Below are 72,089 nucleotides of genomic sequence, written 5' to 3' on the forward strand. Positions count from 1 at the left end.
TGGGAAATAATGATAATAAAAATAACAAGTTCTTGTTCAATGGCCTTGCATATATTAACTAACGTAATGTTCACTGCAGTCTACAGGCTACATTCTATTCATGATCCTCATTAGTAGGATGATCAAACTGATGTACAGAGAGGTAGAGCGTGTTGCCATAGTATCCCGGCTAAAGGACACCATGGGGCTGGTAATTACTAAGGGAAAACTGGTGGTTATCACCTCTTTCCTCACCTAAACTTCTTTCTCAAAGCCAGGAGACAAGATGATCTAGAGAAGATTCAGGGAAAAGAGAAGGTCATCTCTTAGACAGGAACCCCACAAAGTGTACTTCAGTTCACATAATACCTATGTTTCTGAAACACATTTGAAAGTCTCCCTTGTACAAATCAGTCCCTCTTCTCTGTTTTTCAGTTTTTGATAAAATACCCAATGAGTTTCATAGGTTATTTCACTATGCTGTAATTTTCTTGAATGGATTATGACATAAAATAATAATCAGATGTTAATTGGGGCTGGAGAATCTCTTTTATGACATGGTGGTATTTTCTCCAATAGGTGCTTATTAAAAATGGGTTATCACCTATAAGCCCTCTAGCTCATCCTAATAGAAAAGTTGACACTATCTTTCATCTCTACAGTGCTTGCGTTCTCTTAGAATTGGCTGCCCTCTAATTAATTCCATCAGGACAACATTGCTTTGCAGCATTTGGGAGGATTTTAAAATTATTTCCCACAGCTAGGAAACATATTCGTTTTCTTCTCTTCCGTATGTAAAGGTCACTTATATTTCTGTGACTTTTACTTAGGTGAACCTGAACTGAAGATTAATAAATATAATGCTATTCCCAACTAGGTTTGTGAACCCAGTGACAACATTGTCTTGAAGTAGCCAATTACTGAGACTCTCCACCAGTTAACATGGAAAGTGAGAAGTAGAATGTTAGATATGCACTGGCTTTGACCTACTCTTTGAAATAATACTTCCAGTGATTGATTTTCATAAGCTCTTTGAAACAGCAGAACACTTGGATGTGCAAGAAATCAATCACCAATGTAAAGCTTTAATCCAAATGATTACTCATCTTATAATGGGTACATTAAAGTAGTTTGTCCCTCCTAAGACTTTTTGAGGAAGCACACAGAAGGGTTTCAGGAACAACTTATGTTTATTTGCTGGTTAGAAAAATTGGAGTTATATTCACTCTTTGTTTAATAGAGTTGATATTTCTTCGAGGCGTGGAAACATAAGACAAAATGTCCTTGACTATCAGGTCATCAATTTAAGAGGCTGTTGTTTTCTGGGTAGTTAGAGTTCAAGATTTGTAATATTTGACAATCATTTGTGGTTTCCTTCTGAGTGGAATGGATTTTCAAATCACAAACCACAAGGCAAGCATCAAACTGAATGTGAAAATCAATGACCCATCGTAGTTGCAAGTATGTAGATGGCCATGCCATGGTGAGTGGACCATGTGGAGGAGGACATGCTTGATGAAGAACAGAGAAGGACACTTCTCTCTCTGCCTTCTGCTCCCACCACCCTGAGCTGCTACTGAAATGTGTCAGTGAACTTAAGTCAAGTAATAGTCTGTGACTAATCTCTATGTAGCTTCTAAGCCATTTTCCCCATTTCAATTTAGCAGAGGCTTCTGCCTTCAACAGTTGCCCTCCCTCCCCTGAGATGCCTGCTGCCATGCTTCTTTGCATAGAGCATACCCTAGGTCCTTCTGCCTGCAATAGCACTTGGAACCTGAAACCCTGTTGACCAGAAAGTGGGATGTTGCTAAGACCTTCAATGGGAAGTCAGTAGCTGCACACTAAGAAAATCCAAATTTATTTTATTTTTACTTATAGATAGTCACTGTTTTGTGAACACTTCCTATTTGCAGGCATTTTGGCAGCATATGTATGAATTTCATCCCCCAAGATTCTCTGGAGGTAGCTGTGAGGTAGACCTCATTATGCCCATTTTACACATAAGGAGGCAGAGCATCAGAGAAATGAAGTAACTTGTCCAAAGTGATTTAAGACCAGGTCTCTATCTGTATATATGAAATACGTATAACTTAAAACTTTAAAAAGCAGGTCTATACCTTCAGCCACAGCACAAAAATTAAATACTAATAATTTAAACCCAGAGTTCAATGTCACTCTCAATGTGATCTCTTTTTCTGTTTGCTTTTTCTAAGATAAGTATTTTTTGAATATTTAGAATACTTTTATATTTAAAGAAAAGTTATAAAGGTAGTACACAGTTACCACAAATCCTGAACCAGAGTTTCATTGTTAACATCTTACATTGATAACAAGGAACAATATGTTGCTATGTTATTATTCTCTAAATTTTCCTGATTTATTTGTATTTATGTAACTTTTGCCTAATGTCATTTTCTATTCCAGGATCCCATATTTAATACCAAATTTCACTGAATGATCCATATCTCCTTAGGCTCCTAGGGACTATGACAGTCTCTCAAATTTTTCTTCTGGTTTGATGATCTTGACAGTTTGGGGGAGTACTGATCAGATAATTTCTATCTGATACAATATAGCCTATATGATGGTTTTCTCTGAGATCTATGTTGATTGTCAAACAAGCGCCTGATAGCTGCATCAGGAGCATTTCTTGAGTAAGCTGTGTATTGTCAGAGCTTAGGCATGTGGATGAGAACAGCAACTGTTCTTTGCTATGCCAGGGTCAATATTAAATGAGTACCTTAGGAAACACAACAAGGATAGCTACATTCCTTGGTGTAAGTGAAGAGATGTACGTAGTTTATAAGAAATCCTTCACCCCAGACATATCCCTCTCACACACACACACCAGATATTTACAAGAAAGTTAGAAATTTTCAGAATAATATGTCAGTTTAAGGCATGATTTCAGTTAATGATAAAATTGTCATTGTAAATGTTATGTCTGTGGCCAACAAAAACAGATGTCCACATAACAATTTGGAGCCATGCAATGCATAAAGCAATTTGTAGATAATTTCCTAAACAGATACAGGAGCAAAATGTATCCATTGTCAATTAGATGTACATCTAGGCTGTAAGTCTAATTGACCAGTTAATTTCCAGGCTGTCTCAAGAGCAACTAAACATGGTTTACAATGGAGCTTGGTACTGCGCCTCAGGATGACAGAAAATTGGCATATAAAAGAACAGATTTCTCTGCTTTTTAAGGAACAGAGAGTTCAGTGTGGTGTGTCATCCATGCAAAATCAGGTGCCCCACCAAGCAGTTGGTGACTCAGTCTGAATGGTTAATGTAATGGGATAGTAATGAATCATCATCATTAAAGAGACCAGAAGCTAAAACCGTTGTAAAGAAAGGCATCTTTATCTAAGTTGTGATATTAGAGACATGGTTATGAGACCAAGTATTCACTCATTTTAGGGAACAAAACCTCATCAGTGGAAGTACTTTCCAGTGGTTATTCTACAGAACACACTTGAGTTTTTGCTGGGTGACAGTGGTCCTCTCCAGCCTCTTCCCCAGCTCACTGCTGCCAGAAGATTCTGTCTCAGTGTTGGCGTCCACTGAAAGCTCCTCACCCTCCACTAGGCCCAGCCTTTATCTCCCACTCTGATAACTACAAGTAAAAATAACACTTTCATTTTTCACAGGAGCAAAGAATATTCACTAGAATTCATAGACAAGTTTCATTATCACAGGAAAATGATATTGTAGGCATCAGTCAAGGTGATTTTTCTGAACAGCCCATTTATAGTCAGGGGCTTTCATGTGCTTCCCCTCTGCCCCTCCTGCCCAGCTGCCATTGGTTCCAGAAATATCTGTGATCTGGGATCACGGCCAGGGAGGGAATCAGAGGAGTGGGCATCTCCCGTGGTTGAGCAACACGAGGGCTTTAGCCTCAACTAAGGGCTCTACCGTTTTCGGTGGGGGTTCAGCTTTGAAGCCCCTTGTCATCTGGAAGCCTGCACTGCATTAGAAGTTGGAATCACTTTGTTATTGATTGCAGCTGTGTCCCTGTTTGGCAGAGGCGGTTGGGTGCAGAAAGCAAATGCAGTCCCACTTGGCAAGGATGCATAGGACACATTCCAGGTGAACACCAATCAGAAAAGATGCCTGGAGGCAAGGTTACAAGCCCAGGAGACACAACTGACAGTCCCAGGTACGTAGTAAATGCCTGGTTTTTTAAAGGGAGCCTCTTGGTCTGGTGTACAGGGGAACCAGAAACAGCTTCCTGTGTACCCAGGTACTCTTTGTTTATGAGGACATAGGGCCAATGTGTGTGTGTGTGTGTTGTGAGCCTTTAACAAGCTTCCTCAGGGCTACTCCCATGGACCTATCACATGGTATTGGGGATTAAACTTGGAGGTGTTAATCACTCACATGTCCCCTAAAAATTCCTGATACGACAATTTGTCCTTGTGCTGAGTCACAATCTGAATGTTTTCCTGCAGGGTTTGAGTTATTTAACTACAGAGTGAACTTAACTGCCAACTCAGCAAGCACATCACAGTAGTTCTAGAACATCACTTGCTATAGAGGAAAAACAACTTTTAAGATAGAATAATAATTGTATTTCTTTTTTGCAAACAAAATATCCTGTATCAGTTAGATGTTTGGCACAGTAGTTTAGTCTCACCTTAAGATGCCTGTACCCATATTGGAGTTCCTATGTTCTAAGACCCCATTCCATTTCTGGTTCTAGCTTCCTGCCAATGCATACCTTGGGCGGTGGCAAGTAATGCCGCAAGTACTTGGGTCCAGGCCAGCCATGTAGGAGACCTGGATTGAATTCCAGGTTCCTGGTGGTAGCTTGGCCATCCCTGGCTGTGGTGGGCATTTAGAAATTAAATCAGTGGATGGAAGATCTCTCTTTCTCTCTTCCTCTCTCTCTCTCTCTTCTTTAAAAAAAATTAAAATAAACAAATGCAATCTTTTTTTTTTTTTTGACAGGCAGAGTAGACAGTGACAGAGAGAAAGGTTTTCCTTTTGCCATTGGTTCACCCTCCAATGGCTGCTGCGGCCTATGAGCTGCAGCCAGTGCACCACGCTGATCCAAAGCCAGGAGCCAGGTACTTCTCCTGGTCTCCCATGGGGTGCAGGGCCCAAGGCCATCCTCCACTGCACTCCTGGGCCACAGCAGAGAGCTGGCCTGGAAGAGGGGCAACTGGGACAGAATCCGGCGCCCCGACCAGGACTAGAACCTCGTGTGCCTGCACTGCAGGTGGAGGATTAGCCTATTGAGCCACGGTGCCGGCCGACAAATGCAATCTTTTAAAAGTCCTGAAATTCATGACATTTCCTGGCAATGAGGAGAAAGCAAGAGGATTTTGGCTTCAGTGTGGATGGTTACACATAAATGTTTATCTTCTCTTTTGATTGAGATATCATGAAAACTGAGTTAGAGAATGTATAAAGTAGAAATTCATAAGAACCAAAAAGAACAACAAAAGAGGCAACGGTCGGCAAAGGATAATGACAGATTTTTGGAAGATGGATAATAGACTGAGCAATAGTAACTGAGTTAGCAAGTAAAGAAATTTACAAACAAAGTTGCTGACAGATACGGCAATTTAGACACCCAATATTATGAAAAGTGAGAAGGAGGCCTGGACTAAAAGCAGGTGGATTTCTGACAAATGTTCTATGATGCATCTGTATTCTCAGGTCCTTTTCATCATTCCCTCATGCCCTTAAAACTCACACACACACACACATAAATATGTGTGCAAGAAAGTTTATTCTTTACTTAAAATATTTTTAAATTTATATTTTAATAAAACCATTTTAATATTAATATTGCATGAAGTGCACTGTAATGGAATTTCGAAAAGTTATTTCTTTAGAGAAATTTAATCACAGGAGAAGAACCAAGCATAGCAGAACTGAACATAAAAATGAATCAAAGTAGAAGAATGTGAGGTTGAAAATGGAGGCGCTAAGTGAAGGCCTGGAGAGGAGAGGGACTTCAGCCCCCTTTTCCTCCACACTCCCTAGATCTCCACACAACCACAAAAAGAGGTGAAGGGATTAACCAATAAACAAGTGGAAGAGCAGAGAGACTGAAAGATACACAGAAATCCTGCAGTGAAAAAGCTGACTCCGCTCAGCCAGCCTGCAGCAAAGCTGCCACTCAGCAAGCTCCACCCACTTTCACGAATTGAATTTTTAGGACCTTGTCCAGAAATCTCCTGACAGCTGAGGAAAATCTTCCACATGAAAACTAAGGCTGAAATAAATAACAACAAGAAGGAATGGTGATGAAAATGGAAACAGAAAGGCAGGAGCCCACAAATGCACACATTCACCTCTAAGGAGACACAGAAGTATGCTACACATTGGGAACAGAAACATGAAAAAAAAATAGGAAGGACCTCTTGGAAATCAAAGCACGATTGTTACACCTAAACATTTAAGATTTTGAAAATAAACTTAAGGAGATACTCTAGAAGACAGAACAAAAAGACAAGGAAAAATCAAGAAAATGCAAGATAAGAATGTTAGAAATTCAGCATAAGTGATTTAAAAAATACAACATGTAGACATTCTGAGAAAATGGAGAAAGGAGAAAGAACAGTGTAAGCATTTGGCACAGTAGTTAAGCCTTGCATCTCATATCAGAGGGTTTGGTCTGAGTACCAGCTCTTCTGCTTCTGATCCAGCTCCTTGCCCATGCACAGCCTGGAGATAGCAGTGATGGCTCAAGACTTAGGTCCCTGCTCCCAACGTGGGAGACCTGGACTGTGATCTGGGTTCCCTGCTTTACCTGGCCCCAGACCTGTTTGTTGCGGGCATTTGAGGGAGGACCTTCAGATGGAAGACTTCTCTCTGTCTCTCTGACTTTCTGACTTACAAATAAAATGAAAATAAATTTTTAAAAACCCTGGAAGTAGAAGATCAAATTATCAAAGAGATAATAAAAAAATTGCCAAAAACTAAATGGCATGACTTTCCAGGTTGAATTGATTTATGGAATGACCAACATAATAAAACCCATACCAAGATTTATTGTGATAGTATTTCAGATACCAGAGATACAGAGAACACCCTAAAATCAGAATAAAACTTACTTTCTTAAAAGCAACGCTAGTAGCCAGCCCCACAGTCAACAGAAAGAAATTGTAAATATTGTGAGGAAACACATCTTCAACCACATGTTCCAAACTCGGCTAAATCTTGGTAACTTAAGACAGCAACATTAAAAACATTTTCACACATTCACATGCTCAAAACATTTTCCTTCAGTCCATATTTCTTAGGAAAGTACTGGAAGATAGTCTCCTTCTAAAAAAGATAGCAAAGCAAAAAGGGAAGTACATGAATCTAAGAAACAGTTCCTATCGCTTGGATGAGATTAAGGCAATTCCTAGGCACTGAGTGAAGTGACATAGAAGGAGCCTACCCAGCAGTAAGCAGGGAGATGAAGGATCCAGAGAAGTGTTAGAGCTGATGAAGTATGGATGCATTTGACGATGTGGAGAAGAGTGTCAGTGGGGGTAGATGTGACAGAATCATTAGGATCTGCCAGAACTGGAGAGCAGAGTTAGTAATTGGACACAAGAAAATGGATCAAGTGAAAAAAAAAAGATAATTATAAATTCCAGGAAAAATGAAGTTGTATAGGAAGAGATGACTTGCTTAGCAAAGTACATTATTCATGTAGTCATAACATATAAACATACAGCATGACTTAACCAAAAGATGGGGACAGAAATATTTTTGAAGAACAGGCATGTGGGTGACAGTGTATGTGTGCCATTCTGTGTGAGGAGGCGAGCTAGCCTTCCCCTAATAAATTATAAATAGTTGATGTCTCAAACTGATACACAATGATGAAAAAAGAAGACATTATGAAACTATGGAGCTATATTCTAGAAGAAACAGCTATGGGAGTCCAAAGTGTTGGATATCAGGCATGTAACTATTTTCTATTATAAATCTTTTCTGTTATTTGACTTTTCAACACTGTTTATGTATTGGTTTGATAAGTTAATTGTAAAAATAAGAGCATTGGTAACTTTTTCCAGCTTTTACTTTAAAACAATTTTTATTTATAAAAAGAGAAACTTTTTTTAAAAAAGATTTATCTACCAACTTGAAAGGCAGAGCCACAGAGAGGCAGAGGCAGAGAGAGAGAGAGAGGTATTCCATCCACTGGCTCATTCCCCAAATGGCTTCAATATCCAGAGTGAGGCCAATACAAAGCCAGAATCCTGCAGTCTCCTCCAGGTCTCCCATGCAGGTGCAGCAGCCCAAGGACCCAGGGCATCCTCTGCTGTCTTCCTAGGCACACCAGCAGGGAGCTGGATTAGAAGTGGAGCAGTTGGGACTTGAACTGGCAACCATATGGGATGCCAGCACTGCAGGCAGCATCTTTACCTGCTGTATCACAACACCATCCCCAGGAAAACTTTTTAAAAAGGTATCAAATAGGTCTATGGCAATGATTTCTTGTCCATACAAATAGGAATCTGGGATAAACTTAAAACATGAAATATTCTGGGACCTGCACTGTGGCATAGAAGGTTAAGTCTCCACCTGCAATGCTGGCATTCTGTATGAGCTCTGGTTTGAATCCTGGCAGCTCAACTTGTGATCTAGCTTCTTGCTAATGTGCCTGGGAAAGCACTAGATGATGGCCCTAGTCCTTGGGCCCTTGCATGCACATGGGAGATCTGAAAGAAGCTCCTGGCTCCTGGTTCCTGGTTTCAGCCTGGCCCAGCCGCAGCCATTACGGCCATTTGGGGGCTGAACCAGGAGATGGAAGAGAGATTCATTCTCTCTCTCTCTGTCTCTCTCTCTCTCCTTTCCCCCTCCTTCCCCTTCTCTGTATCTCTGCCTTTCAAATAATAAATACCTAAATCTTATTTTAAAAGTTGAATATTCTGCATTTTTTTAAAGGTGGGCTAGCATTGTGGTGTGGTGGGTGAAGCTGCCACCTGTACCACTTGCAATGCCAGCATCCTTTACTGAAGGGGTGGCTGCTCAACTTCCATTACAGGTTCCTGCTAATGTGCCTGGGAAAGCAGCAGATGTCCCAAACGTTTGTACCCCGCCAGCCACATGAGAGACCTGGATGGAGTTTCAGGCTCCTGGAGGGTGGACCAGGCGATGGAAAATCTTTCTCACTGTCTTTCTCTATCACTCTGTTCTCCAAAATAAATGAACAAATATTTTTTTAAATAGGCATCTGAAAATGTTGCTTACATATTCAACTACACTTATTTGGATTTTTGTGGTAGAGGAAGCATGTGTTGCAATGATCTTTCTGTGCTTGGAAATTCTTAACCTTTGGATCTTTGTCAAATGAACTAAACAAAGCTAACAAATGAAATTGTGAGGAGATTTCTGGCATCTGGAAGTTGTCCTTACTGAGATGCTCGAAGATTCCTTAAGGAAAGACTTCCTCTGATCCATTTAAGAGTTTATGGACATCAGTCTCCAGTGAAGAACACAGGGGCAATCAAGAGAGGAGAAACTCAAAGCTAAAGAGCTGGGAGTTGCTGCCCCTTCTTGCCAATTTGGAAGAAAAGAAGCTAAAGCAATCTGGCCACGGTGGTGCAAGTTAACAGGAAAAGGCTTCCTTCACCCAAGTGTGGCATCTGTGCAACTGTGGGCTGAAAGTGCACTGCTTTATTGAAGAAGGACCATATTTTCCACTCTTTATCCATAAGAGGAAATCGGTGAACTCTCCCAGCATGAAACTTGAAAATGGCTGAGATTAAGAAGTTTTCAAACACCCAAAAACATTTTTTAAAAGAAAGAACCAGCCAATCTCCTTCAACAAAGTTAAAGGTGAATTTATGCTACTTTTGACAAATTTCTTTCCCTTCCTGTTGCAAAAATAATGTAACCGTGAAAGCTGCCTTTACAGGCAGGAAAGCAGCAGCATGCACTAATTTTTGAGGGAGGACACACAAAGGGCAGGGCACCCTGCAGCCTCATTAGGCAAAAGTCACTGACACTGAGTCTCCTTGGCTCTTTGAATGGATGGTGACGTGTGGTTCCTTTTCTGTATCACCCACACCTGAATATTCACCTCCAAGTTACGAGATGGCAGAGCTGATCAAAAAGCAAGGCTGGAGTTTGTCATCTTCACTGACTTCCACAGAGCCCACTTTCCCCCGTCACCAGCGCCCCTACCCCTCCTCACTCCTCCTCAAGGCAGCCCCTCTGAGCTGAGGCTGGATGCACCCAGCTCCTGCGCGTGGGGAGCAGGGGGCCAGGAAGTCCATGCAGCAGCCTCATTCTCTGACATTCCAGAACAGAAGGGCATGGCAGCCTCCTCAGCTCTCCCCAGAGACGAAGACACTGGAGCAACAGGACAGGATCGACAGTGTTCTCTGGTTTCCAGACTAATGCAGGGCCTGGGAGGAACAGCTGCTGCCACTGTCCCTGCTGAAACAACACAGGAGGCCCACGCAGCAGCTGGGAGCCAAGGAAGGGGCCTTCCTGTCTGCCTCCTTGTGAACTTGGGCCACCCCAGGCCCCAGATTGTTCCAGAGACCCTGTCAGATGCCCGGGCTTGCAGCCATAGGCTGCTGCGGCACTTCAGCAAGAGAAGAGCTCAAGCTGTTTAGGATGCTCAAGTCTTCTCTTCCCACAGCTGGGTATCCATCATAGCTACTTCATGGGCTGCTATCAAGAGTAAGTTAATTATTAATTAAATGTACAGTGGTGAGAAGAATCTGGTGCAATGAATAGTAGCTAATAATATTTATTTGAAAATCAGAGAGACAGAGAGTCGGAGTCCTTCCATCTGCTGGTTCACTCCCCAAAAACCTGCAACAGCCACCCCTGGACCAAACAGAAACCTGAAGTGTGAAACTCAACCTGGATCTCCCGTAATAGGGTTGGAGGGACCCAGCTACCTAAGCCATCATCTGCTACCTCCCGGGATGTGCATTAGCAGGAAGTTGCAATTGGAAGCAGATCTGGGACTCAAACCCAAGCACTCTGAAATGCAATTCAGGTGTCCAAAGTGGTATCTGAATTGGTGTACAAAACTGAAAGAGCAGTGAGAATGTGAGGAGTGAGTTCTTGGCCACTTTATGTAACTTGGTTGGGACAAAGTGTCAGAGTATCATAGGTCTAAATAAGGATTTTTGTGCTGTAAAAAAAATGGGTCAATGCACATGGAACCCTATACAAGCAACCCAAGGAGGTTATGAAAAAGGATCCTATCAGAAACTGTACACTGACTATAGAACTACTAGATTTAGGTGAATAAATATTATTCATTAATTCATGAATATTCTCCAGGCTTTGGTTGAAAGCCTTCTTTTATAGTTGAGAAAATTGAAGGGCCAGGAGCTTAAATCAGCCTTTCAAGGGACAGGTAGTCCGTGGGAGTCCCTGAGAAAGCTTTTTGTAGGTTACTCCATGCTGTGTTCTGTTATAAAACAACAACACAAGGGGAGGCCCACTTGTTCTCAGGTTGTAGCCAGTGTTGAGCTTTGCTGGTTAACACAAGTAGGTTAAGGTCTGAAGCACTTTTGAGAGGAGGGCAGGAGAGCCCTAGACGTGTGGGCCAAGGTCTCGCTGTCACACCTCAGAGCATAGTGACAGTGATGGAGATCGTATGTGAAGCAGTGAGAACCAGGGCTCTAGTTCCAGTCCTCACTCTGAAATTTGTCTTAGACAAGTTACTTAAGCTGACTGAGCTTTGATTTCCTTACGTGTAAAATCTGGTTACTGACGATCCCTCCCTCCCAGAGTTGTGAGGCTTAACAGAATTAGAGTATAGGAGGTGCTTGACGAAGAATGAAGGTAACTGCTCAGTAATATTATCTACAAGCAGGGGTTCATACCAATTTCTGAGGAATCCAAATAGCATTTATTAGAGCTACGCATTGAACACAGCACTCTCAGACTCTGAAACCTGCTGGCCATGAACACTTAACACAGGCAACTGTGGGGTAAAACAGAAGGAGGCAGAAAGAAAGGGCATATGTTGTAGCCTTTTGTTTCGGGTATTAGGCAAACAGATTCCAAATTAAGAAAGTAGATTAAGTTCTAGCCTTGGTTCTATGGTTACAATAAGACACTGGGTTTGCTGCCAAGTGTCTCAGGCCCCTTCTGTTCTGGTCTGCTGATTGCCGGAATTCTCTCACAGGTACAGAGCACACGAGATCCCAAAGGAGGAGCCAAGTGAGAACCAGGCCAGGAGTAGTGCGGAGTAGCAATGAAGAACTGGTCCCTGCCCTAGAAACAGGATGCGCCAACAGGCGCTGAGCATGTGAAAGCTGGGCAGGCTGGGCAACCTCTCCTTTAGTGGAGGACAAGTGACAGTGACCACTGTAAAATGAGGGAAGCTGAAGAGTCTACGAGTAAGGAAACCAGGACTGAGCAGTAGTCATTGTTGCACCAGAGAGCTGAGAGTCTCTTCTGTGTGCAATTAAGCCATTTATGTTTTAGGAGCCAGATTAAATCCAGAGGCTACTCTGTGTTATTCTGCTGGCCTCCCACCCAGTGCATGGCTCTCTTTCCCACCGTGGCTCCACATTCATTCACTCAACAGACGCTGCCACTTACCAAGAGACGTTCAATCTATGTTGAGAATTCAGTAGTGTTTTGGTTGTTGTTGCTAATGTTTGTTTATTTTTAATGTGGAAGCAGCTCATGGATCTTTCTGAAAAGAGGGCAGGCAGCAAACAAGTAAATATATATGTAATAAAAGGTAGAGCTACAGTGTGAAGAAACAAATTAACAGGGTAGGAAATGGGAAATGTTTGGAGACAGCTGTTACAAATGGGAAATGGGACTGGCAAGGAAGGACTTCCTGATGGATGGCATGTGGGCAATTATCTGGGGAGAGAGAATTCCAGACAAAGGGAAGGCAAGTGCAAAAGTCTCGAGGCACATACATGTCTGACCCTAAAAGGGATAGAGCACAAGAGAGCAGCGTGGTCTGGGCAGAGAGAGCAAGAGCAATGCACAGGAGATGAGGTCAGAAAAGTAGCAGGAAACAAAAGAGGTTGTGCCTGAGTAGCAGGGAAACATGACTTGTTTTCTGAGGCAGGAATCTCATGACTGATTTGTGTTTTAATGAGATTTTTTTTCATCCAAGACAAAGGCCAAAATATTTGGCTTCTCAGTGTTTCCAAAAGAGCTGTTGTAGTGCTGCAAAGCACAGGAAGGCTGTGTTTTCGACCCAGCACATTTTACCTTTACTCCTTTACTCTAGGTGTGCTTCAGTGTGCAGTAGGATAGCCTCCTGTCAATCCCACTTTACTGTGGGTTACAGAAAGGGAGGGGAATTGGGACACAGAGAATTCAAAACAAGCAGAGGTTCTCTTAAGGAACACCTGAAAAGAACGTTTAGAAGCAGTGAGCATGTTTATTTGTGCTATGGCTAGGCAGTGGACAAAGGAAGCAGGCACTCAGGGGCTGGTGAGGGAAAGCTACCCCAGTAGCTTTCAGTAATCCCCCAAATGGTCCCTCAAGTGGATAATGCACATGTGAGTAGCAGGTGACTGAAATAGAACAATAGCAAGTTGGCATTTGAGATGGAACAGCCTCCAGAGGTCACTCCAGGAAATAAATTGGCTTGAGCCTCCTAAAATAGACAAGAGTCTAGCAAACTATCAATATTAACGATTGTGGGAAGGCTAACTCAGCCACGCTTCAGCCCTTTCTGCCTCGTTACTCCACCTGCTATAAGACCTATTCTCTGGATTGTTGATGCCAAACAGCTTGGCCTTCCCCATCTTACAGGGAGATGCCCTTGATGTGGAAGAACCCGCAGGGAGTCTGATGTCCTTGGCCCTTTGAACTTTTGTACAATCCCAATACATGAATGCTTCTACTATCATCATTCCAACCCCAAAACACAGGTACTCAACTAGCTGACAGTCTACACAGCTCAGATCTGGAACCAGACTGTCCATACTGCGATCTTGCACTGAATCCTGGCTTCCTTTTTGCTTATTGGCTTAGATGTGCCTACAGTTCCTCAGTCCTAGAATAGAGGAGAATAATACAGTACCTGTGAGGACTTGGTGTGTAAATACACACATGAGTATATGATACTGAGTTCCTCAATTAATGTTAGTTATTAGTGACTCTCTGGATTTTCTTAAAATTTTCTTACTTCTTTTTCTTCTGTTAAGGCCCTCCCTTCTGCTTTTTCCTTTTCCTTATTATCAGAATGCCACTATTATTATTGTTGCTATTATTACTACTGTCACCAAAACTATTACTCATATTTGCATTCTGAGAGTTGGCTATAGAGATTTTTGTTTTGGTGAATCACGTGGCGTGGTGATGAGTGGGATACACAGTTAGTGCTTCACAAGGTTGAACATAACAAAGACTGAATGTGTCTACTAACAACCCCTCACCTAGAAGGTAAATGGGTGCAGAAAAGGCCAAGAGAGAGAAACCTGTAAAAGAAGGAGGAAGGAGTGGAAAGTGGGAAGAAACGGAGTTGGAGAGAAGCCACAGGAATCCCTGGGTGGACACGCCCACAATGTAAAGAACACAACATGAATTTAGCATCTAAGGTAGAGAGAAATTATCCTTGGTTATAACCACTACGCAGATGATAACACAAGCATGTATGTGTGTACTTCAGAAAGGCTGTGGTGTGAATGAGGGTTCTTAGAGGTGACTGGAAAGGTTAGGAAGATGTGAAAATGAAGTGGAAGGTAGAGACATTTCCTTCGGGAAATGAGATGAGCAGGCTGGAACCTTACCAGCTAATGGGCTGCTGTGAAAAAGAGTGTGCATCTCACCTGAGACAAGTGAGAACACACTCGCCTTCTGGGGAGCAGCCACAACGTCCTCACTCTGACAAGTCACCATGTGACAGGCTGGTAGTTTGCTCTCTAATGCTGAAAAGCATCAAAAGAAGAGTGAAAAATCTGACCTTTGGGTTCTCAGGTGCCACTGGGGGCTGCAGAGAGGAGGTTCTCTCTGGACCTTAGAAAGGAAAAGCTGAGCCATTCCCTAGAGCTGAAGAAATGTGTTACCTGCTAGGGGGACAGACAACTGGGCTGGGAATTGGGCTGTTTTCTCGGTGAACTCTGATGAGCTTCCTCATCTCAGGATGAGTGGGTGCCTTCCCTTCACTCCCTGAACACCTGTGCTCTGTGTTGTGACCCACCAAGAAAGACCATTTGATTTTAATGCCTTTGAACTCGGTAATCTTGGGAAAATTGCTTATCCCTTCAAGAACTTAGTTTCATGGTCTGCAGAATGAGTAACAGAAGGAATCTGAATCAGGCTAATGTTATTACATGGTGTTCATTGGAAAGCAGTCAGTGTCAGAGGGACAGGAAGAGTGGGGAAATGCTGTGTTTCGTCTTTCCCCACATCAGTCTCCTACCTCAAAATAGAGCTCTCTCTCTAGGATGACTTCTACTAGTGATTTTCTGTATCTGTTTCTTATAGGGTGATTGGATAATGTGTGGTGCTGCAGTCATGATGCAAAAAGGACCCCAAGAGAAGTAAACTGAAAAATGAGTTTGCCAAGGAGATAAGGGCTTTAGGAGAGGAGAACTTCAGGTTTGCTTAGGAGGTAGTAGTGGCAAGTTCCACCTTTCAGTGGAAGGGGCTGTTTCTTCCTGTGTCCTTCTCACTGATATCTCTCAAACGTAGAATTGATCCTTTTTGCCTCAGATCATGGCAAAAATCTGGTTTGAGGTGCCCATTTCTAAGATCAGTTATGTGGCTTATAGTATCATTTAAATCAATCACCAACGAACCTATAGAAACATGTTAGCTGCCCCAATTTATATACTCATTGAAAGAGGTGGTGCACTAGCATTTAGTCAAAAAGCCACACTGAAGGGAAGGTTACTGCAAGCATCCAGCTATCTTTCTCTCCAAGGAACACCAGAAGTTCAGATAGCACCACACTTTTATAAGTGGGCTATAAATTGATAAAACTGCAGGTATTCAAATGAGTGGATTGACTGGAAATTGTATAAGTACTAAAAGGTTCAACTTTTTCAGAAGTCAAGAATATACATTTTGATGGAAAATTCCCTGATTTTTATTCAGTGAAGCCTGATAGACTAGATCTACCTCTATTAGTCTAGAACAGATGAGATAACTGTCACCAACTCCTTCAAAGAGCCTTCAGCAAATCACTTCTTTTCTGTGTGTTTCTATTTGTGTATTTCTTTTATGTTATTATTAGCGAACATACAATTTCCAAAACCCTCTAGAATAATAACAATGTGATTGGGAAACCTTGAGCCAAAGGCTCCGAGAATGCATTACTGCTTTTGGTTGATAATATCCTTAGAAAACTGGCAGCTTGAAGCTTTCCAGTGAACTCTGTTTTCTGATGGAAAAATCCAACAGTGTGGATGTCATACTACTTAACCCACTGCTAACAGAACAAATAGCCATAAGGTGGCCATTTGTAACTTGGTAATAAAGAACTGAGTTCAGTGTTGGGGTATTTGGTTAATAGAGTTTTATTTCTCTGAGTGTATTTCTCAGAGCATTGGGGAGGATGAGCAGTGGTGGGAGGAGGGGGGGAAGCTCAGAACCCTAGGGGAATGCAGAGAGCTGCTTCCATGGGGATATGCCCTTTTAATGATTATTTTCAAGGTGTTGTCTAAAGGCTATCTGCAAGACAATTTCTTGGAGTACCTTTTAAAAACATAATTCCAGGGGCCAGCGCTGTGGGTCACTTGGTTAATCCTCCACCTGCGGTGCCAGCATCCCATATGGGCTCCGGGTTCTAGTCCCAGTTGCTCCTCTTCCAGTCCAGCTCTCTGCTGTGACCTGGGAAGGCACTAGAAGATGGCCCAGGTGCTTGGGTCCCTGTACCCGCATGGGAGACCAGGAAGAAACACCTGGCTCCTGGCTTCAGATTGGCGCAGCGCTGGCCGTAGTGGCCATTTGGGGGTGAACTAATGGAAGGAAGACTTTTCTCTCTGTCTCTCTATCTCTGTCTATAACTCTACCTGTCAAATTTTAAAAAATTTAAAAACCAATAAAACACATAATTCCAGATCCAATTAATTACATACCTACTAAATAAAAATTCTGGAATTGAAGCTACAAAAGAGTACTTCTAGCAAATACCACAGATGATTGTTATGCATATTAAAATTGTAGGGTGACAACATTTCACTGATCAATTAGGTGGTAGCAAAATGTTCTCCATTTCTCCCAAGGACAGAATGAAAAGAAATATTTACTTTGGCTATTGGAGAAAAGGTAGAATATATTTGAAGTAACAATATGATTGGGATGCTTATACAATGCATTATGCCAAGGAGCCAGCATCCCTGACATAAACCACACATAGTCCCTGAAGTGCTATAAGCCAGTTCCCTAGGGGAGGAGAAAATGATCCATTTTCCTATTTCAGTGATGTAAATACTCTAGCCATGGAGAATTTCTTGCTACCAACATGATATCTTTGAAGAAAAAGTTGGGATGGGATATTTAGGTCAAGGGCATGAGCCAGTTGGCTCCAGAACAAGAAAGGGCCCCATCCAGAGTGACCCAGGGGTAAAGGTAAACGCAGGGAACAATGGCCGCTGTGAAAAGGAGTGTATATGTATATATAGACAGGCAGAGTGGACAGTGAGAGAGAGAGACAGAGAGAAAGGTCTTCCTTTGCCGTTGGTTCACCCTCCAATGGCCGCTGTGGAAAGGAGTGTATATATATATATATATATATATATATATATATATATATATATAGACAGGCAGAGTGGACAGTGAGAGAGAGACAGAGAGAAAGGTCTTCCTTTGCCGTTGGTTCACCCTCCAATGGCTACTGTGGCTGGCGCGCTGTGGCCGGCGCACTGCGCTGATCCGATGGCAGGAGCCAGGTGCTTCTCCTGGTTTCCCATGAGGGTGCAGGACCCAAGCACTTGGGCCATCCTCCACTGCCTTCCCGGGCCACAGCAGAGAGCTGGCCTGGAAGAGGGGCAACCGGGACAGAATCCGGTGCCCCGACCGGGACTAGAACCTGGTGTGCCGGCGCCGCAAGGCAGAGGATTAGCCTGTTAAGCCACAGCGCCGGCCCTGGAGTGTACATTTTTAAGCCAATTCGAAACTTTAACCAAATCCCAGTTTAGTGGTCCAGGTTGAACAGGTGGAAGACTGTTCTGTCTAAATGAGTTAGTTTACAGATTTGCAACAGGCTCCTCAAAACATAATATCCATATTTATCCTCTCAGGAGCTTGTTAAAATGTGATTCTGGTTCAAGAGGCTGTGGGCCAGCGTGGCAGATTTCCTCTTTCGCCTTCTCTCTCTCCCCTTCTCTCTGCCTTCCTGGCAGCACCCACCCCCAATGACAATGTCTGAATTCTATATATGTGCCCTGTCATCATCCCTTATGGTCACAGGTGTGCATGTGATCCATATCTACCAACTGGGATTTAAAGAGAATTCTGTTAAGGGGCCCTGAGAAAATGCTTCTTTCTTGATGAAAACTGATGCTGCAGCAACAGATGCCTCTGTTCTTCTCTTTCTTGCCAATGGTCTTGGCAATGGAATTAAGTGATGAATGGAGCTTCCATAGCCATCACACGACCACGAGACAAGAAGCCAACGCTCCAAGGAGGGAGTTGTGGAAGTGATGTGGCCATGAATATACTAACTTCCAATCCAAGTTCTTACTTTATGCAGAGATAGAAACACGAATGGAGATGGTATTTTGTGCGAATAGAAACAGAATTTATTTAACAGTGAGGGAATGAACACCCATTCATGTGAATGTATGGGCCACCTCACACAGAGAGTGAGGGGGCCAGAAGATTTCCCATTAATAACAAACATAGAGGAAAAAACAAAAATGGTACCTCTAAGTGAGAGTGGGAGAAGTCTGTGCAAGACTGGTCCAGGCAGACACGAAGAAAACAAGAGCAGTACATCCACTTATGTTTCATGGCAGAAAGAGAACTCTCTCTTGCCTTTCATTTATTTTATAAGAAAGTGGGTAGTACCCCAGTTGGATAAACAACCAGAGTGGGGTCTGACCATGAGCCCTGCTTCTGGGTGCAACAGGTGTATCCTAGGAAGGTGGGTATATCAAGACTACAGTTAGAGAGACAGGGTTATATTGCAGGCCTACAAGAGTTCCAGAGTGTCTGCTCACCTAAACTTTTTTTTTAACTTTTATTTAATGAATATAAATTTCCAAAGTATAGCTTATGGGTTACAATGGCTTCCCCCCTCCCATAACTTCCCTCCTACCCGCAACCCTCCCCCCTCCCGCTCCCTTTCCCCTTCCATTCACATAAAGATTCATTTTCAATTCTCTTTATATACAGAAGATCAGTTTAGTACATATTAGGTAAAGATTTCAACAGTTTGCCCATATAGCAACACAAAGTGAAAATACTACCATTGGAGTACTAAATATAGCATTAAATAACACTGTACAGCACATTAAAGACAGAGATACTACATAATAGTTTTTTTTAAAAAATTAATTAATTTTCTATGCCATTTCCAATTTAACACCAGGTTGTTTTTTTCATTTCCAATTCTCTTTATATACAGAAGATCAATTCAGTATATAATTAGTAAAGACCTCATCAGTTTGTACCCACACAGAAACACAAAGTATAAAAATACTGTTTCAGTACTAGTTATAGCATCACTTCACATTAGACAACACATTAAGGACAGATCCCACATGGGGTGTAAGTACACAGTGACTCCTGTTGCTGACTTAACAATTTGACACTCCTGTTCATGGCGTCAGTAATCTCCCTAGGCTCTACTCATGAGTTGCCATGGCTATGGAAGCCTTTAGAGTTCGCTGACTTTAATCTTATTCCGATAGGGTCATAGTCAAAGTGGAAGTTCTCTCCTCCCTTCGGAGAAAGGTACCTCCTTCTTTGATGGCCCCGTTCTTTCCACTGGGATCTCACTCACAGAGATCTTTCATTTAGGTCTTTTTTTTTTTTTCCATGATATCTTGGCTTTCCATGCCTACTATACTCTCATGGGCTCTTCAGCCAGATCCGAATGCCTTGAGGGTTGATTCTGAGGCTAGAGTGTTGCTTAGGACATCTGCCATTCTATGAGTCTGCTGTGTATCCCGCTTCCCATGTTGGATCTTTCTCTCCCTTTTTGATTCTATCAGTTAGTATTAGCAGACACTTGTCTTGTTTTGTGTGATCCCTTTGACTCTTAGACCTATCAGAGCCATCAATTGTGAGCTGAAATTGATCACTTGGACTAGTGCGATGGCATTGGTACATGCCACCTTGATGGGATTGTGTTGGAATCCCCTGGCACATTTCTAACTCCACCATTTGCGGCAAGTCAGATTGAGCATCTTCCAAATTGTACATCTCCTCCCTCTCTTTTTCCACTCTTAAATTTAACAGGGATCACTTTTCAGTTAAAATTTAAACACCTAAGAATAATTGTGTGTTAATTACAGAGTTCAACCACTAGTACTAGAACAACAACAACAACAACAACAAATACTAAAAAGGATAAAGTATTACATTGTACATCTAAAGTCAGGACACGAGCTGATCAGTTCATTGTTTCTTATAGTGTCCATTTCACTTCAACAGGTTTCCCCTTTGGTGCTCAGTTGTCACCGATCAGGGAAAACAAATAATATTTGTCTCTTTGGGACTGGCTTAATTCACTCAGCATGATGTTTTCCAGATTGCTCCATCTTGTTGCAAATGACCAGGTTTCGTTGTTTCTTACTGCTGTATAGTATTCTATGGAGTACATGTCCCATAATTTCTTTATACAGTCTACTGTTGATGGGCATTTGGGTTGGTTCCAGGTCTTAGCTATTGTGAATTGAGCTGCAATAAACATTAATGTGCAGATGGCTTTTTTATTTGCCAAATTAATTTCCTTTGGGTAAATTCCAAGGAGTGGGATGGCTGGGTTGTATGGTAGGGTTATGTTCAGGTTTCTGAGGAATACTCACATTCAGAAATCTACCAACAACAGATGCTGGAGAGGATGTGGGGAAAAAGGGACACTAACCCACTGTTGGTAGGAATGCAAACTGGTTAAGCCACTATGGAAGTCTGTCTGGAGATTGCTCACCTAAACTTTAACTGCCTAGTTACACCATATCATAAGGATGGATGGAGCCAGGGTGACCCAACCCTGGGACCCAGATGTCCAGTCCCCTTCTTAAAGGGGAAATCTAAAAGTGATTTTTGGTTAAGCTGTGGTTAGGTACCATTTCCTATAGTTTAAAGCACGCTAACTGACACATCAGCTATGTAATCTCCTAGAGTTTAAGTTTTTTTTATGTAAAAAGTGAAGCTAATGCCCTCTGGGAGCTGTAAAGGTAATTAAATGATTTGATCTGCATAGGTACCTGACCTAATGCTACCTCCTTGCAGTGGATAGATATTCAGTACATTTTAGTTAAATGTGCACAAAAATTAGAAGCGTCACTACTTTTGGTGGAATATGAATATTGCCACAGCTATTTGATGAATCCTCTGATGATGATTATACTTTATGTTGCTTTATATTACTACTTTATATGTAAATATAAATATTGTGTATTAACATACAGACCTAGGGCAAATTTTTTGGTACAGTAGTTAAGTCACCGCTTGGGACACTGGCATCCCATATCAGAGTGCCTGGTCCTCTAATTCCAATCCAGCTTCCTGCCAATGCACGCTCTAAGAGACAGCAGCTGAGAGGCCTAGATTGAGTTCTAGGCTCTTGGCTTAGGCTTGCTCCAGCACCTGAGGTTGCAGGTATTTGGGGAGTGAATCAGCGGATAGGAGGTGAATCAGTGGGTAGGATCTCTCTCTCTCTCTCTCTCTCTCTCTCTCTCTCATCATCATCATCATCATCATCATCATCAGGATGCTGGAATCCAAGCTGAGCTGTTCTCAAACTCAGGCACTCTGATAGGAAGCGGGTGTCCTAGCTGGGCTAGTGACTTCCAGAACATATGCTTACCCCTACCGTCTGCTTTTATGCTCACCTAATCCTTATGGACATGACCAGAACATAGGTTTTATTAAAACTATCCTTTTGCAAATGAGGAAACTGAGATTAAATAATTGCTTAATTAAATAATTTCTGCCTTCAAAATATAATGAAAATAAGTAAAAAAGTTTAAAAATGCATACATATTTACCCTTATACACTTATCTCCTTCCATCCTTGTCAGTGCTTTGAGAGGGAGCTGACTGCTTTTCCTTTCTCTGGGCAGGGAGATTCATTACAGTAGAATGTAAAGGCTCAGGAAAAAGTCTGTTGACTGAGGGTAGCTGACAATTAAAAACTCTCTTTACATCAGTCTAGGCTGGTTTAAGCCTCATCCTGTAAGGTTTTCCTGCTAACATCTTCCAAGTTTCTATAAGCTCCAGTAGGTCACAGGGACCACCAGAACCTTGCACAAGATGTTCATTGATCTTATTGGAAAATATTGTGAAGCCCATTTTCTACCCATTTTCTTCCCAGATGGAGGAAAGAAGCTGGATGTAAACTGCCTCAACTGTGTTTGCCTTCTCTTTGTCCCTTCAGAAGTGGCAGCTCTCATGGACTCGGATAGCGTTGAAATCGGCTTTACTTTTCTGCCTCTTAGAAGGCAATCAGCTTGTCTATGAAAATCATCTTCCATTGTCAGGACAACAATGGCCCTTGCAGCCTCCGCTCCTTCTTGAGTGAAATTGAAAGAGTATTGGTCTCTTTCAATTCCCAAAAGGGAAGAAGGCCGTCCTGGCTCTGCTCTGAAGCTCTCCTGCAGTATTCTTTCCTGCTCAACCCAGTGTCCAAAATGGCCCTCCCCTACAGGGAGATGTTTAAGAGGGGTAGAATTGACGAATTGACAACTTGTCATTTCCTCCTATCTAGTTTTTTTTTCTTTTCTTTTCTTTTTTGTTTTTTGGCCAGGCAGAGTTAGTAAGAGAGAGAGACAGAGAGAGACTTATAGACAGTGAGAGGTCTTATCTAGTTTTTTTTTAAAAAATATTTTTATCTATATAAGGAGAACAAATTTCATGTCTTTCATATACACAGATTTATGAGCATAGTGATACTTTCTACCCTACCCTCCTTCCCACCCACAATCACACCTGCCTCCTCCTTCCTTTCTTATTCTTGTAATTTTTACAATGACATACTATCAGTTTGTTTTATAATCACAAGCTTAATCCTTCACTATGTAAAGAATTCAACAAATAGTAAAAAGAAAAAAAAAACTGTTCCTCAACAGTAGACAAGGGATGTACATAATAGTCAAATCCCAAAATGTCAATTTCGCTCATATACATTGCATTTTTTCCCCTTGTGCTGCAGTACATGTCAAGATGCAGAGAACCATTCCTTTGGTAAATGTGGCTGTGCTTTAGCAGAACCTGGTGTCGAATCAGGCCACCTGCTGGGCAAGGGTGTCCCACTACAGCTGCCTCCACTGACCTTAAGATTGAGGTCATGGAACTGTGACATCTCACCAAATTCAGAACCAAAATATTGCTCAAAATACAGCGGCCATACATTGTGCTTACTTCTTTGAGGCAGAGACACCGTATCAACTTCCAAAACATTCTGGAACATACATAGCCAAGCAAAGACACTCCTTTAAGAGTGGCAGTAGAACATAGTATTCCATAAGCATTATTTTTATAGTAAGAGTAACTGTATTTGAATCTTGCTTCTGTCACTTAGTACCAAACCTATCCCAAGGGCAATTATTTAATCTCAGTTTCCTCATTTGCAAAAGGAGAGTTTTAATAAAACCTACATTCTGGTCATGTCCATAAGGATTAGGTGGGCATAAAAGCAGAGGGTAGGGGTAAGCATTTCTCCTGGCACTCACTAAGCCAGCTGGGACACCTGCATCCTATCAGAGTGCCTGAGTTTGAGTCCGGCTCAGCTTGGATTCCAGCATCCTGATGATGCACACCCTGGGAGAAAGCAGGTGATAGCTCAAGTAGCTGGATCCCTGTCATCCATGTGGAAGAGATAGATTGAGTTCCCAACTCCTGGCTACTACCATGTCCCAGTCCTAGCTGTTGTAGCCCTTTGGGGATGTGAACCAGAGTAGGATCTCCCTCGGTATCTCTGTCTACACCTCTCAAATTAAGTAAATAAATAAATATAATAAGTAGCAGAGAGTAAGATATATTGGTTTGTTGACAAGTCCCCAGAGTTCCAGGAAGGAGGAAATCAGTGTGGAATGATTTTGGGGACAGCCGTGGGATTTGAGATGAGCCTTGAAGAATGGTTAAGGATTTAGCCAGACAGAAAGAGAGGAGACAAGGCATCCTGGGATCAAGAAAGCTCACGGTAGGATGAGGAGCCAGGGCTTTCCTGGCAAAGAAAATGGTCTTGGTGATTCATCTGTATATCTGGAATTCTCTGAATGTGAGGAACATGGACTACTGCAGGGAGAGTGGACTGCACTAAGGGAAGAGGGAATAAAGGAGGATGAGTTGAATTGTTTTTTTAAATTCCGGTAGGGTAATGATGCCTGACATGCACAGACGCTCTTCTTCTCTCCCTGGGCGCATAATACCAAACCCTGATGTCATCTCATTCTTGCAACTGATGGAGTTGTCTGTTAGGCAAGGCGTTGGTAGCTTGTAAGTATTGGTTCTTGTCGATATAAACTTTCCTCAGAGCTAGTTTGAAAATAATACCCATGCGAGAACATGCTTTGTTCATTCCACAGAAGAGAAAATCAAGTCATAAGCATGCTTAAAAAAAATTGCAGCTTGTAAGAGGCTGAGCTGGGATTCAGGCAATTTGTCTTCTGGGGCCACATTCTTGCCCAGTCATCAAGACTCCACTGTGGTTGGAGGTGAGACTTCTCCATGAGCTGAGGCGACCTTGTCAAGCTCCACCGGAGTTGGAAGAACCTTCCCTACCTCCTGCCTCTGAAGAACAGAAAGTGTTGTAATCAAGCAAAGAAATAACCCTACACTGGTTCAGAATACTTGCTACAAAATCATTTACAGGTCCAAGAAAAAATAATGCTCAAAACAGAGGTCAGGAGCTCCAAGAAACACTTCAAACTTTTTGACCTCCTTAGGCCAACAGACTGCATAGCTCCAACTTGGCATGTGTGCACAAGAAATGGCCACGTGCAGAAATCCATCTAGATGAGAGCATCACAGGGAAAAAACTTGCTACTGCTTAATTCAAGTTCTGCCACTGCGACTGTTTTATGCTTTAGTTATTTCTCACCTGGACTATTGTTAGTACCTTGGCAAGCCCTTTTTATTCATCTGTCATGCTTTTACTGTCTATTCAAAACACAGACACACATTTATTTTTTTTTTTCCTCACCAGCTGTACCTCTCCAACCACCCTTTGCTCAGGCAATTATACCAGCTTTCTGTTTCATCAGAGAATTCAATTTAAAATTTTAGTGTTAGTGGTTAAAATGCTTACTTCATACATAGCTTGAAGTCTGAACGGTTTTAATTCACATTTATGTTTCTGTTCACACTTTGCACTCTTTAATTGATTTATTTGTTAGCTCTGCCATCTGTAGATCTTAGGTACTGAGCTTTCACAAATGGCTTTCTTTCCCCCATCTCCAAGCTGTTTTGAAAACTATTTCCCTCACCTTATTGCAGTGAGAGCAGTGCTACAGTCTCATCTTCAGGAGTTGAACGTTTTATAGAGCTGCCTTCCTGTATCTTTATCTGAAGTTAGATTGTTAGGTTTGGCATAACTTTTTAACTACTGAGATATTTCGTGTGGTATCCCATGGAAAAGAGACCTCTCACTTGAAATCTGATATCTCCTCTACAGATTCCATGAAAATCTCATTATCAATGAAGAAAAGCAGTTCACTGGTGCTTTGGGATAGCTGAGATATGTCCAATTAGTGAATGTGAAGTCTCTTAACCACCTAGAACTTGTGCATTTCACGAAGTTCATGGAAAATTCAATTAAACAGTGTTTATTTGGGTGCAAAAAATGAAATTATGTATATTATGTGATCTCTGTGAACTTTTTGAAGACCTTGCATATGAATGGTTCTTTTACCTTATGCTCCATAACCTCTGAGCAAATGGTCCTTACTATCTCAGTATGCCCAGTTCCCAGCCTTATGCCTGGTGCCTGTAGCTGATTAATAAATGACTATTAGGGTAGTAAAATATAAATCCAGGCTAGTTATTTTTATCAGTCTAAAGCAAGAAGTGGCCATGACTAGGATGCAACAAAGAGAAATGTAGCCTTCCTTTTGGCCTCATTCAACCTCTGTAATATCTTAGAAGTGTTATGAATTGTAAGGACGGACACCATGTAACAACGCCCATTTTTCCTTTTGCCTGTAAAAATTCTCAACTGTGTTTCCCTTAGTGGCACAACAGTAGATGACAAGATTGAGAGTCTTTTGCCACTGACACTCAGTAGCTTCACTGTTAGTGAAATATTCTTAAAAAATACACTGTATATGGGTCCAGTGTTGTAGTAAAGCCATTGCCTGTGATGCCGTCATCCCATATGGCCACCAGTTCGAGTCCTGGCTGCTCCATTTCTGACCTAGCTCCCTGGTAATGACCTGGGAAAGCAGTGGAAAATGTTCCAAGTGCTTGGGCCCCCACCACCCACGTGGGAGACCTGAATGAAGCTCCTGGCACCTGGCTTTAGGACATTGTGGCCATCTGGGGAGTGAACCAGTGGAGAGAAGATCTCTGTTTCTCTCTCTATCAAATAAATAAGTCTCTCTTTAAAAAAAAAAAAAAAGGTAGATAGCTATTCCTTGCTCCAAATATTTAAAAATTTCTGGAGAAAACAATCTGTTAAGATTCTCTGCATGCCTACGAGACAAGAGAGTAATGGTTCTTACCTTGGCTTCACATTGGAATCACCTGGGGGACTTTAAAACACAGATGCCTGGACCCTACTCCAGAGCTATGATTTAATTGTTGTGGGTGTGGCTTTGGCACAGGGAACTTTAACATTGCCCCAGTTAATACTTATGTGCAGCCAAGGCTGAGAACTGCTGATATACTGGTAGACTATAATTTTTTTTTTTAATTTAGTGAATATAAATTTCCAAAGTACAGCTTATGGATTACAAAGGCTTCCCCCCACACACAACTCCCCCCCACCCCCGCAACCCTTCCCTTTTCCACTCGCTCTCCCCTTGCATTCCCATCAAGATTCATTTTCAATTCTCTTTATATATAGAAAATCAGTTTAGTATATATATAGATTTCAACAGTTTGCTCTCCCATAGCAACGCAAAGTGAAAAAAATACTGTTGGAGTATTAGTTATAGCATTAAATAACAGTGTACATCACATTAATGACCGAGATTCTGCAAAATAATTTTTAATACTTGAAAGGCCAGAACTCTAAGTATGGCATAATATATATCACTACTGCTTATTTTGAATGGTTTTTCATACTAAATAATGCTAAAAATTCTCACTGAATTACTTAAAACAATATTTTTCAGTGTCAGTGACAGGTAACCTAGAAAACTTGTTAAATACACAAATTTTCAGACCTCTATCTTAGGGATTCTGATTCAGTATATTTGTGATAAATCCAAACCTATATATATTTTAAAATGTCCCCAAGTGGTTCTTGTACATACTAAAGTTGAAGAGGTATTGTCTCAAACTGGCATTTGAAAAACTTAATAAAGACTTAGGTAATTCTAATAAGGGGTATGTTACTTGGTAGTCTTGTGATCTAGTGTCATAATAGACTAAAAAGTACAGAGAAAATATATTTTATGCTTTCTAAGTTTACAAGTACTTTTTAGAATTAAAACTATGTATCATCAGCAGAAGAATTTGAGAAAAAAATCCTTTGAATCCCTTGTCTCAGTGCACAATGTCAATTCTATGTGAAAATGTAAACTATAAAAACATTAAATGTATCAAATCGCTAATTCTTTAGCTTAAAAAAGTTTTTAAAAATTAGACTGCTAGCATGTTTTAAAAAATCACACCTAGAAAACTTTCAATCTAGGGTTAAAAAAAAAATCAGTCTTTGATACACTAGTGTTTTAGAGGATTAGACAAAAATTTAAGGCATCCTGTTGTGTTGGGGAAATTTAACACTCGGGATAACACTCTCTGAGGCTTTAGGACAAGCACACATTTTTGTTTAGGGCTGAAAAACCCTTCTGTCTAGCTTAAACTTCAGTGGGAATTTAGTGAAAGAAAATGAATTACTCACATTGGAACTACATCAAAATGTCAAGTTCACACATCTTGGCTTGTAAGGGGGCCAGGGGATCTACTGTCTGAATGATCAAGGCTGCAGATTTCCAAATCACTTTAAAGATAACGTCCTTACCAACAGGCTGGAGTTTTCCTCTTAGCTTTTTCGTATCACTTTGACCCAGGATAACCAATATCTGACAAGACTGCATGACAATTAATCCAAACAGCTACAAAATATTTTTAACACAGAAGTCTACAAATGCAGTAAAAAGTAATTTCTTCATGATAGTCAATGATGCATTTTGTTTTCGGCAAACATTTGGGGGGCTTCTTTGAGTGACTAGTATGTCTGTGAAAGTATAACCAAAGAAATACACCAGTGGACTGTGGTTGCCATTGCTGGCTTTTCTTGTAACTATTCCTACTAAATCTCCTTTTATTCTAATATTTGTTCCCTGCAGAGTATATTTTTTCCATGACTCACTCACCTAATTCTTGGTAATTTCCATGACTCACCTAATTCCAATTCACAAAGATGGGTTTATAAGCTATGTTAGTCTAAGTATAGGACCTGTGTACACAGTGGGCCTACAGGTTGGTTCACCCAAGCTTTTGAGAGTCCATTCTAGGATTTCCTAATTTAGAGTGAGGGGACAGGGAAGTAGCTCAGCCTCTAGGGTCAGGATACAGAAAAGATGTAAAGGTAAGAGAGTAGGAAGGCCATCTTCATTCCCATTTGGAGAAAGTCTGTCTGCAATGAGACAATGGAGTAAAGAAAGATAAGCAGAAATTAAAGGTGGATACATAACCTTGGGTCACTGAATCTTGCTTCTAATTTATGAAGCTTTGGTTCCTGAATTACTTTTTTTCCTGTGAGCTCTTCTCTAGCATCTTGATAAAGGAGCTATCACTTTTTAATCACCTTTTGCATTTAATCCACTTGAAGTAAGGCTCTAACATGTGTAACCAAAATCTTAACAGAATATAATATCAACTAATCTCACCAATTTTTATTGACGAGATAACTGAGATTAATTTACCTTACTGAAAACACACACAGGCCGGCGCCACAGCTCAATAGGCTAATCCTCCACCTGCAGCGCTGGCACCCCGGGTTCTAGTCCCGGTCAGGGCACCGGATTCTGTCCCGGTTGCTCCTCTTCCTGTCCATCTCTCTGCTGTGGCCCAGGAGTGCAGTGGAGGATGGCCCAAGTGCTTGGGCCCTGCACCCGCATGGGAGACCAGGAGAAGCACCTGGCTCCTGGCTTCAGATCAGCGTGGTGCACCGGCCACAGCACGCCAGCTTCAGCGGCCATTGAGGGGTGAACCAATGGAAAAGGAAGACCTTTCTCTCTGTCTCTCTCCCGCTGTCCACTCTGCCTGTCAAACACACACACACACATTGAATTCTTCTTCCTTTGCTCTTCAATATATTAGCCTGCTCTTCCTTAAGAAAAAGTTGAGAGTAGGATCTAGGTTATTTAATAACCACATTCATAAGTGGTCCTACCAGGAGAAGCACCTGGCTCCTGGCTTCGGATCAGCGTGGTGTGCTGGCCATGGCGCACCGGCTGCAGCGGCCATTGGGGGGTGAACCAATGGAAAAGGAAGACCTTTCTCTCTCTCTCTCTGTCCACTCTGCCTGTCAAAATAAATAAATAAATAAATAAATAAATAAGTGGTCCTAAGTAGACTTTGAGTGACTGGGTAAACCAGTCTCAATCCTCAGTTGAGAAAACCACCTCCCAGAACTTGGAGCTACACCTCTGTGCTAGAGTACAGCAGCACTGACTACTTTTTGAGACATTTTCTACAGAACTAAGGTCCAAACAATGCATTCTCCACATTCCCTCTAGGAGTATATAGCATTTCGAATATCTAAGCAGCTCAGTGTGATCACTGAAAATATCAAAAACATTAAAACATCTTTCAAAACAATAAATTCTGAAGAGTAAGCAGCAATAGTAAATTTCCAATAGTAACTACCAATATAAAAACAATAGTGTAATATTATTCTAATACTAGCAATGTGAGGAATGTATTTTATAGTTGGACTATGGAACTAATTTTTCTGTCATAGCTTCATGTACTTCACCTTCTGGCCTACAACTCTGCAGAACTTCCCACTGTGGGAAGCTCCTCACCCACAGAACACTGCGCCTGCTCAGACAACACACACCTGCAGTGAAGTCAGTGCTTTTTTTCACTCCTATCCTCAGTCATCCAGTCCCCCTTCCAAGAGGAAGCAGCCTACATTTCTGGTGTGACTTCCTAGAGAAGCTTTACTTTAGTGCGAGAGAAGTCTAACAGATGCATTTCAGAGTGAGAACTCAGTCCTATAGTTCCGGGCTTCTGAATCAGGCTAAAAAAAAATCCTTTCTGAGAAGAATTCAACTCCCTTATCTGAGGATATATAATCTGAGAAATCCGTTCTCTGCTAAGACCCATAAACTTATTATAGAACAAAAAAAAAAAAAAGAAAAGAAAAAAAAAAAAACAGCAGCACCTGTCATATAGAACTGTGTCATTTAATGGTCTTAAAAACACACTGTCTCCAAAACACATTCGTGATTACTTTGAGATGTCTATGAAAAATCAGGTGCTTTTTTCTTGGCAGTTAGTAGACAAGCATACAGCGGTGATTTCAGCTCATGCCATTCTCAGATCATTGATTTTTTCCCCTTTTTGAGACAGGTCATTTCAATTAAGACCAACTATAATAGTCATTTTCATCTAATTTTAGCAATATACAAATGAACTATTTTCTCCTTTTAACTGGTTTGAGAATAAATTTGAAAAAAAAAGTCCAAAATGGAAATTAATTCGTGCCACAGACTGACTGTACTGCATACTTTCATCTACAAAAATATTTACATATTCTTGTAAGTCACTGAAATTAGAAAAACCATTGATCAAATTTAAAAATTTACAAAATTTTATTTTGCTTTTAAAAAACAATTATTCAATTCATGAAGATTAACAAAAACACAAATCCTTTCAAAGTTATTACAATAATCTTCTATGAAATCAAGAGTATTTTTTTAAAACATTAATCTTTTAACGTAAAAACTACAATGTAAAAATAGGAAAATTAGGTCTATTGACTAAAATAAAAACAGATAAATAATCTTTTTTAAAGGTAAAAAACAACAGAATAACATGTGTAAAGCAGGACATTTAAACATCAGCTTAGTTTCTCATGGCCAACATGGCATTTATATCCCAGATGAGATTTCGTAATTGATCCATAATTTGCTTCAGCTGTTGATTCTTCTGTTTGAGTTTCTGTAAAAACAAAAGAATTTATCAAAAATGTTTCATGAAATAGAGACCATAAAACAGGATTAAAATGTCATGAGTTAGAACTCCAATGATCCAGACAGAAATTAAGCCAAATACGCAAGTAAAGCAGAAGGTGTTAAACCTTACTAACAAGCATCCTGAGTTCTAATTCAGCTGCCAAAGGCCACTGGCACCAGCCTTGCTGCCCTCCCTGCCTTACCACCCTCACCCCCAGGTTTACTCCTCTACCTCCATCACTAAAGAAAATAAGCTAAAAATGTAGCTGATAAATTCTATGTTTATGATTTTCTAAGGGGCAGTGCAATAGAATGGTCAACAACACACACTCTAGACACAGACTGTGGGGTGCTCAAATGTTCAGTTCCTTCAATGACACTTGCCCAATTATTCAGTCTCTCTGAGACTTAGTTTCCACATTAGGGAAATGGAGATAAGGGAATCTACCTCCAAAAATTTGTTATGAGGATTTACTGATTTGACTCATGTAAATTATTTGACTCATATTAGAATTGGGCTGGCATATGAACTAGTTTTGAGCAAATGCTACTGGTAGGTACAGATCTTAAATTGCCAATATAGCAAATAAACTATAAGAAAAATGCAATGCCTCATGTAACTGATCTTCCAAAAGTGTGGCAGAACTCAATATTTGCCCATACCGTGAAGTTCAATCTACTTCTAATACTGCAAATGGAAGATAAAATGGCACAGCGACTGATGCCAATAATTTTCCCAACTAAGGTATGTTGAGTGCTCAGGACCCACATGGCACGTACCTCTGTATCTCTATACTTGTGTTTTATTAGACTATGGTTTACAAACTTCTCTGAAGCACCTTTCTTCAAATCCTATGTGGCACAAGTCTGCTTATATAAAATAAAATAAAAATAGAAAGCTTTCGGCCAGACTGTTTACTAACAATTATAATTATTATTTAATAACTTTTTTGAAGACATTACAGTTGGATATTATACTCTTATTGAATTAGATAATTTTAAATATACTATACTAAACTGCCTCCAGATAAATTAGTATGTATTGAAATATGATTAAGTTGAAGTGGAAAAGGTTAACTGGGCAAGTGTGTGAAATGGATTCTTCAGAATATTTTTAATGGTGATAAAGCTATGTCCATGAAAAAGAAGAAAGAGGAGGGATTTAAGTTTTAGAGACGGTTGAACACCATTCAAAGGCCAATTTTGGTGAATAATCTTAGTGGTCACATTTTTATAAATATTTAGTTATTTATAGGAAACAAAGAAGTAGAATGGGCGGTGGGGAGAGAGATCTATCTGCCATGTTGGTTTGCTCTCCAAGATGCCTGCAAGATCTGGGACTGGCCTGGCTAAAGCCAGGAGCTCAGAATTCCATCTGGGACTCCCACATAGGTGGCAGGGACTCAAGCATGAGAACCATCATCTGCTGCCTTCTCAGACACATTAGTAGGAAGGAAGGTTGGAAGCAGAGTAGCCAGGAACCAAACCAGGCACTCCAATATGCAATGCCAGCATCCTAAGCATCAGTTTAACACATTGCAGCACAGTGCCTGCCCCAGTGATCACATTTTAAAAAAATTAACTAGAAGGAAAGATTATATTCTTTGATAATTAAAAATAGATTTCATAATCAATATCAAAATAGAGTTTGAGATGGCTGCCAAGTGATTTTGTCATTAGAATAAATGCATACTGTACCAGTAAGACTACTTAAAAGCATATTCATTTGGAAATATAAATTCTGGGGGCCAACATGGCATCTCATATGGGCTCCAATTTGCGACACCAGCATCCCAGATGGGTGCCAGTTTGAGGCCTCGCTGCTCCTCTTCCGATCCCACTCCCTTCCTGGGAAAGTAGCAGAAGATTGCCCAGGTCTCTGGACCCCTGCACCCATGTGGGAGACTTGGAAGAAGTTCTTGGCTCCTGGCTTTGATCTGGCCCAGCCCTTGCCCTTGTGGTCATTTAGGGAGTGCTCCAGCAGATAAAAGATCTCTCACTCTGTTTCTCCCTCTCAGTCTATAACTGTGTCTTTCAAATAAATAAAAATAAATCTTAAAAAGTAAATATAAATTCTGAAACTTTTGTTTAAAAAAAGCCTCATTAATTCTTAAAATGCAAAGGACTAAACAAAATGGTATTTTCAAGGTAATATTCAACTCTAAGCATTAAATAATTAAATTAATAAGCTATTAAAGTAATAGTTATTACATTATTAAATAAAATTAAATAGTTTTAAAAAAGAGTTATTCATTTATTTATTTGAAAGGCAGAGTTACAGAAAGGCAGAGAAAGAGAGAGAGACTGAAAGAAGTCTTCCATCCACTAGTTCACTCCCCAGATGGCCACAATGGCCGGAGCTGGGCCAATCTGAAGCCAGGAGCCAGGAGCTTCAAGCTTCTTCCAAAACACCCAGGTGGATGCAGGAGCCCAAGTACTTGGGCATTCTTCTACTGCTTTCCCAGGCCATAGCAGAGAGCTGGATCAGAAATGGAGCAGCCAGAACACAAACTGGTACCCATATGGGATGCCAGTGTGGCAGGACCCCCTATGCCACAGCACCTGCCCCAGTAAATTATTTTTGAAAAGAACGATACAATGCATTTGGATAGTTTTTCCTCAATGATGCTACAAACTTTTAAATTAAAAAATATACAGTAAAATATCTGGAGTTAAAACACATCAATAGCAAAGCTGACAGTTATGCTTATTAGTGGTTAAAGTGTAAATAAATTTTCATGATATGATATAGGATTTAATATATACAATCTTCCTACTGATTGATTTTAACAGAGGCTGACACCTGCTATTTTCAAAATCCATCAGCTGTGCCTATTTGTTACATTAACAGGTGAATGTGTAATTAGATACTTAAAAAATATCTTTATGCTAAGACATCCCATGTAATTTAATATTCATACAAAGGCTGTGACACTTGATAAAAAATGCTTTAATTTCTTTTTATAACTTTTTAAAATTTACATAAAGGGAACAAATTTCATGTATTTCATATGTACAGTTTTAAGAGCATAATGATACTTCCCACCCTATTCTCCTTCCCTCCTTTTTCCCGCCCTCTCCCCTCCTACCTTTCTTAGTGTTAATTTTTATAAAAATACTTTAATTTGTAAATGCTTCTCAGCCCTGTAACTAGTACCTAGTACTTCTTTCAATTTCATCTTACCATCAAAAAAGAGTAGCTCAAAGCAAAATAAACTGACTCATTCTGAGGTCCCTACAGCATAGTGTCTCGTGCAAATATTTGTCTGTTATTTGGGTAAGAAGGCTTAAAGGCTTCCAGGAATATATGAGTCTGAATACAAAATGAAAAGTGTTCAATTAAACTATCAAGCTGACCATTAAAAACTAGGCCATTTTCCACCTGAAGATTCATATCAAATACTGACTATAAATTATGAGCGCCAAAGTTTCAGGAAATGGTGGGAGGGACTGTATTTAGGCAGCCTGAACAGTAAACACTTCACCCACAGGTGGTTGTATATAATTTGGAGTACACAATGATGGAGTAATATTTTGCAAATGACATAGTGAGGGACACTGAAGGGTATATAAACCTACATATTTTACACAGCTTATACAAAGTAAAAAAAAAAAACAGTATGATAAAACTCTGAATACTGAATGTGATTGTTGATTAATTACTGATTATACAGATTGAAAAAGCAGCTTAGTTATTTAATACAAGCAAATGTTAGTATGTTAAAATATGGCATAATACTTTTGTGTGTTAAAATATGGTATAATACTGTGATCGCTTCGGCAGCACATATACTAAAATTGGAACGATACAGAGAAGATTAGCATGGCCCCTGCACAAGGATGACATGCAAAATATGGTATAATACTTTTGTTTCTGTTGATATAACAAATGTGAAATTGATACATGAAACAGGTACTCTCTGACTCTATTTGACTCTTCTGTTCTCTGATAGGAAGCTTGTCCACGTATCTGAAATGTGTGTGATGGTGTCTGCATCTGGCTGACTCATGGCAGAATTCTGGTTCTGAGGACAATGGCTGGCACAGAATAGGCACAAGAATATTTGAACATCTGGATGCTCAAAGGATAAATAACAAAAGACAAATTAAAAACTTCCCCCAAATCCTAGAAGAATGGGAAAAACAAGCACATAGAAATCCTTAGCAAGCATTTCAAATTTCTTTTTTGTTGTTTAAATATTGCCTTTCAGTATTAAAGGGACATAGCTGTAATTAAAAATTATCCATTGTTAAACTCCATACTTAATAGGTAAAAAGTATATTTGAATGTTTTAGCTATTAGCTAAAATATATATATATTCAAAAAAGGAAAACCTGTATAAATATTTGCATGAGTGTGCAGGAATTAACATATATGTGTTAATAGACAAAAGAAAAAAAATTAATTCTATGAAGGTAGATATTTATAAATACTTGCTAAATCAATGAACCTTTTATTTTATTTTATTTTTGACAGGCAGAGTGGATAGTGAGAGAGAGAGACAGAGAGAAAGGTCTTCCTGTTTGCCGTTGGTTCACCCTCCAATGGCCGCTGCGGCCAGCGCATTGTGCTGATCCGAAGCCAGGAGCCAGGTGCTTCTCCTGGTCTCCCATACGGTGCAGGGCCCAAGCACTTGGGCCATCCTCCACTGCCTTCCCGGGCCATAGCAGAGAGCTGGCCTGGAAGAGGGGCAACCGGGATAGAATCCGGCGCCCGAACCGGGACTAGAACCCGGTGTGCCGGCGCTGCAAGGCGGAGGATTAGCCTGTTAAGCCACGGCGCCGGCTGAACCTTTTATTTTTAATAGCATTCATGTGATTAAATAACTAGATTAGGACTTTTACCATCTATACAATCTGTTGAAAATAAATATAACTTTCACAGAAACACTTTCTGTTAGGCTGTTTTGAGGCAAAATGTGTATAAGGGAGCATGAGTTCATTTAAAAAACTTCAATCATATATTTTCATCTTATATTCTAGAAGGGACAGATACAGGGCTTAAAGAAGTTGGAGGAAAAGAATAAACAAAGTACATCAGTTTAGTATTCACAGTAAAACTATGTAACAGAATAGATATTATACTGAATTCACATTTACATTGTTTTCTTAAGGTATGAACTAAAAACTTCTTTTGGTCAAAAAGCCCAAATTTCTTTCTTTTTAGAAGTTTAGTTTCTGCCTCCTCTTTTTGAGATTTTAAGTTAGCCAAATAATATTTTCTCGCTATCAACTAATTCCCCGGTGTTTTCTAAAATATTAGAAAGAGGGCCAGTGTCGTAGCACAGCAAGTTAAACTCCATTTGTGATGCCAAGACCCCTGAGTGCTGGCTGGAGTCCCAGTTGCTCTACTTCCAATTCTGCTTCCTGCTAATGTGCCTGGGAAGGCAGCAGATGATTGCCTAAGTGCTTGAACCCCTGTCACTCATATGGGGAACTTAAAAGAGAGTTCCTGGCTCCTTGCTTTAGCCTTGTCCAACCATGACTGCTGTGGCCATTTGGGGAATGAAGTAACAGATGGAATATATCACTCTCTTTCTGATGCTTTGTCTTTCAAATAAACAAATAAAAAAGTTTTTTAAATGTATAAGAATTTCCAGAAAGTAAAAGAGGGCTAGAAGGCCAAATGAGTACCTACGCATGCCCTCAAGAAAAGATACTTTCCCTCTAAATTCTGTTTTAAAAATTTTTTTCTCATAGAAATAAAGGTCTGAAGTTTTAAATCTGATCAATTTAAAATATTTAAACTCATTTTTCCCTCTTTGTAATAACCTTCAGTTCATAGCATGTTAAGTGACACACGTTTCCACGGAAGTTTTTAAAAAGCATCTTGTACTAAGTGGTTTAATCAAAATAACAGATATCAAGTGTCTGAAGAATAAAAGGGGATACAAATTTTGAAACACCTACAAAAACTTTCAGGAATACTGTATACCTATTTGGGGTACTGAAATCAACCTGTTCCAGAAAAACACTATGGACTAAATATGTGCATTTATCTCTACTGTTCCTCAATAAAAATAGCAGGAGAGGAATGAAAAAGCTACAAACACACATGGAGAAAAGTGATCAGAAAGGAGATGGCAGCAGATGCAAGGTGGTATATCTGAAAGTAATAAATAGAGAAGGGAGTGGCCAATGAGTTGGCAGAGAAGGAAGTTCATGGACATTTCAGATAATTTTTGAATTCTACTTTTCCATGAATGTTCTGAAGCCTCCTGCTTCAACCAAGGGGATGTAGGAGGGAAGCCTTGAGAATAGAGCTGTTCCACCATGCAGAAGCAAAGACAGGGGACATCTCAAAGGCACCAGGAGGGACTTGGAGATGAAAACCAGAAAAGCTGGGAGAGGTGCTGGGACTATTAAGAGCCCTGGATGCCACACACATTTGCACATGCACTCCTCATCAACAGTGAGTCGGTGTGTGTGACTGAGTGCCTTCTCCTCCTGTCCACACCCTCTTTCAGAACAGGAGGTTCACTGCCTGGGAAACTGCACCAGCACAGCTATGGATTCAGTGGCATCAGCCAGAAGGCAGGGATGAGGTAAAGAGCTGACAATGGGGACATGCCCCAAACTGGGAGCCCTGCAGAAGGCTTCTGCCACTATGCCTCCAGGAAGACAAGAGACTCTTCCTCCTTAACTTACTCAAAGGTCCTTCTCCGAGGAAACTCAATAGTCCCGAAGAAACACCTCAGAAACAGCTGGAGATCTACAAGGAAAAAAGCCACCTCACTTCCTAATCACCCTGTGATGAAGCTGACTCACAAAGCCTTCAGTAGGCTTTCTGGTACCTCCCTCTTAAATATAAACAGCTTGCATTTATCCATCAGATGTTCTTTTACAGCTTCCATCTGGGAAGACAGCAAGACAAAATAAGAGTTGGCAAACTATGGCCCACGACCAATTTTTTAAGGCCCAGAAGCTAAGGATGTTTTTCATAGAGAGAAATCAAATGTGTCCAATAAAGTGTAAAATATTGACAATCCGGTCCTTTAAAGAAAAAGTCTGCCAAACCTTATATACTAGAAGATCGTGGAGGAATCCTTTCAAATTTTGGAGGGAAAACAATTCACAAGACAGAAGTTTATAGCCAGCTAAACTGTCAACTGGACAGCCGTATGAGAACTCAGAACTTAGTCCTGAAATTCCTTACAAGGAGATGCTGCCACCAATGTACACACGTTGCCAGTGAGGGATAAACCAAGAGGAAGACATGGGATGGGGGAAATGGTGAAACCAAAGGAAGAAAAGGAAAGCCTCAGGACAACAGAGAAATGGAATGACCTGACAGCACTGCATCGAGACCCAGCAAAAAACACGGTGCTCAGGAGGGCAGGGGAACCAAAACATTAACTGATGATTTCGACTCTGCAGAAAGTTGCAACATAGTACTGAAATGTTACCATAGATGCATAAAACACAAAAATGGAAATTACATATGTGGATCCAGGAGAGAGAAGCTAAGCTAAATCCTCAGAGCTGCAAGAAGTCCGTATCAATTATATTTTTCAGTTAAAATTCACAAACCTAGGTTAACAGCCAATAGGATTGTTTTGATTAAACACTGCAAAAGTATTATATTCTGAAGAGTTGGAAGGTCTTTTGTTTTTTAAATCAAAGATAAATTATTTCAAAATAAGAAGAGCTCAGATGAAATCAAACATATACTTAGAAAATTATCGCTTTCTGAATTTACACAGTTTTACCTTTTCCAAAGATCATAAAAGCATCTATGGTAGAGAATAAGCTGCAAACTGAAATCCAAGTTAATGATATACATTTCATTGTATTTTATAAAAAATACTTATTAGAGAAATAATTAGCACACCACAAATCATTGTTAATAAATATCAACAGAATCTTATAACGCTTATAAATGTCTCAGATCTCCATACTATTAGTTTTTATTTTTCAAAATATATATCAAAGATTTCCAACCCCTTCCTCATTTCTTACTAATTTCCTGCAATATCTTTATTATGATAGTCATTTGCTGCTATCACATTTGGTGGAAATATTAATCTTTATTTCAACTTTTTAAAAAAAGGTTACAAAAGTTTACTTCATAAAATCTATCCATCTTTTTGCTTTCTCCTGAGTTTTGAAATATATTTTTATTTTCATTTTCTTGTATTTTGCTTTGCATGCCTTATTTTCAGCTCTTAAGTGCATTTTAGTATTTAGCACAATGTAAATGCTAGCTTCTAAAAGTTTCTATTTTTCAGAACTACTTTTATATGTAATCCCTCTTTTGTCCTATTAAATTCTCATGTATAATGGGAAGGTTTTTTTTCTGGCTGTGGTAGTCCCCATCTCCCCCCTACCAACCTCTTTACCAATAGTGTTGCTTTCCATGGTTTCAACTGTCCATGATCAACTGAGGTTGAAAATATTAAATGGAAAATTCCATAAATAAACAATTCTTAAAACTGCTCAATTCTGAATAGCATGATTAAATCTCATGCCAGGCTGCTCCACTGTGCCTAGGATGTGAATCATACCCTTGTCCAGCATATCACATTGTATAGTCTACCCACCCGTTAGTTACTTTGTAACCATCTAGGTTATCAGTCTATCACAAAATCAGTGCTAGTGTTCAAATAACCCTTATTTTAGTCCCTGGCCCCAAAACACAAGAATAGTGATTCTGACTGTTTGGATATGTCAAAGAAAAGCTATAAAGTGCTTCCTTTCAGTAAAAAGGCATAAGTACAGTAAAATAGACATATTTCAAAAGTTCATAGAAAAACGGAATTAAAAGATGAAGTAGACTTTTTATAAACTTTTTGAAATATTCTCATACTTACCAAACCACAAAACCCTTATTAATCTCTTCTTGTACCTAAGTCATAAATTAAACTTTATCATAAAATGTATGAGGAGTACACAAAAAGTTCATAGAAGATATATATTATGAAAAAAATGTGTGTTGGTTTAAAAAATTTTATATCAAAATAAATATGCTTTTTAATTTTACTTTTTTACTAACTTAATGAAGTACTGTTGTATGTATTAGTAGAGGAAAAAATAATATATATAGGGTTCAGTACTATCTCTGGTTGCAGGCATCCACTGGGAGTCTTAGAACTTTTATCCTGTAGAGCAGGGGAGATTACTGCATTATTTTACAGTTCTTTCTGGTCTTGTTGAGTATCTCTTATCCAAAAATTTGAATTCCGTAATATTCCCAAATCTGAAACTCTTAAGCATTGACATGATTTCAGGGTGGAATTCTCCACACTGACCTCATGTGACAGATTGCAATCAAAGTGCAGCTGCACTAAAAATGTCAGGCTATGTGTGTTAATGAATATACATGAATGTAGTGTTTAGACTTGGGTCCCATCCCCAAGATAACTCACTATGCATATATGTATCACTAAATCCAAAATACTTCTGGACCCAAAGATTTCAGATAACAGGTATGCAACCTGTATTATGTGTTTAATTAGTTTCATAATGCTTCGTATTATACTTTAATTTTTGAAATGAAGAATGCTGTTTTATTACTGTTTATCAGAATTTTCCTTGACATTTTTATGTACTTTCCAAAAAAAAAAAAAACCCTTCTATTATCTTTGCAGGCTTTTAAGAAAGGTCTTACTTGGATTTGTTTCTGCCTTTCAAACAGAGATGAAAATGAATAAATTAAAATTTTAAAAAAACAAGAAAATAATCAATACTGACATCTGTATTTTTATTACTAACCTAGGAACTCTGTATGTTCTTTAAATTATTCAAAACCCCTTTAATGCATCTTTATAAATTTAGTCACACACATCACTATATTATTCCTATCTACTTCATATTTGTTGTTGAAACTGTGAATAGACATTTATGAGAGGACTACAAAAGTTTGTGCAAAAACAGATTAAAAGATAAATTTCTTTTGGTGCAAAAAATTTTTGATATCTATGTACTTTTTTTCATAATATGCGTTTTCCATTAATCTTTGGAAGTTATCTTTGTAAAATCAAATTGGTTTACAACATTACAGCAGCATGGTGTCAATCTTCCATTACAAACTCTAATTGTTTATCTGTTGAGTTTCTTTTTTTTAACTTCTACTTAATAAATTTAAATTTCCAAAGTACAACTTTTGAATTATAGCAGCTTTTTCCCCCCATAACCTCCCACCCACCTGCAACCATCCCACCAGAGATAGTACTGAACCCTATATATATTATTTTTTCCTCTACTAATACATACAACAGTACTTCATTAAGTTAGTAAAAAAGTAAAATTAAAAAGCATATTTATTTTGATATAAAATTTTTTAAATCAACACACTTTTTTTCATAATATATATCTTCTATAAACTTTTTGTGTACTCCTCATACATTTTATGATAAAGTTTAATTTATGACTTAGGTACAAGAAGAGATTAATAACCATCCCACTGCCTCTCCCATCCCATTCACATCAAGATTCATTTTCAATTATCTTTATATACAGAAGAAGATCAATTTAGTATATACTAAGTAAAGATTTCAACAGTTTTCACCCACACACAAACACAAAGTATAAAGTACTATTTGAGTACTAGTTATACCATTAATTCACATAGCACAACACATTAAGGACAGAGATCTTACATGGGGAGTAAGTGCACAGTGACTCCTGTTGTTGATTTAACAATTGACACTCTTGTTTATGGCGTCAGTAATCACCTGAGGCTCTTGTCATGAGCTGCCAAGGCTATGGAAGCCTCTTGAGTTTGCCAACTCCTATCTTATTTACACAAGGCCATAGTCAAAGTGGAAGTTCTCTCCTCCCTTCAGAGAAAGGTACCTCCTTCTTTGATGGCCCATTCTTTCCACTGGGATCTCACTCACAGAGATCTTTCATTTAGGTCATTTTTTTTTTTTTTTTCCCCACCAGAGTGTCTTGGCTTTCCATGCCTGAAATGCTCTCATGGGCTCTTCAGCCAGATCCGAATGCCTTAAGGGCTAATTCTGAGACCAGAGTGCTGTTTAGGACATCTGCCATTCTATGAGTCTGCTGCATCCCGCTTCCCATGTTGGATCCTTCTCTCCTTTTTAATTCTATCAGTTAGTATTAGCAGACACTATAGTCTTGTTTATGTGATCCCTTTGACTCTTAATCCTATCATTATGATCAATTATGAACTGAAACTGATCACTTGGACTAGTGAGATGGCACTGGTACATTCCACCTTGATGGGATTGAATTGGAATCCCCTGGCACGTTTCTAACTCTCCCATTAGGTGCAAATCTGATTGAGCATGTGCTGACCTGTACATCTTCTCCCTCTCTTATTTTCACTCTTATATTCAACAGGGATCACTTTTCAGTTAAATTTAAACACTTAAGAATAATTGTGTGTTAATTGAAGAGTTCATATCTGTTGAGTTTCTATGAGCAGTTGATAACAAGCTTACACATAATTCTACCATTCTGGTTTCCTAACATTTATTTGTTGTCTTTTGTACTGCATATAGCTTCTAAAATATCTTAACCAAGATGGAGTAAAGCATCATATTTCATGCCTCTTTTCATAAATACTTTCCTTTTTTACCTGTTTACAAATGCTGGTTATTTACTTGAAATAAAAAGATTAAAAAAAAAAAATCTTCTCTTGCTAACAGCTTTAAGTGCTCTTTGAATCAGCAAGTAGAACTGAATTCTATCAATTGTTTTTTTTTTTTGTTTGTTTGTTTTTTTTGTTTTTTTGTTTTTTTTTTTTTTTGACAGGCAGAGTGGACAGTGAGAGAGAGAGAGAGACAGAGAGAAAGGTCTTCCTTTTGCCGTTGGTTCACCCTCTAATGGCCGCCGCGGTAGCGCGCTGCGGCCGGCGCACCGCGCTGTTCCGATGGCAGGAGCCAGGTGCTTCTCCTGGTCTCCCATGGGGTGCAGGGCCCAAGCACTTGGGCCATCCTCCACTGCACTCCCTGGCCACAGCAGAGAGCTGGCCTGGAAGAGGGGCAACCGGGACAGGATCGGTGCCCCGACCGGGACTAGAACCCGGTGTGCCGGCGCCGCAAGGCGGAGATTAGCCTGTTGAGCCACGGCGCCGGCCTATCAATTGTTTTTTAGACATCCAAGAAATTTTTTCCCAATATAATCAATTGCTTTATGTATAATATGCATATACACTCATGGACTTACCCTCATGTACTTCATACAACCCTTTTTGGCTACAGTAAGATTGTTAATACACTGATGAGTTCAATTACAAGAATTAGGAATTATAAGAGAGACCTGAACCTTTTCAGTGCAAGCGTGAGGTTTTATTCAGTGTGCTATTTCTGTTAGTTTTTCATTAAGTTTGGACCATGTTTTACCACAGAATGAACAAACAACTTTCCGTATTTCTCCGTTTCTTAGAACTCTCTGGACTTTATTTTTTAAACTTCTGAAAGTATTCAGCAATAAATGCATTCCAGTCAGGAGCTTTTGGGGGAGAGGAGGGAGGGATGGAGAATGCTCTGATCTCTCTCAATTTCATATTTGGATGTTCAGACATTCACATTTCCTATTCCTAAATTTGTATCATTGGCTGCTCCAAATATACTAGAAGCTAGGAAGTCAGAATTCTACTAAGAAGAAGTAAATGAGTGGTGACTGAGTTAATTCCCAAGGCAGGCTCCTAGGAGCTTTATGGAGTGAATTTCGTCATATCTTCTGACTGTTCAGACAGCCTTTCTGAGTACCTCTTAGTTCCTGGCTGTATGCTAAATAGGCTAAGTATGCCACAGATACAACTGCCCGTAATTCTATAATTTGAATTAGTTCTTTGAGTTTATTTGACTCCTTCATAATTTTTATCAATAATTCTGAAAGAGAAAATGTACAGACTACTAACTCACTTTATTCACTTCAGCAATTTCTCGCCTTTCTTCACTAGCAAATCGAGGGGGCCCAGCTCGATCATCATTCTTTGATCCATCTTCTTCCACATATGGGATAAGTTGCTGGGAATGATGAACAAAAGTTAAAAGTTAAAAATATGATTGACATTTTCCAATTATACTGATATGTATATAACATATATATATATAATGTACCAATTAAGATCAATTCACACATTTAATAGCATAAAAATACATTTAAGGTGATAGCCTGGAATAACAGCTTTAGAGTGTATCATTGTACACATCATTAATTACTCTGTCAGGCTTCTTTTGCAAAACAGTCTTTATATAACATTGGTCACCACATATAATTAAATAATACCCTACTTACTCAATCAGCAAATTACCAAACAGTGCATGAGATGTTGCAAAAATAATGTCAGATAAGACGTGACTACTGCCCTCTAAGAGACTGATAGTGTACTGAGATACGGCAGGCAGGCAGGCTTTCCTTCTTCTATAATAGAAACGAAGTTGCTCAATGTGTATAATATAAACGTCATTAAGTTGCCATCTAAAACTTAAGTGTCTGGGAATTTCCCGATGTCTCAGCTTCTTCTAATTGTGGGAATGTTTATTTTGTAGGAGAAAAGAATTTATATAGCATGAAACTCCCAGCAGAATTAGAATTAAATGTGAATGTGAATGGATGCGAGAAGTTTATCCAATGAAGCCCCTTGTAAATGTGACATATTTCAGGAAGAAATTAGTGTCTACCATCTTTAAGGAGCATGATCAATGCAGGAATGAGCCAGAGGTAAATAATCAGTAAAACTAAGTCATCTGGCCAAGCTTCTGCAAGTTCTTGGGAAAAACAGACTCATCCCCATCTATTTTCACCCTTTCTTCCTTTCCTTTCTTCTAAGGCTGAGCTGTTCTTCCTCTGAAGATGATTAATCTCCAATCCTGTGCTGATTCCTCTGTCCTCCTAATCACATTATTATTCCCTGTACTTCAGCCTCTTCCTAGAGTTTTCTTCTATCATCTAAATCTGTTCTGGGCTCTTCCATCAGGTGGAACAAAACCCTTTGAATCCTTGATTCCCTGCCTCTGTCCACCTACTACTTTCTTTTCTTTTTCTTTTTTTTTTTATTTGACAGATAGAGTTAGACAGTGAGAGAGACAGAGAGAAAGGTCTTCCTTCCATTGGTTCACTCCCCAAATGGCCGCTACAGCCGGCGCTGTGCCTATTCAAAGCCAGGAGCCAGGTGCTTCTCCTGGTCTCCCATGTGGGTACAGGGCCCAAGCACTTGGACCATCCTCCACTGCCTTCCCGGGCCACAGCAGAGAGCTGGATCTGAAGAGGAGCAACTGGGACTAGAACCCAGTGCCCATATGGGATGCCGGCGCCGCAGGCAGAGGATTAACCAAGTGAGCCACAGCGGGCACCGGCCCCCATCTACTACTTTCATTGCTTGCTTTCTAGCTATGCTTCTTGAAAGACACATTATTTTCTTGCTGGCTGTGACTCCCTACTTCCTGTGTGATTTTCAGTGCACTGCAATATGTCTTCTTGCTGCTACCATTTCAGTTTTCATTCCTTATTTTCCTTGATTTCTCTGCAGCCATATGACAAAGTTGACTGCATATCTGATCTTTCTCCCACATCTCTGATAATTTTTTTTCAGGATCTTTTTCAGTTGACTCTTTCTCAGTCCATCTCTTACATGTTGAGCCCTCAAAAAGGAAGCAAAGATAACAAGAAAATGTCCTTCACGTGCAGTGAGACAATGTCTACGCTTCTTACAGGCTTTTTGATGACAGAGATACAATTTGACAATAGGACTACAATTTGACAGTAAGAAATGACTATATATAGAAACATTTATTTAGTAATCATATTTAATATTGTAATTAACTAAATATTATCTATGGCCTAGAATTAGAGAAAAAATATATATACATGCACATATATAGTTTTAAAATTATTTACTTGAGTACACAGTGACTCCTGTTGCTGATTTAACAATTTGACACTCCTGTTCATGGCGTCAGTAATCTCCCTAGGCTCTAGTCATGAGTTGCCAGGGCTATGGAAGCCTTTAGAGTTCGCTGACTTCGATCTTATTCCGATAGGGTCATAGTCAAAGTGGAAGTTCTCTCCTCCCTTCAGAGAAAGGTACCTCCTTCTTTGATGGCCCCGTTCTTTCCACTGGGATCTCACTCACAGAGATCATTCATTTAGGTCTTTTTTTTTTTTCCATGATATCTTGGCTTTCCATGCCTGCTATACTCTCATGGGCTCTTCAGCCAGATCTGAATGCCTTGAGGGCTGATTCTGAGGCCAGAGTGTTGTTTAGGACATCTGCCATCCTATGAGTCTGCTGTGTATCCCACTTCCCATGTTGGATCTTTCTCTCCCTTTTTGATTCTATCAGTTAGTATTAGCAGACACTTGTCTTGTTTGTGTGATCTCTTTGACTCTTAGACCTATCAGAGCTATCAATTGTGAGCTGAAATTGATCACTTGGACTAGTGCGATGGCATTGGTACATGCCATCTTGATGGGATTGTGTTGGAATCCCCTGGCACATTTCTAACTCCACCATTTGCGGCCAGTCCGATTGAGCATGTTCCAAATTGTTCGTCTCCTCCCTCTCTTTTTCCACTCTTAGATTTAACAGGGATCACTTTTCAGTTAAAATTTAAACACCTAAGAACAACTGTGTGTTAATTACTGAGTTCAACCAATAGTACTAGAACAACAACAACAACAACAAATACTAAAAAGGATAAAGTATTACATTGTACATCTAAAGTCAGGACAGGAGCTAATCAGTTCATTGTTGCTTATAGTGTCCATTACTTACACCCCATGTGGGATCTGTCCCTAATGTGTCGTCTAAAGCGAAGTGATGCTATAACTAGTACTGAAACAGTATTTTTATACTTTGCGTTTCTGTGTGGGCACAAACTGATGAGGTCTTTACTAATTATATACTGAATTGATCTTCTGTATATAAAGAGAATTGGAAATGAAAAAAAAAAAAACAACCTGGTGTTAAAATGGAAATGGCATAGAAAATTAATTAATTTGAAAAAAAAATTATGTAGGATCTCTGTCTTTAATGTGCTGTACATTGCTATTTAATGCTATAATTAGTAATCCAATGGTAGTTTTTTCACTTTGTGTTGCTATATGGGCAAAATGTTGAAATCTTTACCTAATATATACTAAACTGATCTTCTGTATACAAAGAGAATTGAAAATGAATCTTTACATGAATGGAAGGGGAAAGGGAGCGGGAAGGGGGAGGATTGCGGGCGGGAGGGAAGTTATGGGAGGGGGGAAGCCATTGTAACCCATGGGCTATACTTTGGAAATTTATATTCATTAAATAAAAGTTAAAAAAAAAAAAAAGAAAAAAAAAAAAGAAAAAAAAATTATTTACTTGAGAGGCAGAGATAGAACACAGAGAAACAACTTCTACCTTCTTATTCACTCCCCAAATGTACACAAAGGCTGAGACTGGGCCTATGGAAGATGGGAACTCAATCCAGGTCTCCCATATGGGAAGCAGGAACCCAATTACTTGAGCTATCACTGTTGCTTCTCAAGGTTTGCACTGGCAGAAACTAGAGTCAGAGGCCAAAGCCAGGTATCCAACCCAAGCGCTCCCACACATGACACAGACATCTTACCTGGAGTCTTAACCTCTAAGCTGCAAACCTATTCCTAGAGAATTTCTTTTTAGATAGAGTCATTCCATTGAACTAGATAGCAAATCTAAATTAATAATGCTGAAAAATAATCTGTTATCTGTAAAGCACTTTCCTAAGAATACTTTAAAAATATTTACGATATTATTAAAATGTCTGCTTAAAAAAAATCCTGCACTGATTTAAAGATGTTGACAGCAATAATAAAAATTTTATTAGACAACGTTTTCCTCCCCAAAACAATAAAAATCACAATCATCCTGGATGTCAAAGTCTATAAGAAATTGTTAACATGAAAATACAGTAGTAATTCTACCCGTATTTTCATCTTCAACAGTCAAAGATAAAACCAGTAAAATTTAAAATCTGGAAATACTGCTAAAATAGGAGAAAGAGGGAAGGAGAAAAAACTACAAACACCTTGACAATATCTCACATTTTACATTCAACCACCCTCTCCTATGGAAACTTACCTCCACTGGAATGGGGTCCATCCCTCCACAGTTCTCATTGCATTTGTCATAGACCAATCTCAGCTTCCTGAAGAGAATAGAAAGCTGCCGGAGATGATCCTGTAGTTTTGTTAACCTATCTTGATACGTGCCGGTGTGGTAAGTGACTCCATTTGGCAGCTTGTCAGACAACACAAAATAAAAATATAATGAAAATCCAAGATTTTCTATAAGTAAAGTTAACAAACATTTCTAGGCATTGCATAACAGCAAACTATTCCTCATGACCAAGTAAGTTCAATTTTAAGAAGTTAAGAGAGTAATACGTGCTCATTTATCAGCAGCTTGGCATCCCACTCCACTGTTGTAAAACAGACCTAGAGAAGCTCCGTGAAGAGCCTTGTGACCAGTCGAAACACTTGTACTTTTTTTCCTTTAATTTTAGAAGTATAACTATTTTTAAAAGTACACTTATTTTATTTTTAACTAAATTTTTATTTAATGGATATAAATTTCCAAAGTACGGCTTATGGGTTACAATGGCTTCCCCCCTCCCATAACTTCCCTCCCACCTGCAACCCTCCCCTTTCCCGCTCCCTCTCCCCTTCCAATCACATCAAGATTCATTTTCAGTTCTCTTTATATACAGAAGATCAGTTTAGTATATATTAGGTAAAGATTTCAACAGTTTGCCCCTATATAACAACACAAAGTGAAAAAAATACTGTTGGAGTACTAGTTATAGCATTAAATAACATTGTATAGCACATTAAAGACAGAGATCCTACATAATATTTTTTTAAAAATTAATTAAAAGTACATTTATTTTTAAGATTTATTTATCTGAATGGCAGAGCAACAGAGAGAGAGGAGAAAGAGAGAGAAAAATCTTCCACTCATTGGTTCACTCCCAAAAAGGCCACAACAGCCATGTTTGTGGGCCTGGCTGAATACAGGAACCAGGAATTCCACTCTGGTCTCCCACATGGGTAGCTGAGCCCAAGTACTTGGGCCATCTTTGGCTGACTTTCCAGGCATCTTTGCAGGAAGCTGGATTGGAAGCAGAGTAACCAGGACTTGAACTGGCATCCTGACAAGGGATGGCAGTTTCCCAAGTGGTGGTTTAAGCTGCTGTACCACAACACCAACCCAGAATGTACAATTTTAATATTATTTATTATGTAAAGAAAGACCAGGAAGTTATCAATAAAGCACAGCAGGGAAAAAAACCAACACAGTAGGAAGCTCAGGATTTTCTAGAGGAAGCAAAGAATACTATGTTGCTGCTGTAAAAATATTTTAACTGTGATAATGTGTTTAAGGAACAAATTAAAATACAAAGCTACAACCAAAAATTTACTTTAAAAATCAATAAGAGGAAATAGGGGTACAAACCTGTGTTTCATCGTTATTAATAAATTATTACAAGTAATGGCTATGATCATAATTCTATCTGGGATATTTATATCTTTTTAATTCAGGAATTTTTTAAAAAGAAGCCAAAAGTATGTATTAAAATGATGATTAAAAACCAAGTAAATGGACATTATAGCGTATTTATAACTTACAACTAAATATTGTATCTCCTGTGCATTACACAAATTCACGAATGGTATCTTCCTTTCTCTGTATATATTTACAATATTTTATTCCCACATTTTGATTTGTGGAATCAATTCTAATTTTCATTTATTTATCTGAGGAGCAGAGACAGATGGAGAGAGCACCCATTCATTGATTCACTCCCCAGATGCCTGTAACAGCCAGGCATCACCCAGAACTCAACCCCAGGTTTCCCACAGGGGTGGCAGGGACCCAAGGATTTCAGTCATTTCCTGCTGCCTTGCATGTGTGCATTAGCAGGGAGCTGTAATTAGCAGAACCAGGAGTCAAACCCAGGCATTCTAATATGGGATGCAGGCTTCCCAAATGGCTTCTTAACCACTGAATCAAATGCCTGCCTCAATCCTAATATTTCAATCAAGAATATTTATACCATATTTTCTAGTAGAGAAGAATTTTCATTTATAGGAGTTCATCTATATATTCATCTTGAGATTAGAACTGGGTGTTTTAAGACCAAGGCACTATCTACTAGTTAATAACCAGAACAGCAGTCTAGTCGTTTTACACTTTTGTCTTTTTCTTTTGAAATAGATGAGATAAAAAGGCAAATTGTTAAGAAAAAGAAACATGATACAATGTTTGGATAGAAAAGAAAATAGGTCACAAAATTATTAAAACCATAAGCATGAAAAAGACTGGAAAGGCCTATACACAGTTGATAAAAGGTATAGAGGCTTGAATAATTTATTTTCTTTCCTCTCACTCCCAAGTTTCCTATAATATATCAGTCTATGAATTAAGGAGGCAGATCTTTTGATCTTATTTGAAATATTATTAGAATCTGAGAATACTCCCCCCAAAAAAACAAAAAGTAAAAGAAACACAAGGCAAAATTTTCATGGACCCAGCAGTCAAGGGTCCAAAAATACGGTAACTCACTATCTTGTTCTTGGTCAGGATGTGGCAGAATCAATTTGTACAACTCATGGAGGACAATTCACAAAATTTCATCTAATTTCAAAAGCACATAGCTATTTCCAAATAATTATCCTCTAGACACATTTGGCCATTTGTGCAAGTTTATTTGCTATGGCACAATAGAGAAAGAATAAAAACAGCTTAAACGTCTCACTAGAGAACTGTTTTTATAAATAACAATATTTCCATGCGGTGGAATACTATATACTGTAGAAAGGAAAGGAGCGTATTTTCTGCAGGGATAAAGATAAACTCCAAAATACATCAAATGAAAAAAGCAAGGTACAAAATGGTGTGCATAACATACTGCTGTCTGTGCAAAAAGGTGGAAATCAAATACACATACACACACACACACACACTTAAATATTCCATAGATATCTAAGGATAAAGAAAAATAGAACCATCAAAGATCACTGCCTGTGGAGAAAGATTAGAAACCTAATGGATAAGGATAGGAGAGAAAATATTCACTGTAGTGCCTTTTTTTAAAATTCCTGATTTTGGAATGTGTTATGTATTTAAAAAAAGACTTAATAAATAGGACCAAAGCAATGTTATCTTTCACAAGGAATCTTTTTTTTTTTTTTTTTTTTTTTTTTTTGACAGGCAGAGTGGACAGTGAGAGAGAGAGACAGAGAGAAAGGTCTTCCTTTGCCGTTGGTTCACCCTCCAATGGCCGCTGCACCGTGCTGATCCGATGGCAGGAGCCAGGTGCTTCTCCTGGTCTCCCACTGCACTCCCTGGCCACAGCAGAGAGCTGGCCTGGAAGAGGGGCAACTGGGACAGAATCCAGCACCCTGACCAGGACTAGAACCTGGTGTGCCGGCGCCACAAGGCAGAGGATTAGCCTATTGAGCCGTGGCGCCGGCCCACAAGGAATCTTAATCTGGGACTTATGAAAACCTGGGGAGACAACTTCTAACCCTCTGAAAACTTTTTAAAGTGTATGATATGTGCATTTTTTCTGAAGCAGTCTATAGTTTCCATCAGACTCACGAGGAGCAGCTAAACACCTAATATATAAAGAACCACTTTCTTAAATGAACACCTAGAAGTAGAAATGTGAATTTATGGCACGTTATGCAATAATCCTATAGATTAATATAGTGGATGACTTTTCAATTTGAGTACTTTAAAAATGTATTAATAAACAATTAGGTTATATGTAGTTAAGAACATTCTGTTTGTGTCACCTTCTCTTCTAGTTGTTCACACTATTGCTGCCTTTTCAATTCAATTATGATACACCCCCAAGGGTGTGAGAGTCAGACAACAGAATTCACAAAATAAAAGGTCTACAATAATTATTATGTCCTTTAAAAATTGGGTTTGGATATAGGTTCACATATAACCTAATACTATCTTGGAAAAGTCTACTTTTTTTCTGGGTTAGTCATGGACTTGTATCATGCTTCTTTTAATTACATGTATTGTTTGATGCAAGAAACTGTTAAAAAGAGGTTATTATAAAGAGCACTAGCCATATATGATGTTGTATATCTCCCTTCTTTTCTCCTTAAGCCTCAGTTTCCTTACATGTAAAATAGTGATAATACTAGTACTTCTTAAACTTGGTCCTGTACCTGGGTATCTGACCAAGGAAAATATCTTACAGATGTTAGATATTACCTTAGCTACTAACCCTAATTCAGTGTTCTGCATAAGACTTAAAAATCAATATATGCTAAATTCTGAGACAGTATTTAATCTATCTTTAAAAATTGTGGCATTAATCCATTCATTTTACAAATAATTGCTAGAGAATTTCATATCTTCCCTCGGATTCCCTTTGCATTGTATTTCTTTAAAAAAAAATTATTGTATTTATTTGAAAGGCAGTTACAGAGAGGAAGAGCCAGAGAGAGAGGGACGTCTTCCACCCACTGGTTCACTCCCCAAATGACTGCAACGGCCAGAGCTGAGCTGGTCCAAAGCCAGGATCCAGGAGCGTCTTCCGGGTCTCCCACGTGGGCGCAGGGACCCAAGGACTTGGGCCATCTTCCATTGCTTTCTCAGGCCATAGCAGAGAGCTGGATCGAAGTGGAGCAGCCAGGACTCTAACCGGTGCCCATATGAGATACTAGCACTTCAGGCTGGGGCTTTAACCTGCTGTGCCACAGCACCCGCCCCATGTATTGATTGTATTTCACAATCACTTCATTCATATGGTCTTGAAGAGTTCCACAAAACTGAATTATAATCAGGAGATAAAAAAAAAAAATCTCAACCACTTAAAAAAAATTAAATACCCTTTAGGCATCCATAGAAATAACAGTTGTTAGATTCTGAACACATGAATACAGATAACCAAGGAAGAGATTGAATCAGTAACAGTCTCTCAACAAAGAGAAGCTCAGAACCAAATGGTTTCACCACTGAATTCTACCAAACTTTTAAAGAAGAACTAACACTAATTCTTCTCAACCAATTCAAAGCAGTAGAAAGGAAGAGAACCCTTCCAAAATCATTCTATGAGGCTAGGTTCACTTTAATTCCAAAATCAGACAAGGATACAAAAACAAAAAAGAGTGAACTACAGATGAATATTCCTGATGAAAGCAGATGTAAAACTCTTCAGCAAAGTACTAGCAATTCAAATCCAACAACACATTAAAAAGATCATCCACCCTGACCAAGTGGGATTTATGCTAGGGTACAAGGATGGTTCAACATATGCAAATTGATTAACATAATATACTATATGAAGTATATATAATATACTTCATAAGGCTAAAAAAATCTAATGAATACTCAATAGATGTACAGAAATCATTTGATGAAACACAACATGATAAAAACCTTAGCCAAGTGTAGAAGGAACATACCTCAACACAATCAAGGCAATATATTACAAGTCCACAGCCAACATCATGATGAATGGAGAAAAGCTCAAAGCATTTCCACTAAGACCTGGAACCACTCAAGGATGCCCATTCTTGCCACTCTTTTTCAATGTAGTTCTGGAAGCTTTAACCCACAGGCATTAGGACAGAGGAAGAAGAAAAAGGTATACAAACTGGAATGCAGGAAGTCATAACCCTATTTGCAGGTAACATGATTCTACATAGAAGGGAACCAAAGATTCCACCAGGGTTTCCAGTTTACTGTATCACTGACTAGCTCTGGGCAAGGCACTTTACCTCTGAATCAGAACCTTCACCTGTAAAAGAGGAGGATATCCACGTCATATTGTGGTAAGATAAGCAAGCATTTAGAAGTGGATTGGGCCGGCGCTGTGGCTCACTTGGTTAATCCTTTGCCTGCAGTGCCCAGTTCTAGTCCCGGTTGTTCCTCTTCAACTCCAGCTCTCTGCTGTGGCCTGGGAAGGCAGTGGAGGATGGCCCAAGTGCTTGGGCACCCACACCCACATGGTAGACCAGGAGGAAGCACCTGGCTGCTGGCTTTGGATCGTTGCAGAGCCGGCCATGGCAGCCATTTGGGGGGTGAACCAACAGAAGGAGGACCTTTCTCTCTCTATCTCTTTCACTAACTCTGTCAAATAAAATATTTTTTAAAAAGTGGGCTAACAAAATGTTGGAAAAATTGTGTATCCAAATGCAAAATAATAAGCTTGAATCCATATCTAACATTGTACAAAAAATTAACTCAGCCTGAGTCATAGAGATTTAAATGTAAAAACTAAAACTACAAAACTTCTGGAAGAAAACATGGGAAAATCTTTGTCACCCTAGGTTAGGCAAAGATTTCTTAGGTGTGACACCACAAAATGCGTAAAAGAACAAATAATCTGAATTCTATCAAAATAAATGTCTCTTTTTCAAAACATGTGAAGAGAATGAAGACAAGCCAAACACTGGGAGACCTGTTTGCAAAGATACAAGACCTATAATAACAAGTGTTGGCCAGGATAAGGATACATCAGAACTCTTAATCATTGCTGATAGGAGTGTAAAATGTCTCATCCACTTTGGAAAGGCTTCTTAAAATGTTAAGCAAGCCATACACTGCACAACCCAGCAATTCCACCCATTTATAAAACCGCTAGAAAACGCAAAGCAGATCACTGGTTGCATATGTAAATGAGAGGCAAAGACTTCCAAGGGGGCGTGAGGAAACTTCTTGGGCTGAGGGTTTCTTTCGTTCACCATCCTGTGGCGAGTCATGTCAAAATTTGAGCACTGGTCTTTTGTTTTTGTTTTTTAAAAATAGGTTAGCAGAATGCAAATTCTTCAACTCCCTGGACTCCTTGGAATCAGTTTTGCTGGAAATAACTTTAAAATAATATAACGAGGAAAGTGGAGTGCGACCCACCTGTACCTTAAAAACTACGGGAATTTACGTAACTTGACAACTCCGTCGAGAAAATACGCCTGCAATGTTCCAAAAAGCCGGTTTGGAAAACATCACCTCCACATCCCGGACATTAGGGGACAGACACATCCAGGGAGGGCATTGTGGAGTGTGAATGGGGACGACCCTACCCTCGAGGTGTGTCTAGGGCAGCCCCGTTTGGATGCAACAGCGTCCTTGTCCCGCCCCGCCACAAGCGGCCCGCTGGCTCCACGCCCGCCCGCTTTCCCACCTGCATGTTCCGCAAGAGCTGGAAGATCTCCATGGTGCGGTACACGATGTCCTGGACCGTCTCCTGCCCGATCCGGCAGAGCGACGCCGTGTTGACCTCCCGGGCGGCCTGCTGAGCCTGGGGTCCGGCAAAAGGCCCGGCCGCCATCCCCGATGCCGCCAGCGGAGGTGTGGACATGGCGTCGCGGCAGCCACAGGCCCGCAGGGACTGGAAATAGGGAGTCGGGAGTCCGCCCGGAATTACTGCACTGCTAGGCCTTGGCGTGGGTAGAAGCTTGAAAGACCCGGGCCGAGCGTTTTCAAAACACCGGGCCGTGACTTCCGCCCACGTGACCTATACGTCATCAAAACGTCGCGGACATCGCCCACTTGACGGGGCCCTGGGAACTTTCTCCTTGCGAAGCTTGGTAGGATTGGGCCGCGGACGTGACGGACGGATTGAGTGGCCAATCAGAGGTTGGGGCGTGGTGGACGTTCCCAGAGTTCGTTTCCCAGAGTGTCAGCCCGGCTTTGGAATTCGCGGCCGAATGCAACTAATGTGTTGCGTTGCTTGCCGAGTATTTTTGTCATAAGTAGCCTATCAGGCTTGAAGTACTGTTGTCATTTTGCAGCTGGGGCGGAAAGCTCGGAGGGGTTACTGCCCTCTTCCCTCCTCAGAGGGATTAAAGTGCTTATTTAGGCTCCCAGAGTTTGTTACTGACAACCTGTGATTGGAACTCGGAAATCCTGACCTTGCCTGCTTTTCCGCGAGCTGACACCGACTCCCTGCTGTTTTGGGGGCCCTGTTAAAATGTTTTGTTCAGGAAGTTTTTCCGATCTAAGTAAAAAAATCAACGTGCGTGCGCTGGCACGCACACACACACCTTTTTTTGACAGTAGGCACTGCTCTGATGTAATTTTCTATTTGTTAACTTTTGACCTTCACCCTATACACACATATGCTAACATGCAAACGTGGTAAAAACAGAGGCTGTGTGTGTTTTGCTTGCTCAGTCTCAGCACTTAGTAATTGGCCTGCTGAATGTGCCCAATAAATGTCGTGTGCCCAATAAATGTCGAATGATTTTTGAGTGACTTAAATGCAAGAAAATTAAAACTATTATCTCACCCACCTCTTACTGCCCATTTCAAAGGGGGAGTCAAGAATGTGAAAAATGGTGATAGATAAAAATCTGTGCGTTTTAAAAAATACGCCAACACTAAATTTGTACAGGCTTTTCGGGAATTGGTTCGTAATTCCAGAAAATGGCATAGTAATTTGCAGTATTTTGGTGAACAATTCCATTTGACAAATATTTATTGAGTACCTACTATGTGCTGGATGCTAGGAATGAATATAGAGCGGTAAACAAGTCAGGAAAAAGCCCTACATGGAGACAGAAGACTGTGAGGAGTGTGTTGAAGCGAAAGTCCTGCTGCGGGGAAAGCTAACAATTTAGGAGATTTGGAAACAAGCTGGGTAAATTGGGTCCTGTAGGTGGATAGGGGAGATGGTCCTAAACATTGGAGCCTTTGTTTGTTTGTTTGTTTGTTTTGAGGGAGCAGAGGACAAGAAGACCAATGCCATCCTGAAGTGAGGACGTCTCAATGGTTTCCAGGGTCTGAAAGCTTAGTGTGAAGATGAGTGTTCCCAAACAGGGCTGAAGACATGCAAACCGTGGAGGACCCTCTGAGCCAGGTGAAGCAGTTTAGCAACCCCGTGAAGAGTTTCAAGGACAGGGGAACAATTCTCTGACTTACTCAAGGTAGAAGACGTATTCTCTGCTAAATGGGGAATGGATGGTGAATGAGTACTGCTCTTCTCTTCTGTCCCGAGGAAGGTTGGTGACGATCTGTCTGCCTTAGAGGATGATACAGTGCGTAATATTTGAATAAATGTTTAGTGTGGAATCTGGAGAACTTGGCATTGGCTGTACTGGGAACATGGAAGAAAGGAAGGAATCAAAGACCATATGTATTTCTGCCTTGAACAAACGGATGAAGTTTATGCTGTTTACCAAGATAGGCACACTGAAGAAAACACAAGTTGCAGAGAAATTCGGCTTTGTATTGGCTTCCTGTGGCTGCTGAAATAATGACCACAGACTTTATAGCTTAAAACAACGCAAATTTACCATCTAACCGTTTTGCAACTCAAAAGTCTGAAATGGACGGCACTAGGCTATACTTACGGTGTTGGCAAAGCTGTGTTCTTTTCTGGAAGCTATCAGAAGGAAACTGTTTCATCGACTTTTCCAAAGAAGGAATTCTGCCTGACTCCTTGGCTTGGGGCCCTTTCTGCCACCCTTAAAGCTGGCATTTGCCAGTTGAGTTGTTTTTTATGATAACATTTCCCTGGCTCTCTGCCTTCCTTCCCATATTTAGGGACCCTTTTAACTACATTGAGCTCACCTAGATAATCTGGGCTATCTCTTTAGTCAGTTGTTTGGCAACTTCAATTTCATCTGCCGCATTAACTCCCCCTTGCCGTGTAACATATTCATGGGTTCTGGGCATTAGGCTTCAGATGTGTTTTGGGGTATAGCTGTTCTGCTGACCACATACCTCCTTTCAAGCTGAATTTACACCCATGTACCTAGCAGTATATCTGGCTTCTTGACTTGTGTGGCTAATTGGCATCCAAAATCAAACACAGGATTCTCCCAAGCTTCTATTACATTATTACATTATTTTTCTTATCTCATTAAACTGGCACCATGGCATGCTTAGTTCCTCCTCCTGGCTTCTCTCTTTCCTACCCCATTGCCAGGGCATCAGAAAATACAGTGAACACTAACTTTCAAATATGTCCTATATGTGACCACTTCCATTACATCTCCTCTTCCACCCCACTCTCAGCGGTCTTCTCTAATTGTTGCATAACAACAAAAAATGTCTCCTAACTGGACTTACTTTATGCTACTCTTGTCCCTTTCAGTTCACTCTCATTATAACATCCACAGGGAAGTGTCTGAAAGTGTATGTTGCCTGTGACCCTCTTCTAGTGAAGTTTCATTGCACTCTACGTACTGTAAGATCCAAAGCTGCATGTGCTCCCATGTGCTGGCCCCAGGCCTGTGCTGTCATCTCAGCTCTTACTGCTCTTCCCTCATGGCCCCCTATCATCCTTCTAGCTGTTTCTATACACTTCAAGGGCCTCTCCCTTCAGGGTCATTGTCTTTCCTTTTGGCCTGGGAAGCCTTTGCCTTAGCTGACTCTTAAGGTCTCTTGCAGAGTTGTCTTTGAATGGTATTTGACTTAAAATAGCCTGCATTAGTTTTCTGCTACTGCTGGGATAAATTATCAGAATTTATTGGATTAAAGCAACCAAAATTTATTAGCTTATCATTTTGTAAGTCTGAAGTCTGGCCTGGGTTTCACCAGCCTAACCAACATCAAGGTGCTGACAAGACTGTGAGCACTCTGGAAACCCTGGGGGAAAACCTGTTTTCTGCTCATACATTTTATTAGCAGAATTCAGTTCCTTGTGGGTGTAGGGCTGATGACCCATTTTTGTTTCTTTTCTTTTTTTTTCCAAAGATTTATTTATTCACTATAAAGTCAGAGCTACAGAGCAAGGGGGAGAGAGAGAGAGAAAGAGGAAGAGAGGGAGAGGTAGAGAAAGGGAGAGAGAGGGAGAGAGAGAGAATGAATATGAATGAGAATAAATATCTTCCCTCCACTGGCTCAGTCTCCAAATGGCTGCAACAACAGGGGTTGGGCAAGGTGTCAGGAGCTTCATCACTTGGGCCATCATCCCCTGCCTTCCCAGGCATATCAGCAGGGAGCTGGATCAGAAATAGAGCAACTTGGATGGCAATCACTACTCACATGGGATGACAGTGTTGCAGGAGGAGGCCTAGCCCATTATACCACAATACTGACCCCATCCCCCAACCTGCAACTCCATGTTCTTACTGATTGTAAGCTGAGAGCCATTTCTAGCTTCTGTGAGAGGCCATATCCATTGATTTGTGGACTCTTCCTTTATCTTTTTTTAAAGAAAACTTTTATTTAATAACTATAAATTTCTAAAGTACAACTTTTGGGTTATAGCAGTTTTTCCCCCCATAACCACCCTCCCACCCACAAAACCATCCCATCTCCTACTCCCTCTTCCATCCCATTCTTCATTAAGATTCATTTTTAATTATCTTTATATACCGAAGATCAACTTAGTATATACTAAGTAAAGATTTCAACAGATTGCACCCACACACAAACACAAAGTATAAAGTACTGTTTGAAGACTATTTTTACTGTTAATTCACAAAGTATAACACATTAAGGACAGAGATCCTACATGGAGAGTAAGTGCACAGTGACTCCTGTTGTTGATTTAACAATTGACACTCTTATTTATGACGTCAGTAATCACCCGAGGCTCTTGTCATGAACTTCCAAGGCTATGCAAGGCTATGGAAGCCTCTTGAGTTTACAAACTCCAACCTTATTTAAACAAGGCCATAATCAAAATGGAAGTCCTCGCCTCCCTTCAGGAAAAGGTACCTCCTTCTTTGATGGCCCATTCTTTCCATTGGGGTCTCGCTTACAGAGATCTTTCATTTTTTGCCTCAGAGTCTTGGCTTTCCATGCCTGAGAAACTCTCATGGGCTATCTTCCTCCATCTTCAAAGCCATCGGTAGTGATTGGATCTCTTTTATTCTCTAAATATCTTGATTCTTAATCTTTTGTCATTGTCATATATCTTTGACATTTCACGTTTAGGGTTCCAATGTGACTATATTTGTCTCATCCACATTATCCTGGAATATCTCCACATCTCAAGGGTGTTAACCTTAATTCTGCAAAATTTCTTTTCCCATGTAATGTAACATATTCACAATTTCCAGGGACTGATGTGTCTCCATCTTTTAGGGCCAGTATTCTACCTACCACATAACTTGTTTCATTTTTGTTTTTCTCTATAGTGTTTACCAAAAACTGATGCCTTTTATTTTACTGTTGGTTTCCCCAATGTGGCAGTAAATTCATTAATTCAGAGATTATCCATTTATATTACTTCAGTAGATTCAGCACCTACAGCAATGTCTAGCACACAAGTAAGTACTCAATAAATAATTGGTCAAAGAACCATGAGTTTACTCTTGAGTAAACGCTTGTTACTGTTGTGTAAACACTCTTGTCTTGAGTGTGAAATGCATGCAAAATGACCAAGCAGACTACTTGGTAAGCAACTGAGTGTCTGTGTGGGGTCTGGTGCGGTTTTTGCAAGAGGAAGAAGAGTGGAGTAATAAAGTTAGAAAACTGTGGATTCAGAAGTATTAGACTAGAACCCAAGTGTGGTATAGCCCCGCAGTGTAAACACCACATCAACCTCCATGTAAAACATTGGGATGAGACTAGTACCTACTTTGGGGGGTTCTTGATAGAGTTAAGTGAGATGCTATTATACAGTGCTTGCAGTTCCTGCCATCTACTAAATATGTGATCTGTACTACTTTTTGATATGAGTCACAGTGAGAAGTGAGGAAGAAGTTGTCTCAAGACAGAGCCAATAGGAACACTAATGTACAGAACAAAGATGAGGAGTCAACAGTGACAACCAAAATTGAGAAGAGAGAGATTGGAGGAAAATCAGTGCAGTATTACGCCATGGAAGTCATAGGAAAGATCGATTGTTTCAGGGAGGGGCTTATGATAAACAACAGTGGCAGATGCAACTGAAAGGTTTTAGAAAAATAATCTACACAAACGAGATACTATCTTAATTTACAGAAGAACTTTTAATAGAAAATTTTGCCTAAGTCCATAGATAGTGAGGGAATGAAACAGACACTATGATTTCTATCTAATATCTGCTCTTTTTCCTTGAAAAGAGAGTATCTGGTTTCTAGCAGGTATCTGGGGTGGAGCCTGCATGTCTCGTGTTTTATTTGGTTTTACAAAACCATTTTGTAAGTTCTGACAAATGGGCTGTTAAGTATTAGTGACATGTGAGGCTATTGGTGGTAGCTCTAAGAAAGGGACCTCCAGTTCTTTCTTCTTGCTGGCTGGGATGCAGAAATCATGGCTGCAGCTCAAATAAATGCATATTTAGGGCCTTTCTGTCATAAAACTAAATCTAATACTAACTGCTGAAGTAACAAATTTGGGCAAAATTGCCCTAGGCTTCACGTGGTTTTGTCTGATACCAAAGTAGTCTGTCCTAGCACAATGATCCAGTGTCTCTGCTTAAATCACCCAAAAGGCAAACTGGAATCACTCTTGACCCAGTACTCCACCAGCAGTGGTGCCCCTGGCTCCTGTGTAATTTCAGAATTGGAGCTATCTTTCTGTATGTTACTGTGGAAAGTGGAAGCCTTGCATTTTCTAGCATCCGAGAGACATGTGCACAATGCTGGGATCGTCTGTGGAGTCATGATGCTGTGGTGGTTGAATAAAAAGGCTGCAGGCCACAGTTAGTCTGAACCTATGAATCAATATTTGAGGATACACTGAGTGGAAAGAAGCAAATTTTGGGGACAGGAAAGGGAGAAATATAAGTATAGAACAAACACAGATCTAATTGAGCATAATAGAAGGAGGCCTCCCCACAAGTCAACACAGCAGGCTCCAGACTCGCTGTGTCATTGAAGTGTTTGGTGGTTCTGGACTGGATTATAACCCAGGTGTTTCACTCTAGGACTCTTGTCACTCTACATTATATTGCACATGCCAAATAATAACTTAAAATATGCCAAATAGTATGGAAATAATCTAAAAATAATGCCAAATAGTAATCAAAACAATCTAGGTCTATTTGGAAATATTACTGCACAGCAAAGGAAAGCAATGTGACTAAGCCATCACTGCCATGACCTTGGCTCTCCACCAGTTTATGCAGAATTTATTCATGACTAATAGCCTATATTTTTCAATCCAGCCACTCATGGTCAGGAATATTCCCTCTGGACAAAGAATTATTGAATTTAAACAAATACTTATTGGGCACCTATAATTGGTCAAACTAACAAGCATTTAGGTTGATTTAGACTCTTGCCTAGATCTAATTAGCATTCCAATTTAACAAACTGTGGTAACTGGTCCCGGAAGGTTCATTAGCAAAGGTTTCCTTTGCTTCACAAATGTTCACTTAGAATCCCATACTTAAGAAATGCATGAATTAAACGGCTTCAAGTTCAAGAATGGTTCCCCCTTCAAGTTTAGACGATGTAAAAGCTTTGGTCACTGTGTTTAATGATTTACATGTCTAATATCTCCTTTCTACAAGTACTGCCAACCAAAGCCCACTATTTAGAAACAGGGTCAGAGATATTTGGAAGCATCATTAATGAGGATACAAGGCTTTAATTAAATACATGTGATTTGAGATGAAAGGAGGCAAGTTATATGTGAATTTGCCTATTGTTTTTGGTTTTCTGACAGCATATGTCTCAGAACAGGATGCATATTCCTTTTGTGTGTTAGAAGTAAAAGTTCTTTCTCCTTTTTAAACTTTATAACCATAAACTTTTAAACTTTATAGCCATAGTAAAAGTTATTAAGCCTTTGTGATTGCTGATATTTCACTGTGAGTAGTAAGGGAGGCAGAGTAAAGGAAATAATTCACCTTCCAGAATTTCTAGTATTGTTCTATGCTGCAGCTTCTCTTAAGTTTTTTGCTTGCACACTGTTTCTTAGAGCACTGCTTGGAAATTACTTCTGCCATATTGTTAATGCCCTAGAGAGTATTCTTTAGGTTTTAAAATCCATTAGATTGATTGTATACTTATTAAAAAATGCTTATATTCCTCCCCCCACCCCGGCCCTGTCCTGAACCACACAAAGTCTACCGCTTCATTGTTTAATAGATGATACTTGGAAAAAACAGAGTAGGTGTCTTGTCTGAAAAAAAAAAAAGATGCATTGCTTCAGAAAATATTGTTTTACAATTGATTTTTCTGAGACAGGGTGATGATGCTAAGTGAAACATATGAATATTGTAAAATATTTTCAAGCATTCTGAGGGGTTTAACATGGAAGTATGATAAGCCAAGACATTTCTTATAGAGGGAACCTCATGTAGAGGCTGCAGTTTGATCACACTTTTGAAAAAGTAGTAACAGATGATGGTGAGCGGGAGGAGGGGATGTTTTGTGCACTTGCAAAAGATGAAACAGGCAGATCTGGGATGAGGAATCACAAGTGTTCAGTAGAGAGATAACATTAGAAAAGTATATACTTGCCCTATATCAAGTTTTCAGAATGACCCAGTTGTGAAAAACAGCTGTAGCCTTTCATTTGCCACTGACGGCGATGGGGCCACAGATGTACACCTTTGTGTTTGTGGTAGTGGTCGAACATACACACTCACAGACATCTACATACAGCCACACATTCATACAAGCAGCCACATACGTGTACACACCCATCCACTGGCAGCTGCATGTGTGTCCACATCCATCCACAGGCAGCCACATCTAGGCATGCCCACGTTGCTTAGATGAGTTTACAGACACAGGTGGCCTAGAGCCAAACCATTATGTAACAGTCTTGTTGGCAGCTAGCCAACCAGGTGGACCTATTGGTTACCATGACACCAGTTACCCTGGAGGCACAGAGATAAGGGGGCATAGGCAAAAGGCGTGAGAACTTGACATCAAGTTTATCTTAAAATCTTCATTTAAGTCCCAGTTGGAAATGTCACTTCCTTGGATCCTCCCAACCGAAATCTTGTCCCCATCTTTTCTTAGTGCTCATGTTCTAGTCCTTTGTAGAACTAATAGTTTCTGGCCAGCGCTGTGGCTTAACAGGCTAATCCTCCGCCTTGCGGCGCCGGCACACTGGGTTCTAGTCCTGGTTCGGGAGCCGGATTCTGTCCCGGTTGCCCCTCTTCCAGGCCAGCTCTCTGCTATGGCCCGGGAAGGCAGTGGAGGATGGCCCAAGTGCTTGGGCCCTGCACCCGCATGGGAGACCAGGAGAAGCATCTGGCTCCTGGCTTCAGATCAGCGAGATGCGCTGGCCGCAGTGGCCATTGGAGGGTGAACCAACGGCAAAAAGGAAGACCTTTCTCTCTGTCTCTCTCTCTCACTATCCACTCTGCCTGTCAAAAAAAAAAAAAAAAAACTAATAGTTTCCAATTATCTTTTTATTTGCTTATTTATTTGATGACTGCTTCTTCCATTGGGCTGAAAGCAACATGTAGGGTAAGGATTTGGTTCACCACTCTCTGTCTTCTTATCATTTAGCTCAGTGGCTCAGATATGGTAGGTTGATAATATTTATTGAATGAATAGATTGTAATAAATTGCTCCATCTCTTGCTTATGCCATTGTACTTTTCTCAAATCTAGACTCTACACCCTTCACTCATTTTCTACCTCAATGTCACCTTTTCTGATCCTTTCATTGCATTTGTAGTTTGACCACTATCGGGACAACTCAGCACTTATTATCATGGTATATCTTATTCAATTGATTTCTTTATACAAAACTGATTGATGCAGGCAGAGATAGTAACTCTTGCCATGTTTTTCCCTCTTCCCCAAAGTGCCTAGAACAATGCTAAATGTCATGAAAATTTAATGATGCTTGATGACCTAAAACAAAATCCTTTTCAGTGACTGAGTCAACAGCTTGAGGCTCAGGGTGCCATGAAGTCCCCAAGATTGACTTCAAAGTCGCATCCATTAGAAAAATGTCCTGAGGAAGAAACAGCGGTTTCTGTTATCATTGCCATAACACTTGAGGAAGGAAGGTCTGCAGACGCAGAGCTCTGAAGGAAGCGCTGCAGACATGTTAAGAAGATCTGTTTCCTACATGGTTCCAGGATGTTTTACAATTAAAGCTTAAACGGCCTAAGACAGACGCACGTCATGCGTTGAATACTAATGATCAGACTTGTTGGTGACTTTTGCATGAACAAAGTCATAAATGGTGATTAAATCTTGTTTATTCAAAAATTAAAGTTTAAGATCTATTAGCTTAACCTTCCAAGTTCAAAATTGTCTTATCTATGCTTTTTCGAACTCTTCCTCCCTTCTTTCCTCATTTCCTAATTCCCTCCCTCCCTTCCTTCCTTCCTTTCTTCTTGCCATTCTTTCTTTTTGTATTTTACTGCTTAATCTTTATCACACTCCCTATCTAGATTGTAAAAGTCTTTGAAAGTCGACACCACATTAAAAAAAATAAAAATTTATTTTGATAAATATATGTTTTCTCTGATTTGTAGTAACTAATATACGGAGTACAAAAAATGTAATGTATATGAGTGAAATTAAGATTTTGAGATTTGACTATTGTTCATAGAACTTGTCTATATTCTTGAGGAACAGTGGTTTTTCTGATTGATGCATGTTGAATTCTTTGGTGGAGGGTTAGGCTTGCGATTCTGAAGTAAATTGAAGGTATGTCATTATGAAAGCTAAGAGAAAAATAAGAAAAGAAGCAAGAGTATGGGAGTCAGGAAGGGAGTGATAGGGTGGGGAATAGCATTATGCTCTTAAAACTGTATCTGTGAAATACGTGAAATTCTTTGCATTTATATAAATAAACAAGTTTTAAAAAGTCACAAATAGGCAGGCATTTGGTGTGCACAGTTAGTATGGCACGTGGAACACCATCCTGTATTGGAGTGCCTGGGTTGAGGCTTCTCTCCACTCCCAATGCCAGCTTCCTGGCTAATGCACATGCTGGGTGGCAGCAAGGGATGGGTCAAGTGCTTGGATTCTTGTCACCCGTGGGAGACATGGATTGGATTTCTGATTCATGGTCTTGGACTGGTCCAACCTCCACCTGTTGTAAACATTCGGTGAATGAATCAGTGGATAGGCGAACTCTTTATGTTTGTCTTGTGTCTCTGCTTTTCAAGTAAATAAAATATATCATTTAAAACTAAAAATGGTGGATTTTTATTTTAATGTTTTGCTTACTCTGAAAGTAAAATTTATATACAATGCACATATTGAAAATGTACAATCTGATAAATTTTGACATATTTTTATACCCCCAAACTATCACTCTAATTAAGATACTGGATATTTCTTTCACCTCCAAAGGTTTCTGTGTGACCTCTGCACTTCGTCTACACTGCACATCTTACCCTAGGCAACCTCTGGTCTGTTTCTGTCATTATAGTAGTTGTAAAATTTCGAAACTTTTATGAAATGGAACATTATTTTTTTTTTAAGCCTGGAAAGTTACTTTGAATATAATAGTATTTGAGAGTCATTCCATATTGATGCATACTGTGATAAATAATATGTTGAGTACTATTCTGTTATGTAATTATATCATGTGTTGTTTGAACACTGATGATAGGATTTTGTGGTTTTTTTTTTTTTTTCAGTCAGGGATTATTATAAATGAAGATGCCATCAACTTTGGTGTACCAGTCTTTTTTGTTGACACATGTTTTTGTTTCTAGCAGGTAGATTCTAGGGATGAAATGGCTGGGTTAAGGGAGATGTATGCTAAACTTTTTAAAAGGCTCCTAATCTGTTTTCCAAAGTGGTTCTCCCCTTTTACATTCCCACCAGAAGTTTATTAGGGTACCCCAACTTTGAACTTGCCAGTCTTTTTTAATTTCAGTGATTCAAAGAGGTGTTTAGCAGTTTCTCATTGTTTTAAATTTCCCTCCTTGTGAGAAATGCTGATGATTTTTTCATGTGCCTATTGTCCAACAATTTCCTTTTGTGAATCGTCTGCCAAATCTTTTGCCCATTTTTAGACTGGCAAGTTGTAAGAATTCTTTATATATTCTGAATTCAGTTCTTTCACCTCTTAGAATTTTTAAATATTAGCTTCTTGAGGAGTAATTTTAAGGCATCTAGGGTTTCATGTGTTGTTGTTCTTTGTATTTTGAGTTATTTGGATTCTATTATGGGAATTCTGAAAAATTTTTTGTTTATATTCTAGGGTCTATTATATTCCTCTGAGATATAACGTTGGTTTTTTTTAAACAACTAACCAAGTATGACATAGCTATAATTCCTTTATTGCTTTTTATGGTTACCTGTCCAAGTCTTAGTTCAAGTCTTTAAGTCGTTATTGTGATGTTTAAATCTGTCCCACACATGCGTGATTAAAGGGTCAACCTGAACGATTATTGGTTTTCATATATAGAATTAGAGGATCTGCTCCACTGGTTCTCTACTTTCTGGAATTCCCTCCTCATTCTTGAGTGGTAGTTGATATACTCCTTGATCCTTTAATTGGTTTCTCAAGCTTAAAGATGGTAGAGTTTCTTTTATACTTTTAGCATCCTGTGCCATTGCGAGACTCTACAATTGCAGTCCAACTTTTTGACAAAGTCATAGAGGAACGCAAAACTCACCTCTATTATTGCTGCTGTTCCAGTTTTCCACATCTCTCCATTGTGTGCCTGCCTTTATTTACTCTTCAAAGTCTGCAGATTCAAATTTTTTATAGGATCTCTAGTTTTGTCATAATTGTAATAGTGGGTCTTTAAGGGGGTTCCACTATTATTCTAGAAGTGGAACTCCACCATATTTTTTACTCGCTATCCTGTTTCTCTTAGTCTCTGTAGAGCCAGGGAGGAATTTAGAGGTCAGACCAACATTTTTCTTTCAGTTTTTTTTGTTGTTGTTGTTGAATATATGTAATCAACACATTCGAGAGACCAACAAAAGTGGGGAGGTTGGGGGAGAATCAAAGGAATCAAAGTTTTTCTAAGTAACACAGACTAGGTATTTGGAGTCTGAAGTGGGTTACCAGTAAAGTAGTTATATTTATATTTTCTGTTTGCTTCTGATACCCACCATTATTGAACATCTACAGTGTACCAGACATTGAACTTAGTGCTTTACATACACATATGTTATCGTTAATTTATAAATCCACAAGGACTAACTTCTTTTAATTTTATTTTGTATGTTAGGGAATGGATCTTAGAAAAGTTATACACATTGTGTAATGTCACAGAGTTTAAGTATAGTGGAGCTTGGGATACAATTTTTTTTTAACATCAAAGCCCTGTCCCTTCCTTCTTTATCACCCTACTTTCAGCCACTTATTTTACACTAGTGTCTCTCCATCATATTCTGATATGGCATTGTTTACTTCCCATGACTTCAGGGGCTGCTGGTCCTTTTTAGAGGAGTAACCATCTAGGCAAATATCAAATATTTTCAGATCACACAAACATTGAGAACTGAAGCATTTTGTTTACATTACAAAAAGAAGACAATTTCATTTCCCTAGGTTATTCTCCTCTTTTATCAAAAAGTATACTCCTGATATTTGCTTACAAGAGCCTTCCATAAATGCTTTGTTGAAATGAATTAAGTCCTTGGGAAAGTGTTTAGTGAAATCAAGTGAATCATTGAAAGAAAATTACCATTCAAAAACATATAGAATTTAAGAAATCTATTAGCATTTTCAGTTGTACCTTAACATACATTGCAACAATTGAAACTCATTAACATCTTGTTCTCTGTGTGATTAATGGTTTCCTTTCACTTAGAAATTTTTTTCCTTTGTTTTATAGGTGATGAACACTATTGGATAAACATAGCTAAATCAGAAGAAATTTATACTTTCTTAAGAAGATCATTCTTTTAGAGTTAAAAACATGTTTTCTGGTGTTCTTTTCTTGTCAATGAATTCTTTTCTAGCAATAATAAAATATTATTGATATTCAAATATTATTAATATTTAATGAACATTAATAATTTTGAGAGTTGATTGTTCCTGAAATGACTAGTTTTTTTCTTTCTTTTTATGATTCATTCAATGTTCATTTAGTCAAAATGTATTTCGCACCCAATATGTGCAAAGTGATCCTATAGGCCCTGGGGCCAAAGCAGTGTAGAGAAAATACAGGAAAATTGCTGCCTAGAAGAATGGGACAAACAATAAACAATTAAAGAAATAGTAAATAGTGAATGAGAAATATTCACTGTGTAGGTGGTGATAAGGGCTATGGAGAAAAATAAATGAGGGAGAAGCTAGACTATGTTGCTTCCAATATGCAAGTAAGAGAAGACGTCACAAGGAAGATAATTGTTGAGCGAGGACCAATAGGAGCAAGGCAGCAGATTTTAGGATCTTTGAGTAAAAAAATTCCAGATGGTTTGAAAGTCATTAGCAGCTGGTCATGTGTCTCAAGTGACCAATGGCTTGACAGAACAATGAGTGCAGATGCCCTGAGTAGGCAGTAGCCTGGCATGTTCGAGGCTCCCAAGTAGGCCGGGGGAGATAGCACACCTTAGGGAGAGGGGAGGGGCCGGGCAGGCAGGTGGACTGAGGGTGCCTTCCCCTGCACAGCATTTATTCGGAGAGAGACATGTGAGTAGAGGGTAGGTTTGGTAGAGGAGAGAAATGGTCTGACTATTTTAGCAGAAATGCTCTGAATAGAGGAGACTAAGACCAGAGGAATATAGCAGTTGAGGCTATTGAAACAATTCAGATGAGAGATCTGGAGGGCTTACTTTCAGTAGTGACAGGAGATGTGAGATCTGGTCATACTCTTGGTGCATTTTTAAGAGAGAGGCAAAAGAATTCGTCGAGTGCAATATGAGAGAGTATGGGAAGTTAAGGATGAATCCAAAACTGTTGTCTGAGTGACTGGAAGAATATAGTTGTCATTGACTGCGACAGGGAACACCATGGGCAGTGTATATTAGGGATGAAACAATGAGTATAGTTTTTCCATGTGGAGTGTGAAGGGTCCATCTGACACCCAGATAGAGTTATCAGATTGTTAGCTGGATATCAGAATTCAGAACTGAAGGGTAAGATTTAGGCTAGAGATACAATTTAGGCATTGTCAGAATATAGAGGATATTTAATATCCCAAGTATGGTTGAGATTCCTCTCCATCCCCAGAGTGCTATACCATGAAGGGAGCCAAGAGTGGAGAGATAACAAGAACAACAGACAGAATGTGGGGCTGGTGAGTTGGAGGAGGCAGCAGAGGAGATAGCAGTGTCCTGGAACCTGAATTAAAATATTCCAAGGTAGCTAGCAATTGACATGTCAAATACTGCTAACAGATTAAATACAGAGAGAGACAATAGTGCAGAGGCCATTGGAGGTCATGGTCACATGAACTCATTTTTATTAATGGGAAAGGGCCAAATAACAAGTTGCAAAAGACAGACAATTGGAAGAGAGTAATGGCAAAAGTTTTAGTCCAGAGAAGCTTTTCAAGATTTTTTTTTTTCTCAAAAGAGACTGAGAACTAAGGAATAACTGTAGGTGGATGAAAGGTCAAAAGTTCTGGCCGGCGCCGTGGCTCAACAGGCTAATCCTCCGCCTTGCGGCGCCGGCACACCGGGTTCTAGTCCCGGTCGGGGCACCGATCCTGTCCCGGTTGCCCCTCTTCCAGGCCAGCTCTCTGCTGTGTCCCGGGAGTGCAGTGGAGGATGGCCCAAGTGTTTGGGCTCTGCACCCCATGGGAGACCAGGATAAGCACCTGTCTCCTGCCATCGGAACAGCGCGGTGTGCCGGCCGCAGCGCGCTACCGCGGTGGCCATTGGAGGGTGAACCAACGGCAAAAGGAAGACCTTTCTCTCTGTCTCTCTCTCACTGTCCACTCTGCCTGTCAAAAAAATAAAAAAATAAAAAAAAAAGGTCAAAAGTTCTTTTTACTTAATAAGATGAGAGAAATCACAAAATGTTAGTGTGCTCCTAGGAGTGATCCAATAAAAAGGGAGAAATGACAATACCAGAGTGAGAGGGTTGGAGAGAGAAACTGCTTTACAAACTAGGGAGAGGGGCTAGACTTCAGTGCACAGTGCAGGGGTTGGCCTTAAGCAGCAGGATAGATAGTTCATTTAGAGAGTAGAGGGATACCTGAGTATACTGGCTGAGATACAGGCACATGTGCAGATTTCCTTCCAATTCTCATAAGTGTTAGTTGGTAGCACAAGGATTTTAAATTTAGAACTATTATAGCATATAAAATAAAGCATAATAAACATTATTGATTCGACTGGGAAAAAAAATCAAACCCAAAAAGGACTGTCTTTTTCATTTTTTAAGATAAGCAAATGGAGGCTAAGAAGATAACTGCAAGTTGGTTGGAGGAATTTATGCCAGAGCACATGGTTGCCACCTGCAAATCCTGTGCTCAGCTCACCACATTGTACTGCTTGATCATTTAAACCATTACCATCCGAATTGGTAAACACAATATTTTAAATGGAATACTTCTGTAGCAAAAAATATCAACAAGGAGCATATTACTAGTAAACACATGGTATGGGAAATTGTGATTTCCAATGTTTATATATTTTGTATTATTTCACCCAACCATTGCAACAAGCCTGCGAGCTATGTGTCATGGTTACCAGTTTTACAGATGAGAAAATTGGTGTCTCAGAATAGTTAAGTAACCTGAGATTCCACACCCAGAGGTCACAGACCAAGATGTGAAATTTAGGATTTCTGACTCAAGTCTCTAGATCACATTCTTTCTAATAATGAAATCTCAATAACCTGACATATCTAGAAAGTTTCATTATTTTCCATATCATTGATTATGGTAGAAAAAGTATACAAGTCAAATGCCAATAAAATAAGCATTTTAATGCTTTAAGGAATAAAGTTCAGTTTTCTGAAAACTCATCCAGTACTCCTTATTTCCCAATGATAAATGAAATATCCAAACCCAGAAGAAAACTGATACTAGAAGGCAACGAATGAAACAAAAACTTTTGTCAAAAGTTTCCCTTTAAACTCAGAGAAACTAGTTTAATAGTCATTGATCCTTTG

General features: G+C 39.7%; 1 protein-coding gene and 1 non-coding gene across 2 annotated transcripts; one reads left to right on the forward strand and one right to left on the reverse strand.

The window, feature by feature from the left end:
* Positions 1 to 31,017: 31,017 nt before the first annotated feature.
* MED30 (mediator complex subunit 30) lies at positions 31,018 to 55,759 on the reverse strand. The gene is made up of 4 exons (XM_062189466.1): positions 55,433 to 55,759; positions 48,364 to 48,522; positions 44,186 to 44,290; positions 31,018 to 31,338 (listed from the first exon to the last, which is right to left on the reverse strand). The coding sequence occupies exons 1-4, from the start codon at positions 55,607 to 55,609 to the stop codon at positions 31,243 to 31,245; spliced, it is 537 nt and encodes a 178-aa protein (XP_062045450.1). The 5' UTR covers positions 55,610 to 55,759; the 3' UTR covers positions 31,018 to 31,242.
* Positions 35,121 to 35,228, forward strand: LOC133758924 (U6 spliceosomal RNA). Its single transcript, XR_009865830.1, has one exon. It is a non-coding gene; the product is annotated as a U6 spliceosomal RNA (small nuclear RNA).
* Positions 55,760 to 72,089: the final 16,330 nt, after the last annotated feature.

The sequence above is a fragment of the Lepus europaeus genome, chromosome 4, assembly GCF_033115175.1.
Source record: "Lepus europaeus isolate LE1 chromosome 4, mLepTim1.pri, whole genome shotgun sequence".
NCBI classification, from domain to species: domain Eukaryota; kingdom Metazoa; phylum Chordata; class Mammalia; order Lagomorpha; family Leporidae; genus Lepus; species Lepus europaeus.

What these genes read in the sequence shown, in the direction of transcription:
- MED30 (XM_062189466.1), bottom strand. Translation starts at nt 55,609, where the DNA reads ATGTCCACACCTCCGCTGGCGGCATCGGGGATGGCGGCCGGGCCTTTT. An exon ending in AGCTCTTGCGGAACATGCAG is followed by an intron (nt 48,523 to 55,432) that starts GTGGGAAAGCGG and finishes TTGTCTGACAAG; the next exon opens with CTGCCAAATGGAGTCACTTA. An exon ending in TGGACCCCATTCCAGTGGAG is followed by an intron (nt 44,291 to 48,363) that starts GTAAGTTTCCAT and finishes CATCATTCCCAG; the next exon opens with CAACTTATCCCATATGTGGA.